The following is a 69,871-nucleotide window of genomic DNA, read 5'->3' as shown; positions in this document are numbered from 1 at the left end:
TAGTGTCTCCCACTTATCTCGTGAGAGTGCAAACAGTATTTTGTCTTAGTTGTTACCATGCAAACAGTTTAATAGTTAATATTAACAGAAAATTAAGAGTAGTCATAATTTTCTAACACAGTACCATGGCTAGTATTGCCAAGCCTCAGTCAATCACAAGGTAGTCTTGCTTTGCCAGACCTTCCTCCACCCGGCGCTGTGGAGGAGGGTCTGACGAGTCCATGCAGCATTCCGGAATGGGAGAAAAACATGCTCTGGTTTATTGTCATTTCTTTAAACCAATCACAATCGCCTTGGGTGGTGCTAAGCACCGGGAAAAGCCGCAGTGCATGGTCCACCATGACTGTGGGGAAAATAGGTTAGGTTTAGCACAGTTAAAAAGATTCTAAAACTTGTAAAGCATCGTCGGCTCTACTACTAACTTCACTCAATATGTTCAACTTGTTACTATATAGCTTTAATTGTATTAGGTGAATCTCTGTTTCCTGAGGTGTTGAGTAAATTAAACTGATTTGATTCATTATCAAAGGTTATCTTTAAATCACACACTGAACAACTGACGTTATCAGTGGACACACACACACACACACACACACACACACACACACACACGGCAACACACACATGCGTCTGTGTTATGGTGGTATTTAAGATGTTTGTTCATAAACAGTAAAGGTTCAAGAACATTTTAGCTTACATAGCAGTGAGTGAGATCCAGTCAGCAGATTAGAGATCTCCACTTAGATTTGAAACGATCCTATAGGAATTACATAAATCAAGTCGTAAGTCATAGATAGTAATTCTTACTGTAATATATGCTTGCTTGCATAGTCATTTTTGGAAACTATTGAAAACTTACTGGTGGAACCTCATGACAAGAGTGTTTGGTATTTAGACAGGGTTAGAAGATATAGGGCTTTTCCCCCAAACAGAGCTCAGAAATGCCAAATGAGACGTGACCCCAGTGACTTCTGCTGTAAACACTCCACACCATTTGATCTTTTGTCAAGCAAACACCAAATGTACGCAATCATACTGTAAAGTGGTCGCTGTAAGACTTCATCTTCAGTTGTGAAGAACATGAAGAAATCAGACACCAGAATCTGACAGGAACCTATCGGGAGGGAACTGAGGCGTAGATGAGCAGCTGAGTCAACACGCTCCATACTGCCTCTGTTGTGTCAACTAAAAGACGAGGCAGAATTCTCTCCTGCTGATTGCCCTGCGTGTCTGTCTGTGTGTGTGTGTGTGTGTGTGTGTGTGTGTGTGTGAGTGTGTGTATGTGTGTGTCGCTAACTGTCCATGCCGCTCTTTCAGGTGTCACAACACACAGTCAGGGGAATGAAGACCACAGTCAAAGCAGTCAAATACCAGTTGTCATATTACATCTATTCTAAATAGGGATCACATGTTTCTTCACAATGGCCATGTGAGCAGCTGTGTGAGTTGTAAAACAGCATTATTTCAGTGAATTTGGGGGAGGTGTGCAAGACCATAGGTTTGAGTGGGTGGTATAGTGTCACAAATTAGCTGGGGGTTTGAAGCAAGTAAAAATTGGGGGGGGTAATTTCCTCCCACTTATATTTTAATTACCTGCAGTAGCTAATAACTTCGTGCCAAATACTGCCAATAAAACAACATAAAGACAGAAGGATAAAGGACAGCGACACAAAAAGACTGTGGAGGACTTGTTCCTGACACAAGCAGACATGTATGGAGTTCACCACCAGGAGGAAACAAGGCACACACAAAAATGCATCGCTGCTCCATACATGTGTCTCTAAGCTTTTATCTACTCTTCCACATGGTCTACCTCAGGGTGGGAAATTAGCACCCGACACCAGCCAATGGTGGGTACTTTTTCAAAGTGGCGGGTGACTTTGCCTTGTATACCAGCCACAGTGGCGGGTGACTTGTAAAACATTCCTTGTAACGGATTGGACAGCTTTTGTCAAAGAATGCTGTTGCTAAGAAACAATTCACAATGCTTATAGGAGTCACGTTACGTTACTGCTAATGAATGCCCAACATTTCCGGATTTTGCTGCTTCATAATAAAAACATTCAAATACCAAAATAACGGAGGACTTTCTTGTGAAGAACTTGAAATGAAAATGAAATGAAACAGCTTTGACCACGCATACTTCCGTCAACTCCAGACTTTTGTCAAGTAGTTTTCAGCTCTAGTCCGTGACACCATGTAGCTGAGCTGAGGTACAGACGAAACGAAAATTATCGGTTAAAAACATGTGGCGACATATCCCCGGTGTTAAGAGGCCCGCCGCGGAGTCAGCATTAGCTATGAATGTACAAACTGTTGAGGGCAAAGTAAAGAAAAAGAGAAGGTAGCCTACTTTTCGAACAAGTGGCGCATTGAAAAAACATACAGCGAAAGACCATGCAAAACATTTTGGACCGTCCTGCCAACCTGTATTAAACATCAATGTACGCTCGAACGATTTTTCAGTCGCTGAAAGCTGCTGCCGTTTTAATCCTGTCGGCTCTCTGCTGCTCAGTTCTACACACACCCCCACCCCCACCCACACACCCCTACATCGCAACTTTTATCGCAATTGTTTTTACAAAAGCTCATGCAAAATCTGGTATTTTGGGCCGCAACAATCTCAAAAAAAGGCTGCGAAATCCTGGAGGGACTGTTTAATGCTATGTTACTGTGAGATGAGTCAATCTTTTTTTTTTGTTCATTAAATTACTGTAGAATATGACCAAACTGACCAAACACAATTTTACCATGGTCTCGCAGGCTTTTTTCACATCACTTTTTATTTGCCTATATTAATAAAATATGTATTAATAATTAAAAAAAATAATGTATTGAAGCGATTCAAAATATGCTAGTGCACTTTCTTTGATAAATTTGAATTCTGGAAAAAGTGCCTGGTAAAAAATATAAGTGGCTGGTAAAATTATGGCTGTGGCAGTGTAAACTCATTATGCTGCAGCAGCACACTGTTTATGATAATGAAGAGGACACTCAGGTTCTAAAGGGGATACAGAAATAAACCTACAAGTGCTGAATTAAAGCCCAATGTATCAGTCCATATTTGAAATACCAACTGCCAGGCAACAAACTGTGAGAACCAATTGTATGCTGCTGGCTCTGGCTAAACAGGAAGGGCGTTTGTTACAGTGTGAAAGTGTTTCTAACATAGGCAACTAACTTGCAATTTAAAACTCTGTGCATAGGTGAATTAGTGTAGTAATTTGCAGCTTGACTACATGTAGACACAGTTTGTCATGTCAGTGCAGATATGCAGGGACGAGATGGCGGAACCTTTTGGTTCTTGATTGGTTTTGATAGGTCTGGATTCAACAAAGTCATGCAAAACTGAGGATGGTGTATATTGCACCTTTTCAAATTTTACGTTAGTATTTTAGGTAATTTTAACACTCAGTTTTTGTTCTGACATCATGAAACTTTAACTTGTGTACAGGGTCAACATGCAACAAGAAAATGAAAACAAGCAATAAACAAGTGCATAATACAAGAATGTTATCATCAAAACATCTGAAGAAATTAAAAGACAGAATACAGCATAAAAACCCATCCCTGAGTTTACTTTGGGTAACTGTAGAACTACGAGCTACTGTACTTTGTCTCATGCAAAGTACAGTAGCTTGTGAGAAGGCACAAAGCAACATCAAGCAACGGCTTTCTGTCTCCTTTTACTCCTTTGTTACTATTGTGGACATATCATCTTCTGTTTCTTTTCCCTCTGAAAGCACAAAGACACACACATTACTTATCCATTTGCAGTTTGTAGTCAATGCATTCACTGGTGAATTGAAGCTGTGTACTTACTGAACCACTTCTGGAGGGTCTCAGATCTCCGCAGCACGATATACAATAAACCAAACACCAACAGCATGCCAAAGAAGCCCCCAATGACACAGCCAATGAGAGTGACGAAGCTGGCACTGTTATCTGGGAGAGAAGACTTAAGATTTTTGAATCTAAAATTCTTAAATGGAATGACCAGCTTGTGCAAAATCTAATCAAAGTCAGTCAACTGCCTCTTCGAGAGCACTCTTGTTGTGCTTCTCGAATATATTTAATGAATAACAATGATTTATGTATTTATGCTGTGATAAACGTGCTGAGAAAATATAGATATTGAATTGTAATAGAAGAGTCTTCACCATAAACATGTAGGACGGCAGCAGGTGCATCAGGATTCTTTGACTGCTGACATACGACTTGTGTGCCGTTGTCGGAGAAAGAAGTTCCCTTGAGGGTCCACACGGCCAATGACTCTTCTGTCTTCATAAGACAACTTCCATAGAGAGCCTGAGGAGAGCGACAGGGACGGGAAGGAAGAGGGGTTCAGATGAGGGGGAAGAATAAGAGATTGAAAAGAATATAAACATGATGTGAGCTGGGGAAATGCTCTAACCACTCTTAAAAGAGAGGGAGGGAGAGAGAGAGAGAGAGAGAGAGAGAGAGAGAGAGAGAGAGAGAGAGAGAGAGAGATATTTGACTCTTAAGAAGAGAAGAAAGTGAGGATAAAGTGAGGCATTAGAGTAAATATAGTCTCGCATTGCCAGACCTTCCTTTACAGTGCTGCGGAGGAGGGTGTGGTGAGTCCAAACAGCATCCCGGGATGGGAGAAGAATGTTCTTTGGTTTATTGGCATTTCTTTAAGTGCCTCTGCAAAATAGCCTCGGGAAGGAACTTGTTTGGGTGGAACATGTGTACGTTCAAAGGTTGTTTTAGTCGTGCAACAGAAAACTTAGATTCGACATATAGTCTAGCTAGCTGTCTGGATTTACCCTGCAGAGATCTGAGGAAAAGTTAACCATAGTCCTCATAAATCGACCGGGGTTTAAAATACCAACACAAAGAAAGCGGAAGGTAACGGACATCCTGCCAAAATGAAATACATCCAGCGGAATTTCCGGCGGCACCTGAACAATCCCGGGAAGTGGAAGGTCGTGGATATAAATACAGAACCAGGCAGTGACCAGCTCACCTGGGCGATACCTTCCACGTGGCCCATGGGGCATGTGAGGCTGTAGTTGCCGTGACTCCCATAGAAGGTGAACGTGAAGTTTGGAGAAGCTTTGGGCACTCCGCAGCGAAACACTGCAGTTTTTCCAACAGCCACTGTGACGTCAGCTGGCCTTGTGCGGTAACTGAGAGCTGCAGGGTTCGATGCTGAAGTGGTGACGGCGGTAGTGGTTTGAGCTGAAACAGTGATGACCAAAGACCAAAAATAAATGGAAATGGAAATAATTGGATAAAATCAAAAATAATTAAAACAATATATATTATATAGGCTACAGATGTAAAATTGGACTACAAAATCCCTTTCCATTTAACAAAACATGTTGATGATCACAAAAGGAAGCATTGGAATTAAATGTTTAGACTGCTATGGTTCTTTTTTAATACCACATAATCAAGCAGCATAATAGAGATCACACATCGTGGAGTCTGATCTTCCCTGATATTACTCAGATAAATGTTGAGTTGAGCTGTTTTTCTATGCAAAAACAAATATCCACCCATCCTCGTTGTTTGTTGCTAAAAGAAACTTAGTACGACCTGCATCTAGATAAGACCTTTTTTTGGATTTGATTTGATTTATTTTGGATTTGACAGACAACGTAATCCAAAGGATAGCATGTTAAAGTGTGAACACTTATTTCCAACATGGTCCTTGGTGTTAGAACATTTAACACATAACAAAGACCTATTGCAGGACAAAGACAATAACATTTAACACAAATCATCCAAGGTTCAAAAGCATTCTAAAATCAGATAATCATAGATCACATAAAATAATCAGTCTACTCTAATTAAAAAGATTGGCTACTCTAGTATTTACAGTGTTTAGGGAAAGTGGCAGATTATTCCACAATGTTATACCTGTATAGAAAAAAGCACTTCTAGCTGCATTGTTGACTCTGGGCACTTTACAAGAACGGACACTGGCCCTAGTATTGTGATTATGCTGTGTATGAACCATTTTTATATGGGAGTGTAGATATTTGGGAGCAGAGCCATTTATGACATTATACATATGATTCAACTTTAACTGCTCCACTCTAACATGTACTGGCAGCAGTCCTACCCTTTTAATGTAGCCTGTTGGCTATAAGCCACTTGCTAACACTATTTTATTCATTACCTACCTTAAGCAAAGTCCCTCCACTGCCGTCATAAACATTTGAATATTCGAATGACTAGAAATCCTGTTTCCCTGGAAGATATTCTTGGAAGAGTGGAGAGATTTGTGATTCACAAAATCCTCCAGTGACTCCATTGAGTTTTTTTTCTCACAAACTGCAAACCATTAGCCAGAGGTTTAACCAGGTCGGTGGATGTTTAGACTGTAATGATTTTATGGGAGTAAGAACTGGAAACTTCAATCCTGGATGTGGTTAGTTACCTGAGGAGGGTGCGGTGATTTGGAGCGCAACCAGCAGGAGCAAGCAGATATGAGAAACCCTCCTCTTCTTCCACATCTCTCCTTTACCCCTCTCCTCCATTTCCCCCACTCAGTCTCTTCTATTCCACTAATCTGCAAACATTTAAACAACAACAATACAGGAATACAATACAATCAGTGCAAGACTATTCTTTCAGATTAAATGTGATGTGACTGAATGTGAAGGTTTACATGATGACTAATATTACCTGAGGGCAGGAAAACAATCAAATGATTATTCACACGCATACAGATACAATAAGTCACTGCTTTATGTGAAAAGGCTGCCAGTATTTTAGGACCCATCAAAGTGATTTAAGAAAAAAACTATTATCGTCTATAAAAATTGTTTAGACTAAAGTTTTTTTTAATTTTATTTAGGATTTCATTAGGTATAAGTTATGTTGCCTTTTATAGATAGACAAATGAAAAATGTTGAATTTTACATTTCAAAACAATCATTTATATACACTTTCATCTCTTCATTTTATATACACTCTTTCTTTTTTTACTGAGCTTTTGTCATCCATCATTATTGGTTTTCATATACAGTTTTTTCTTTTTTTTTAAATAAGTATAATCACTTTGTGACCCATGACCACAAATGTCCCCACATCTGACAAGGTTTCTGTTAATATGAGAAATAAATTAAGGCAAAAAAAGTATCTCAAAAAGGTAAAAGATTCATAACACTAACCGCAAAATTAAGTGAAAATTCCCCAGCAGGTCTGCAGGCAACTTCCTTATTCGAAAAATCTGAAACAGCTCTTTTAAAAAAAGAATCCTTTATTGTTGAGATGAACTTCTCAGAAGAAACCTCTAAACTGTTAGCCTGACATACAGTGTCTCAATAAGTACGTCAATGTCTCCACATAATGTTGAGTCTCTCTTTTCGCCTCTCTCCGTCTCACTCCATCTTCCTGTTCTAAACCAGTTTTTTCTTTGTGAGTGTGTGTGTGTGTGTGTGTGTGTGTGTGCGGGAGGGAGGGGGGGGCACCTGAAGGAACGTGGACATTTCCCTGATGGTGCATTTCTGCGAAAGAGAAACAAACAGGTTCAGCAGGGCCAGCCTGAGCCAAAAATAGTTGCTGGAAGTAATACACACACACACACACACACACACACACACACACACACACACACACACACACACACACACACACACACACACACACACACACACACACACACACACACACACACACACAGAAAATGCATTACTTTTCAACGCATACTTGCTTATTTATGCACTTATTGTTGTTTGAATGCCCTGTGCCAATTATGTAATTATATGTGTGCTGTTTATTGTTAGACATTGAGACAATGGATTATATAAAGTTGAAAGAGGAAGAGTACATTTAGGCTCTTCTTCCTGCTTGATAACAAAACTAAGAGTCTACAGCCATGCTAGCGGCTCTGTGACGCTGAACTTAACATTTTGCTAATTGGCACTTACAGTTTTTCTTGATTGCTTTGACCTGCTTAAAGAAACTGCGATCCACTCAGTTTTCATCATCACTGTCTCAGCAGAGCAGAAGACACCTCTTGCAAATGTGTTAACCCTTTCTCATTGGATTGACACATTTTAAACACCCTTTTACAGAACAGTTAACACGGATGTCATTCAAGCAATCCAAACTCCATTGTTTTAGCTATGGTAACCAAACAAAAACCATCTGTTCCTAACTATTAGAAACTACCTACATCAGTATGAAATCACTGAAGCACCTGTTTGACACTCCTTCACACAAATCTTCAGCAATCTTCTAGCATTCAGTCTGCGGGGTTAGGCCATGTGGCCACATCGTCAAGCAATGGTGCACTGATTCACATTGAGTGCTGTATTTTGTTGTCCACTGTGTAATGGTTGATTGGAAGAACTCATACTATATGAGTCATACACTTGTTTGCAATTTGTGTTGTTTGAAGGCAAAATTAGCTTTTGTTGCATATTTTAAATGTTTTGGCACGTTTAGATCCTTTTGCAAACAAAATGTGTCATTTTGACCATGAGTGCCACTGTTTCGGCCTGTGTATTAACTGTTTTGAAAATGTGGAGTTTGAGTTGACTGCTGCATCAAAGCAATCAAGAAAAACTATAACACACAGTAGGATAGATGAAAAGTCAGGGGCTCACTAAAGTCATTACAAATCATCCAGCCCTTAAAAATGTTTCCACTCTATGCTTCCAACAGTTGTCCAGAGATGAGATGAAAACTACAAATGGTGGCACTAGACAAAAAGTCAAGGGATTATGTCAGATATTAGACCACATTGTTTAGGAATCATGAATGTTTGTGCAAACTGTTTTTGCCAGTCCAACTAGTAGATGTTTATTTCCCAAAATATCTGAGAGCTTTAACCTGTTGGTGGTGCTTGAGGAAAAGTCAGCAAATTCTCCTCCAGAGATCATGACTATCAGTTAAAAATTGACAATCCATATAATAGTTTTTGACATATTTCGGTCTGGATGGGTCCAGTATGGTGGCCCTGAAGTGCAAATCACAACAGCAAATAGAAAAACGCAACAGCAAATCATAAAACACAACGGCAAATAGGAAAACACGACAGCAAATAGGAAAACACGACAGCAAGGCAAGGCAAGGCAGCTTTATTTGTATAGCACATTTCAGCAACAGGGCAATTCAAAGTGCTTTACATGAAAACAGATTAAAAAATTAAAAACAGATTTACATGAAAACAGATTAAAAAAAACAAACAGATAAAATACGAGAAAAAAAAAGAAGTTACAGTGCAGTATAAGAAATTAAACATTGAAGAGCAGTTAAAACAGTTAAATATATAAAAGCAGATAAAATAACTTTCCTGGACTCAGTGATCCAGTTTTTGGAAAGCCAAAGCTTTTTGACCAATATGACAGATATCTCAAGCAGTCCGGTCCATACTTTCTAACCATCTCACCCACTATGGGTCCAGATGCGTCGCACGGCTTTGAGGTTTCATTCCCCATAGTTACAGAAGCTTTTCCTTTAGTATACTCTTATCATCTTTGATGTGGTCGTCACCGCAAAGCTTAGTTCTTTTCTTCGGCAAACCTTGCAAAACCCGGTACAGCCCTGCAGACAAAAATCTCTTAATAGTCCAGAACGTGTACTTAAACTATTTTATTTCTTCTGCAGTCTGTCTCTAAATAGTCAAGAACTCGCTCAGAGTGTTCATAGACTATTTTTTTTTTTTTTAGGCCTTCTGCCTAAATTAGTTACTTCGAATAACTTTTTGACCAGCCCAACATCTGTCTCTTCTGTCAACTATTGTCATGCCTGCATCAGAGAAATAATCAGAGATATGTCCATTACTGCAAAAGAATGTCAACGGAATAATCATAAATTCAATTCTATTATTTGTTTTAGGAATTTCTCTTTATATGTTTATATAGATTGTTATACAGTGTCAACAATGCTTATTTAAAGAAAGGCAACATCGAAAAGATAGGTCTTCAGCCTTGATTTAAAAGAACTGAGAGTTGCAGCAGACCTGCAGTTTTCAGGGAGTTTGTTCCAGATATGTGGAGCATAAAAACTAAACGCTGCTTCCCCGTTTAGTTTTGACTCTGGGGACAACAAGCAGGCCTGTCCCAGACGACCTGAGAGGTCTGGGTGGTTCATAGTGTAGTAGCAGATCAGACCCTGGCCCTAAACCGTTTAGTGATTTATAAACCAGCAAAAGTATTTTGAAATCAATTCTTTGAGGCACTGGAAACCAGTGTAGAGACTTCAGAACTGGAGTGATGTGATCCACTTTCTTGGTCTTAGTGAGGACTCGAGCAGCAGCATTCTGAATCAGCTGCAGCTGTCTGATTGATTTTTTTAGGGAGACCTGTGAAGACACCGTTACAGTAGTCAAGTCTACTGAAGATAAAAGCATGGACAAGTTTTTCCAGATCCTGCTGAGACATAAGTCCTTTAACCCTTGATATATTTTTAAAGTGGTAATAGGCTGACTTTGTAATTGTCTTAATGTGGCTGTTAAAATTCAGGTCTGAGTCCATGACTACACCAAGATTTCTGGCTTTGTCTGTTGTTTTTAACATTATCGTTTGAAGCTGAGTGCTGACTTTTAATCGTTCCTCCTTTGCTCCAAAAAACAACCACCTCAGTTTTTTTCATCATTTAATTTAAGAAAGTTCTGGCACATCCAGTCATTAATTTGTTCAATGCACTTAGTCAGTTGTTGTATTGGACTATAGTCCCCCTGGCGATAAGGTTATATAAATTTGTGTGTCATCCGCATAATTATGGTAACTTATTTTATTGTTTTCCATAATTTGAGCCAGTGGAAACATGTAGATGTTAAACAGGAGAGGCCCCAGAACGGAGCCTTGGGGAACTCCGCATGTCATATTTGTGTGCTCAGATGTATAATTCCCTATAGACACAAAGTAGTCCCTATTCTTTAAATAAGACTCAAACCACTTTAGTACTGAGCCAGAAATGCCAACCCAGTTTTCCAATTGGTCTAGTAATATGTCATGGTCGAATTTATCAAATGCAGCACTGAGATCAAGTAATACCAAGACTGAAATTTTGCCACTATCTGTGTTTAAGTGGATGTCATTAAAGACTTTAACAAGAGCTGTCTCAGTGCTGTGGTGTGGTCGAAAACCCGACTGGAAGGCATCAAAACTGTTTTTTAGTGACAAGAAAAGGGTGAGTTGTTGAGAAACCGTTTTTTCAATGATTTTACTTAAAAATGGAAGGTTTGATATCGGCCTATAGTTGCTCATTAGTGACGTGTCTAGATTGTTCTTTTTTAAGAGTGGCTTAATGACTGCAGTTTTCAGGGCCTGTGGGAAGATACCTGAGAAAAGAGACGTGCTTACAATCTGTAGGAGATCAGTAGCCAAACAATTGGAAACATTTTTGAAAAGGCCCGTTGGTAGAATATCAAGGCAGCAGGAGGAGGTTTTCAGATGTTGTATAATGTCCTTCAGGTTTTTACGGTTGATCATATGAAATTGGGTCATATTGGCATATGTTTTGCCTGGACACTGTGACAATACATACCCTGTACTCAATATGGAAGCACTGATTGTTTGTTTAATTTTCAGAATTTTGTCTTTGAAAAAGATGGCAAACTCATTGCAGGCCTCGGTAGATAAAAGTTCAGATGCTACTGGTACTGGAGGGTTTGTTAACCTATCGACAGTAGCAAACAAAGCACGTGAGTTATTATTGTTTTTGGCAATAACGTCCGAGAAGAAGGACCGCCTTGCATTCCTCAGTTCCAAATTATAAATACAAAGTCTCTCTTTATAGGTGTTGTAGTGGACCTGGAGATTAGTTTTTCGCCACCTGCGTTCTGCTTTTCGACACTCTCTTTTTTCTGTTCTTACCAGTATGGCATTTCTCCATGGAGATCTTTTCTTATCAGAGACAGTTTTTACCTTAATGGGAGCAATGCCATCAATAAAATTTGTAATTTTACAATTGAAATTGTCTACAAGCTCAGTGACTGAGACCCCTGAGAGGGCGGGTGTGGAGGAGAAAAGCTGAATGAATGTTTCACTGGTGTTGTCAGTGATATACCGTTTTCTTATTAACTTTGTTTGGACACTTTTGTGCACAGAGATAGTGTCATTAAAGAAAACACAGGAATGATCAGAGAGAGCAGCATCAGTCACCACAACCTTGGAAATGTTCAAACCCTTGGAGATAATCAAGTCCAGAGTGTGCCCCTTGTTGTTGTGTGTGGGCTCCGTCACATGCTGAGTCAGTCCATAGTTCTCAAAAATACAACACAGTTCTTTGGTCCCTGTATCCTGGGGATTGTCAACATGAATGTTGAAATCACCAGCAATAACTACACAGTCAAAGTTAATACAGATTATAGACAGCAGTTCACTAAAGTCGTCAAAGAAGGATGCACAGTATTTAGGTGGCCTGTAGATAATTAGAAATATAGGTCGAGACAGGGACCTTAGCTGAAGAGCCATATATTCAAAAGAAGCAAAGTTTCCGTAAGATATTTGAGTACATTGGAATGAGTCATTAAACAAAATGGCGACTCCACCTCCTTTCTTATTCGCTCTATTCTCACTCATAAAATTGAAGTTAGGGGGAGCTGACTCTATAAGAACAGCATCACTGTTATTATAGTCTAACCAGGTTTCAGTTAAAAACAAGAGGTCAAGATTGTGCTTAATAATAAAATCATTGATTAAAAATGATTTACCAGCCAGAGACCTGACGTTTAGTAAGGCTAGTGTTAGTGTGTTAAAATAATTATCTGTCTCGTTTTTTGGGACAGGCTGTGGCTGACGAGGAATGGATGCTAAATTTGCTAAGTTGGCTGTCCATTGCTTCTTTTTCTTACTTAGCGGATTCACCATTCTTTTTCTATTACCTATCACAACATAGATTGACGAAGAATTGAATACACAGGGCCCAGGCTTGTCCTGGAAAGAGTCATGAGTGCCACTAGGCATGCAGCCTGGGCCCAGCACATATCAGTTAAAGCTTATTGCATTTTGTACACAAGCATACTTATCAGACTGGTGAGAAGGAGTTAGCTGCTGTCCTTGAGGGAGCAGAGGTGCCTGGCGTTTTACTTTCAGCGGTTCAGTCAACACAGGGTCACTTTGATGCTGGGGGCGAATGATGGGAGAAGGTAGTGGGGCAAACTTGATTCCAGCATCTACCAGCTGCTCCATCCGGTCAGTGAACCTGAACATGTGGCAGGGGGAAACAGGGGAGAAGGCGGATGGGGAGAGCAATGGATCCTCAAAGGCGTCAGTGTTGGTAAGGGGGTTTGAGGAGTGTTGGATGGGTGAAAAGGAGGGTTGAGATTTCTCGTCTCCGTTCTACGGTCCTCCATGGTCAAATCTTTGCTCAGGTGGGGGCTGTGGTGGATCATTGCCGCACTTTGTTGTGTCTTCCTCTTGTTTTGTTTGTTTATCTTGTCTCGTGTCCTTGGCCGAGGGAGTAGATGTGTGGTGCAGAAAGTAAAGTGCTAGAGGTGAACAGCTTTACTCCTGGCTTGTTAAGAAAAAGTCCATCTGCTTTAAAAAGATGTCTGCGGTCCCAGAAAATGTTAAAATTGTCAATGAACCGCAGAGAGTGGACGGTACATGCAGTTGAAAGCCATCTGTTCAGTGCCAACAGCCTGCTGAATCTCTCAGCTCCTCTTCTGACTGGCGGTATAGGGCCACTGATAAACACCTCCGCGTTTTCCTATTTGCCGTTGTGTTTTATGATTTGCTGTTATGTTTTTCTATTTGCTGTTGTGATTTGCACTTCAGGGCCACCATAGTCCAGACCAAAATATTGCCAAAATATAAATAACTGCAGTAACTTCCTGTTTGAGTGGCAGATATTCTCCCTGTTGAAGCAGGAGACTACCCTTTCAAAGACTACCTTGTGATTTTAGTTTTACTGTAAATAGAAACATTTGAAGTAGCCACAGAAGTAAAGTAATATAGAAAATAAGCATGAGAAGGAAGCAACAAAACAGTGTGCAGGACATGAACGGATGCAAGATGGAGGAAATTAACTTTCAACCACAAGTTCTCCATTTACAGATAGTTCCTCTTTTCTTTTTGTGTTTGTCTTCTTCTTTCCCATGTTCCTAACCCTTTCTGCATTAACTGTTTAGTCCAGATAATGCAATTTTTTAAATGTTAACATACCATCTAAATTTCCAGTAAAACATAAAATTATTTTTGATGACTCGTCCTACACTCTCTCTTGGGTATAGAGAAATATATGCACACAAATGACTCAGGGGACCAGCTGACTCCTCCCATCACATACTGTAAATGTGTGAAGTGGCTTCATGCTTATATCAGATGTTCCTCTTATATAAGCATGATTCAAGCTGATTCATGTTGCTTGCTGTCACATCCACTCATGAGAGATCACATCCAAACCCCAAATCTCACATCCATTTCTAAATTCTGTGTTTTGCGTTGATGGACAAGATGATCGCAATGCTCGTGCTTCTGATCCTCAAACCAGGTATGGGGAGATTATTTTTCAATTTTCATTTCAAGACAAAGTGCAATATTGCATTTATTTCCATAACTACTATTTTTATTTATTGGATTTTTTAAATTTACTTTAATTAATTCTATTTAGTTTATAATGAACTCTTATAAACACATCTAGCGAGGGCATGATTTCATTTTCACAGTGACTGACATCCTGTTTGCAACCCGACCAACCCTTTTTTTATAGTTTCAGTTTGGTATTCTCATTCAAATTTCTCTCTTCGGTCCAGCCACCATAATTCAGAAACTCCTGAGTTCTGACACACTCAACAGAGCTCAACTAAAAGCTTAAGGAGCAGCAGAGAGTACCAAAGGGCTGCCAAAAATCAGTTGTTGCAGGTTCAAATGAGCTTGGTGCATTTATAACACAGCTGTTGACACAGAATTTCCAAATCTCATTTCAGTATGTTTTTCTTTAATTTTTGAAGAACCAAATGTTTCATTGTGCACATCTACACATCTAAAACAGACCAAGGGTCTTGACTTTTCTGATGAGTTCACTCTGTTTAATTCTTTTAAGTCACATTCTAAGGTTATTCTAAGGAAATATTGTTGCTGAGGAGTATGTTTCCATTTCTTCTGATTGTTCCTTTAACTCTCTGCAGAAAGTGTGAGTGCTGGTTGGTCAGTGACTTTTGAAAACCCAAATCCATGTGCTTCAAAGGGATCATCGGTGCATCTCAGGTGCTCATACAACTACACAGATGGGGAAACTGTTATTAAGACTGCATGGTACAAAGGGGAATTAATAGATGGCAACTGGACACGTGTTAAGCTCTCAGACCTTCCTTCATATCAAAATCGTTTTAAATATCTTGGCGACCAGCAGCACGACTGTAGCCTGGCAATTGATGACCTGCAGGATAATGACACTGGACATTACTACTTCAGGTTTGATACGCAGACGTATGGACGGCGGAGCAAAAAATCCATGTATCTGTCTGTCACAGGTAAAATGATTCTACATCGAGTGTTACTGTTCAAATTCAATATTTTCAGTTTTTCCCTAATATCATGCTCTCTGTTTCTTTACCTGATTGGTGTCCAGAGCTGAGTGCCAGAGTGTACCCTGACAGGGTGAGAGCAGGAAACACTGTGACTCTTGAATGTAGAACTTCCTGCCAACTTTCCAACACAGTTTGGTTTAAAGATGGGCGTCCAGTAGCCAAACCAGTGTTCCAGGCTCAAGCAGAGGATTCTGGGAATTATTTATGTGCTGTCGAAGGACAGGAGTCAGTGCTATCTGACTCTGTGGCTCTGGATGTTCAGTGTAAGTATGTTTATTATGACATTGTTGGTTGAGAAACTGCTATTTCACTCTGTGATGCATAAATCTAAAGGAATAGTTCAACATTTTGGGAAACTACTTATTGAGTTAGATGAGAAGATTGATGCCACTGTCATGCCTGACCATTAAATAAGAGGCTACCACCAGCAGCCAGTTAGCTTAGCTTAGTGCAAAGACTGTAAACAGAGGGGAAAAGCTAGCCTGGCTCTGTCCAAAAATAACAAATCCACCTACCAGCACCTCTACAGCGCACTCATTTTTTATATTGCACTGCAATGCTCCGACGGTGGTGGCAAGAATAGCATGTAACCATATGGCGGTATCTTTATTACTGTGAAGCGAATTAGTGATGAATCATTCTCATGAATTAACATACAGTACATCAATAATAGCCTAATTTTACCCATGATGATGAAGATACAGAAAAATAGAAATGCATGGCAAAAAAGCATATTGTAAATATTTTAGAGGCCCCCAAAATTTCAGGTGAACTCATGTCTAACTGAGAGGAGCTCCCGCTGGCTCTTTTAGTCACAGCCAGGCTAGCTTTTTGACCTGTTTCCAGTCTTTATGTTAAGGTAAGCTAACCAACTCCTGCTGGTATACCTTTGTATTTACCATACAGATATGAGAGTGGTATCAATCTTCTCATCCACCTCTCAGCAATAAAGCAAATACGCATATTTCCCAAAATGTTGAACTCTGTCTTTAAATCTTTAAAGGAATATGCTTTGACAATTTAGCTACAAATGGTCAGGATCTTCCATTATTATTTTCTTTTAAACTTACATCCTCTGAGTGAATGTATACAACAGCACAGTGGTTGTGTTTTTTATACAGACCCACCGTTGAATGTATCTGTTGAGATAAGTTATTCTGGTCACCTGACAGAGGGCAGCAGTGTGAATCTGAGCTGCAGCAGTGTTGCTAACCCTGCAACAGACAACTACACCTGGTACAGGGCTTCTGTTTCCAGTTCCAGCTCCCTGTTCCAGGTGGGCTCAGGACAGGTGCTGTCTCTCCCCTCTGTGGAGGCGTCCCACTCTGGACTCTACCTCTGCCAGGCCAGGAACCCACTGGGGCAAAACAACTCAACTGAGGTGCTGCTGACAGCGGGTGATGCAGACAGTGAGTATGCAGGGAAGATGAGCAGATTACAATGTGTTCAGCGATTGTATTGATATTGATCATCCAATCAATGATAGATAGATAGGGAATGATAGTTCTAATGTTGCAAATTAGCAGATTAGCCCAATCCATTGGGCTAGAGTGCAGTCAATCTGACAATTGTGATTTCCATTGGATCAGAGCACTGTCACTTTGCTGCCTGTTCTGCCAGTTTGCCCAGCCCTTGTCACATGACCAATTAATGTTTCCATGATAAATATCCAAAATTCTGATACCATAGAATCAGCACTGGAAATGTTTTTTTAAAAAGTGGCAGACTGAGCCTATAGAAAATGTGTATTGTATTCGGATACACAATTTGTTTAAAATGAAAACAAGTGAAACTAATAATGAGTGTGATGTTTTATTTAGCTAAAAAAATCCTGGAATCGCCCATGGTGGAAAGAGAATCACAACCATAAATCTACAGTTGAATACCAAACTGCTTGTTAAAATGGGCTGATTTTAAGAAAATATAGTATTGTGGAATTTCAAAAATGGACTACATTTTTACAATGTATTTGCTGAACATTTCTAACTATATTTGAAAATATGAGATGCTGTTAGTTTCATTTCTCACACAGTTTTTTTCAAACTCTACTAACAGTTAACCGTGTCATCATCTTTGTTGGTATTGGAGTCAAAGTCTGTATTGGCCTGTTGCTTCCACTGGTTATTATCTGGGCATGGTAAGTTAAGTTAAACACAACACTCTTGATTTTGGACTGTAACATTTCATTTTATGACTGTCACGAAATGTTGGAAGAGGTCAATGTACATCCTTTTTGTATTTCATTGTTAAAGGAGGCAGAGACGTAGTTCTGCTGTGGATAAAGAGGTAAGACCTTCTCCTGGTTCAGTTTAAATAAATTAATGAGAGTTTAACACCAAATGTCTAATGTTGCCCGGTTATGTTTCAGGAAAACAGCCGTGATTATGAAACCTTCAGCATTGCCTAAATGGGTAGAAAGCAAACAAACAGGTTTACAGAGAGGGACATGTCTGTTGTCTCCCTCCGCTTGAGCCTGATGACATTTCATTAAACCAGATACATGACCTGCACAAGAATGTCTGTGCTTTGTACGCTGCCTGGAACTCAACATAGTTGCTGAGCAGCAACTATGTACTTCTCATGAGAAGACAGAAGGGAATTGTAACTTTACCCAACCTTGCAAATGTTAGGCAACAATACTTTAATGAGAAAATAGCTTAATTTAGTAACTTAAGCTATGAAAGTACAGTATAGTTGCTTAACATTTTTCAGTGGTTCACTGCTGGTACAACAGACTGTATCCAGAATCATTGAGGTCAAACCAGGATATGCTGCCATCTTGAGATCAAAATACTCATGCAAATGATGTTCTTGTAAATGATGTCACCTTCAGTCCACTAAATTAGAAATATTATTTACATTATTATCCACAACCCTAGCTTTTAGGTTTTAGGGTTGTTAGGGTTGAGGTTTGTTAAGGTTAACCTTAAGATTTTATATTTAGTGCTTGAAATTGTAACAGCATAGCATTTATGGGGTCAATGCATTTTAAAGTTTGTTTGTTTCATCTGTAAACTGATCAATATGCCACATACATACAGATGGCAGGACTTTGGTTAATATGGTAGTAACCTGTAATCGCTATTCAGTAATCTTTTTGTGTACCTTCTGGTGGAAACTACTGACTACTGTAAAGACATTTCACACCTGCATGAAAAATAACTAGCTGCTGTAATCACTGTATACATCATGTTCATCATCAAGTATATGTTAACATGTTTTCTTATACAATAAACTTAACAAACTCTTATTTTAAAGGCAATTTTCTTTTTGAACAGTTGTTGGAAAATGGATGGAAGATATCACACATGTTGCAAATCTCAGTATAACTCTTCACTATACTAAATACATAAGATTTAGAGCAAATCTCATGATGATGACATACACTGTAGCTTCAACCAGCTTTAAAAAGATATGATGTAATCAGTGGCATTACAATATGTGTGTGTGATGATGACGACCCTTTGGGGTCATTTGAGTGTTTTTGCGGTCTACATTGTGTCCTATTTTGTGCCTCCTGTTTGCAGGTTACTAATTAGAGTATCAGCTCACCTGGGTCTGGTGTGCTGAGACTTCTTAAGCTGCAGTATATGTCTTTGTTATGACCATTTGAGCCAGGTCATGACAAGTGTGGGAGATGACACCATGTTAAATGTTTAAACAATACTTTATTAAATCAAACTAAACCAAATTAGACCAAATTAACTATATACAGAATGGGATGTAGAAATCAGTGGAGTAGGGTGTGCTGGGTGAGTGTGTGTTGGTATTGCAAAGTGTGAACTCAGCAAAAGGCAAGCAAAAGGCAAACCTAAGACAACATAACCAACCATAACCTAACCAAAGCTCGGTGTGCCTGTGGAAACAGCATGGAGAGAGAGGGGGAGAGGCCGAGGATACTGCAGCTTAAGAAGCCTCAGCACACCAGACCCAGGTGAGCTGAGTTAATCTAATTAGTAACCTGCAAACAGGAGGCACAAAATAGGACACATCTCTACAATGTAGACAGCAAAAACACCCAAATGACACCAAAGGGGCATCACAGTGTGCCACTACTTACCTCTATTCTCATTAAAGCATCAAATAACTGTTAGAAATGTACAATAAAAACAACCCAACGAATTGATGTGCACATATAGTATGTAAAACTATCTCTTTAAATATTTTAGAAATGAAGTAATGTACTTCCTTGTTTACTTAATTAGCATTCAAAAATAGATGTGTGCACTACTTATGTACTCAGCTTGCTTTAATACCATAAATCAGAAAAAAAGCAAAATTCAAAAGACTAATGAGATGAAAAGTTGATATCCAAGACCATTTTGTAAATGGATGTCCGGGCGTCAGAGTCACTGTCCTCCTGGTTTTCATGGTCAGGCTCTGGTCAGTATCTGTTAGAGCCTTATCACACTGAAGAGTTTACTCAAAACCAAGCAGATGTGACCCAGTCCATACTGCTTACAGCTTTTCATTGGCTCATTATGACTTTATTTCCTGTGTGCATCTTCATGCTCATCATCATCTTTCAGTTACAGCTATTTCTAGAAATTGTTTATAGAACAGTACTGGGTGCACTCTGTGGCGTGTTGTTAAAATCCAAGCGCGAACAACAACTCCGGTTGTCATCTGTGGTCGTCATATGTGATAAACCATGGAGGATGTATTCAAATGCATATCTGTTCCTGCAACACTTCAACCGACTAGAGCACAAAGTAGAGAGATTTCAGTAATGAGAAGGGGCGACTGAGGATTTTCAGTAAATTTTCTCAGTTATAATAAATATTTTTTTTCTAGAAGATTGCTTGGTTAAATCCTGACAGCAGCATTTAGCTTAACCCTAAGCACAATCACGCTTTTAACAAATGAAATCAGACGATGAGATGAACAGAATAGATATTCAGACAGTTTTTGATTCAGTTCTGTCAGTTTTCAAGTAAAGCATTTACTCTCTTAAAGCCCAAGTGAGCCAAGTTCCTCCTCGTTAAGCTCAGTGCATTGAAATCCAGGAACTAAGGGTTTCAGCATTGTGTCATGCTTGCTTGAATGTACAGCAATGTCTATCATATGATCTTCGGGTTGGGGCGGCTCAAGCAGCCAAAATGTGCTACAGCATGTGATGCAATATAATTTGAAGGTATCTGCTTGTATTATGGCTTTACTTGGCAACATGAAGGTAAACGCACAAGAGTGTCCGAGGGTATTAAGAAAAATATCTACCTATCTTGAGTTACTTATAAAATAAAAATAATACAATAAAATGAATAAGGTCTCTGAAAAGGCTCCAGGATTAGTAAATCCTGGCTGTTAGCCTGGTCGGGACCAGGCTAGCTGTACAGAAAAAAATCTCCATGATAACTTAGGTGCCTCTGCTTTTGTGAAACTGAGTCAAGGCTAAATTCATCCAGGATAACTGGAAAATCCTGGCATAATCCCTTATCTTGGTTTTGTGAAATAGCCCTCTGGTGGTTGTATGGTGTTTGTTTTTTTTTGGTGTGTTTTTTTTTGGGAGTCCTTAAGGTGCTGGAGTAGTTGTCTCGGTCAGGACATACGACTGGTGTCTTGATGACTTCCGTCTCCTGAAAGGACAAACAAATATTTAAAAAAAACATTGTAATTTACATTATTAAGTGAAGTTAATCTTGATAATTGTTTCTTAAAATATAATAAATAATGCACTTGTTGCTCAAACTCAGACACTGAAGATCTTTGGCTAATGTTTACACTGTGGGCATCAGTTCAAGAAACTATTATGTGAATGCACACTGTTATGAATGATGCATCTAGTATTTTCAGACCCAGTTTCACCTCTTGTTAGGCTGTGTGTTACATATTGGATCTTTTTAACCACACACGTTTTATAAATATGAGCTCTTTTATTATAAGTGATGCAAGCAGGAAGAGATTTTTTGAAATGACATTATTTTACTTATACTATCCACCAACCCAACAGTACAGTACCGTACCTCTTAAGATTCCTGAAGAAGATGGTGATAGAACTAATAACAGGAAACAAATAAATACAATCATACTGATCAGCTTTATGAGAAGCAAAGAACTCACCTTGTTAAGAGAATGGCCACTATGACCACGATAGCCAGTAGAACCCCGACGGTTACTCCGACAAGCATCAATCTGACTCCTGAAGAGTCAGACGGGGTCGTCGCTGTAGTGGACAGAAACGGGATTAGAGCCAGAACAAACTGTCTCAGGCAGTATAATCTTTAATACAATGTGCATGTGGATGGCTAGAGCTTGGACCAAGAAGGTCTTGGTGCTTTTTTTTATGAATTTAAATGCAAAATGGGCAAATATTAACTGGACAAAGTCATTTTTCTGTTGCATCCTAGTTAAGGTTTGGCCATGTGTTACTCTGGGACTATTTTCTGCAGGATTGTGGAGCAAACAGGTTGCCACTGAAAACTGCAAAACATTTATTCACCTACCTCTGGAACCTTTGAGTGTTACGCCATCAGTCTGTGATCCATGTCTGTTGCGTGCAACACAGCAGTGCTGCCCGTGTTCCTGAGTGGTGATGTTGGCACTGCTGAGTGTCGGGCCTCGTCCTGTGGATGTAGCTGTGGATTGTCTTGCTCGGTGAAAGCTTTTGTCTGCTGTAGATAGACACGCTTCGCCCTGGTACCAGGTGAATGTGTGGACAGGCGGGTTAGCATCACTGCTGCAGGTCAGAGTGACAGGAAGCCCGTCTTGTTGCTCTCCAGCAGGAGAGACTGAGACAGCTGTGTTTTGAGGAGAGTCTAGACAGGAAGGAGATGAAAGGTCAGTTACACCTGGCTTCAAGTCATATGAGATCCTGTCTAAACACTGACTGCTTTTAACCCATTCTTCAAACTAAATTTTAACCACATTTTCAAACTGTGCAGGGAAGTTTCTTCATCCAGCGAAGAATTTCTCAGTAAATTCTAAGTTGAAAATGCTCCGTCAGAAGCACCTTGCTTAACTTTTGTTCAGTCAGGAACACTACTGTGAAAGTTTTCACCATTTATTGCAACAAATGGAAATACAGTTATGCTTGCCGCTGATGGCTCCCCTCTTGATAATGCTCCCTGGACCAGCCAAGCAGCATGCTAAGCTGAGATAGGGAGCACCATGCAGAAACACCCCTGGGTAAAAAAGAGTGAGCCAAAAGAAAGACATTAAAAAAAAAAGTTTAAACTTTGAGTCATGTTAGGACTCTGAATTAGGAAGGTAGCTCCAGTGCAGCAGCAGTGAGTGAAGCAGCGTCAGTGTAGCAGGGACCATTGAGGAGGGAGTCACATTTGAAAGGACTGCCTTGATGTGAGAATGGCTGTGATTGGTTTAGTGTCCTGTATGAACTAACGCTAGGCTTAATTTAATGTTAAGCACAGCAACAGGCTAAATATGAATTTAAATCAGGAAGGAACTTCACCTACACTCTACGTCAACGAGCAGCACTGTTGAGTTCTGCACTTTTTCTCCAGTCTGTATCTGACAATAGTAGCTGCCAGAGTCATCAGAGGTAACCTCACTGATGTTCCACACCTGTCCAGTATGTCTCGGGCTGGTGCTTGTGCTCCTGTACCATCTGTAACGGGCCTGTGGACTGGCCGCAGGGCTGCAGCAGGCCAGGCGTAAGGCCCCGCCCTCTGTGATGTCACTGGAGGGACTTGCTGACACTGTGACTGCGCTGGGGGAGTCTGGAGAAAACAAGGGTTAGGAAATCAGGAAAGTGCACTGCAGACTTACTTGAGATATTCAAGTACAGTTTGTAGACAAAATTCATCATTTGACTGGTTAGTCAATCCCTGTGCGTATTTCAGCAGGGAGAAATCACAATTGCTTGGTAAGAAATATTGACATACAATATTTTGTGTCTGCAGACTGTTTCCAGGAGTTTAGTGATTTGTTACCAACAACTGTACGACGCTCTCTGTTTAGGGCCTTGGCCAGGATTTTAGAAATACTGTGGTTAAAGATCCAAACACCTGCCAGATCATTTCAGATTATTTAATCATTTTGGATATTTCTCCCTGTTGAATTAATTTAACTCTACTATTATTATAGTTTTTTTTCTCTACTGTATATGATAGTCTAAAAATCTATTTGTTTGTACCCAATCTGAGTTGAACATCTTTCAGACAAATGCAAATATCCAACTTGTCTCTATAATTCATTTATACTCTCCTGTATTCTACCATGTTTCATTGTTTAGCTTATCCTACAGATTATCAGTACTTCATGGCATTTATTCACAAAGGATGACACGGCATGGCAACAGAGAGAAAAACAACAAGTAAGTTCACACGGATGTTTCTCAATTATTTCATAATAATATCTTTGTGGTGGAACAACACCTCATCCTAGACACACAAAATGAGATTGCGTTTCTACAGGCTCTAATACCTTAAATTGCTCTAAATCCCTCTTCTTTTTTTAAAGTTCAGAAAAGACAAGTTACCAGGTTATCCCTATATGTTTGGATGTGAGTGATTTTCATCATAAATATAGGTCGTTAATTGGAACCATACAACTTGCCTTTGACATAAGAACGATGTCAAACTGAGTTTATACATTACTTTGCAGTCAGTGGTTAGTTTCATTTCTACTTCTCATAAATAGCACAAAGACACTGCATTAAGGAAGTGGTTCATAATTAAAGAAATTGTGCAAAAACATCAACACTTGTTATCCAATTAAAGTAATAAAGTTAGCAAAGTACAAATATTCTTAGTTATGTTTGTTTCTTAAACAACGACTACCAGAAACCCACAACTCAACACAGTTATTGTAACCGGGCAGTTACTCCCAGGCAGACAGGCATGGAGCACTAGACAGACAGGCAGTAAGACAGTGTGCCAGTGTGACACAAAGGAAAAAACCAGTCACAACATAGAGGAAGGACAAATTAAATGACTGTGGTTTGTGGTTGGTCAGTGCAAATTGAGACTGTCAGTTAAGATTCTGAGATAAATGTCAATCATGGGTGAAACTCAAGGCACCGTTTAATAAAATCAGCTCCCTACTTTGCATTTAAAATAAAACACTGACATAAACACCACGTTGGAAAAGAACATACGGATGTATGTGTTGTGATGATGATGTTGCCATATTAAATCTTGCTTTACATTTCTTTTTTTCTTAAATGCCTTGCAACTCTACAAATGAGGATCTATTGATTGATGTTTGTGATGATCGTTTTGATTATGATCAGTTGTAGTATTACAATGAAAGATTCCCACCTGTCACCAGGAGCTGTGTACCGCTCTGCTCTGGCATCTTCTGTGTAGGGTGGCTGGTGATGAGGTAAAACACGTATGTTCCGCTGTCCGACTGCTTCAGATCAGAAATCCTCAGAGAACAGTTTTTTGTTCCTGGTTGTCCCAGGTACTCCACCCTGCTCTGGTAGGATGGATCTGGGAAGACACCGTCACTGTGGAAGACATATCTGAGACGGACAGACAGACAGACTTAGATATTTATTTTGTCTAACCCCTATGCTATTAGTTCTATATACTTAAATGAATGGCAGGGGTTTCTGTGCGTTTTCAACAATACCTTGGTGTGATACAGCGACTGTCTTCGAGACACCACATTTCAGACAAAACTTTGTACTTTTGTCCTCCACCCTAATAAAGAAAAATAAAGGAGTTGCTAAAAATAGAAGATACGGAGCTTTTAAACTAGGGATAAAGTAGGCTTACTGTAAAATAGCAGATGTTATGTTTGTGTTAACTCTAGATGTTTTAACCACTCCCAAAACTTTAATTGCCAGCTTAAGTTAGTTAGTCATCCTTAATCACCCCTCTGTAGCTGTACATTTCTATTCCCTCTGATTACAGATCTGAGCTCTTGCAGAGGAATTCTTCTGGTTAAAGACACACTGCAGGATGTATTGCAACTGCTAACAATGCCTTCTTTATTGAATTACCTGAGAAGAGAGCCGTCCCTCTTCCTTGGTTTCATTAGAACTTTGGGGGTAGTCATAGGAACAAGGGAGAACCACAGAGGAACCAATCACAGCACAGATAGGACTGGAGGGGAGACAAACTGACCAATCACCTGCAAGAATACCTGAGGGGCAGAGAATATGTGTGAAAATATAGCAAGTTAACCACCAAGTTACGTTGTGTTACTTTTATTTTACAGATTAAAAGTAAAAGAAATACACAGTTGTACTGTGCGCTATAATAATACATTTGTATTTTCTAGGCAATATGGCCTATTTTGACTTTTTTTATTAATATTAATACTATAAGGCGGTATGTGTCTGCTCAGAAGGAATGCACTCAGTCTCAAACCACTAGATGCATTTTTGCTATTTGGGAGTAATGTAAAAAAAAAAAAAAGTAACAAAGTAAGTCAGGGAGAAATATTAAAATATTTTACAATGAACAAAATTGCCAAGATTTTTTTTGTGGCAACTGCAATATGAGCCAGTGAATGTGTTACACACGTCACTGAAATAATCCTCAAAGCAGTTGTGACCACAGGCATAAGCTTTATGATGTTTATGCCACATTAATGTCACTGTAAGAAAGAACTGCCAAGCTCAACAGTTAATTCTGTTCAATCTATTTTGAAACTCCAGACAGATGCTGGGCCAGCTGATCTTCACAATGCTACATGTGGGTGCCGTCAGGAATGTTGCTGGTACTTTCACACAGGGTCTTACCTTTCAGAGAGAGTGTGAGCAGCAGCCAGCAGCTCTGTGCCACTCGTCCACACATCCTCTTCTCTTCCTGCTGTTCTGCAGCTGTTGCTTGTTTTGTTTCCTCAGTCACCTGCTCCCCTCTTTTTGCAACTCCTTTTCTCTCCTTCTCGCCCCACTGTGTTACTCTGCGATCCTTGTCAACCAATCTACCCTACTCAACTCTTTAGTTTAAGTCAGTGATATGTCTGCTTCTGTTCCTCCAGAGAAAAGACATATAGGTCAGATTGTCCAACTTCCCTTTTATTTTCTCAGCCAACAAGGAACTGGGGCGATGACAGGGCTTTCATGTTAGCAAAGGGAAATTACTGTAGGATACATAGCATAAATGTGTGTGTAGGTGGTTGGGGGACACTGTAGGCTACAGTACAGTATGTGTTTACTGGATCAATTGTACCAAAAGAGATATGAGGCAACACACACAATAGCTGGCATCCTCAACAGTTTCCATCCTATTAAGTCCTTATAAGTTGTGTATTGTTAATGTGTATGACAGTGTGCTCACCTGCAGCAGGTCTGCAGGGACAGAGAGAGCTCGCGTGCCCTGTTTGTCCACTCAGAAACCTAAGTTGACGTCACTCGTGCCCCTCTTGTCTGCGCAGCTGACCGCTCACAGGACGACCACACAAACCGACGAAGTTGGGATAAACTTTCACTAACTTTGCCTCAGTTAGCCCAGTCTTCCAAATGTTTCTCTCTTTTCTATTAGAAGCAGGCGTCGGGGGTTTTGGTTGATAGAAACGGTCGCTGAAAACTTTGCTACCTTTTCCCCCCTTCTTTCTTTCTTTGGGGTCAGTAACCTGTGAAGAGAGCAAAAAAGATTGACTGCAAACTGGGATTTATCTGTGTTGGCGTTTAAACAGTAGCCTATTGTCGTATGTCTTCGAAGCTGACGTTATTTTAGCTTTTTCTATTCTTCAAAGCGGACTTAAAAAAGATAATATTTGTGATTAACGAAGGCCAGTGCTCCACCTGCTGCAAGAACACACAGGTGAGTCACTTTCTGGAATTTCTTTCAGCTCTAGTTTTATGCTAACTCCGAAAAGAAACTTAGCAAGTTGCCTGCCTTTGGTATCAATACATGCTCATAGAAATATAGCAATTTGAAATTAAACGTTTTTCAGGAAAATAAAGTGTATACTTTTAATGATGTCAACATTATGTTTATCGTGCTGAGCCTTTTTAATGTCGTCTGTTGAACCTGTTTAACGTTAATCATCTCTGTCTCAAGACCTCTGCAGTCTAAATCTGCCTAACGGGGCATACAGTACCCTACTAACATTTACATTATAAAAATGTAAATTTAAATTGTATAGGCGTTTTACATAGTATTGCCTGTGCATTGTACTGGATACACTAGGAGATACAACTTTTCTAGAACTTTCTATAGATACACATACTGTAACTCATAAGAATGCCTCTGTGTTCACTTGCTTCCTGTGGTCTCTCTCTCATATTTCGTGTCCTCCTGTTTGCAGTGAAAACTCTAACGGGTTTGGTGATCGTTAATAAAGACAACATGTAATGGAATAAGAAGCCTGTTCACATAGACTTAAGATGCAAATATTAAGCACATATACTAAGCATCTCAGTTAGTATACAAATAATTTGTTGTGTGGATTTCATACGTTTGTATTTTCATTGTCAGTTTTAAATCTTATAAATAATTAGATACATAATGAGAACTTGTTAGTAGACCTGGCTATCTGGAGTGTGTGTGTGTGTGTGTGTGTGTGTGTGAGTGAGTGAGTGAGTGAGTGAGACAACTGCTTTGAAACAAACCTGTGATGTAACCTGCCTGTACTTTAGAGCATATATCGATCAAAAATTGTCAAGTAATATTATTAGTTAAAGTGTAGTGAGTATGTGTAGTATTATGACTTAGCGTTCTAGTTTGTGGCAAAACTAGTTTGTCCTCTGGCTTTATATAAGTTTTTTTCAAACTAAATCTCATATAGGCCTAACTCTAACTGCCTAACTCTATCTCTTTGGTACATGTTTATTGGAAAAATCTAAGTATTAACTACACTGTGGTGTTTGTCATTTAGGACCCTCATTATTATATTACCAGGCAAACGTGACTTGGCCCACCTGCCCTAAGGAGTCAAGGAGAGAAGGAGAGAAGGAAGGAGACAGATCATTGTCTATTGTTGCCCTCTGCTTCCTACTGTATATAGATGTATACTGAGAAAGTTGTGACGGAGGGGAAGATGGGTGAGTGCACATATTAAATACACTGTTGTTCTTGCTCTCATTCTCCACCCCTCTCTACTCCTTCTCACACACACACACACACACACACACACACACACACACATGCACGCACACATGCACACACACACACACACACACACACACACACACACACACACACACACACACACACAGCTGAAAATGCTGTGCTGGTCATGCTGCAGTGCATGCTGCCTGCTTTCTGTATTTGGGACCAAACATCTGACCACTTGACAGTTAACCATTAACTGTTTGTTCAAAGCTGACTGGCTGTCTCTCTGATGTTCACTGATGTTCTGATGCTATTTTTGAAGTTTGTCTTTAAGCTTGGAAAACATAAATTTAGATTCGATAGATTTTTTTCATCCAAAGTCCTAATAATACAAATAGAAATGTGATAGTGGTGTTGATAACTGGAGCCAGAAATAACCACTGTCATTTACATTAAATTACACTTGATTGCAGCACATTGTATTCACAGCAATGACAACACTCTCTCCTTGCAGTTCTAAACAAAAAACTCAATGTCCATGTCACTGTCAATATGAAGCTCTCCTACCTTATCCCAGCAAACACACTCCCATGTCCATCAGTGAAGCCAACATTTAAAAGGAAACCAGAGAATCTGTCCTGTTACATGGCATTAGCTGTATTGCAGTGTTTAGTGTTGAAGAGTTGGTCAAACATGGAGCTTTATGGCTCTTATTGAGTTTACTGCTAATTACTGTATATGATGCTGTTATGGAAGTAAAGATAAGATTACTTGCTATATTTTACTGTTGCTAGAAAGCGCTTCTGTCAGCGTAAACTCTGAAACTCAAATATATGTTGGCTACTTTGTAAAGACAATAAATCCACCCTGTGGATGTTTTCCCCCTATAACCCAGACAACAGTATGACAACAGTACACCTACCTTATATCACAGGGGCAAATTGAGTGCCAGTACAATGAAACCAGCAGTCTCCCATTAAGTGAAGTCTTAAGTTGAAAACTGACACATTCTAACTGTCCTTGTTGTTCTGTAACTTACTTTCTGTGTCTGAAGCTGGTCTGCTGTAACGTTTGGTTTTGTAGCTGCTGTTGCCTGACTCAAGGGAGTCCACCCAGATGCAGGCTCTGTCTTTGGAGTGTGTAATTACAAGAGAAACACAGTCTAGCCAAGGAGTGGCACACATGGTGTGGCTTATTTTGTGTATGCCTGCGCTTAGATTAGGTGGGACATCTATTTCATCTATTTTCAAGAAACAAGCAGTGTTTACCTTAAACGTACACAGAAACACAATTATGCATATTCACATGCAAGCACTCCCCGTTACAAAGGGCAGGGCATATTTCCAATATTTACAGCACAGTATGATTGTGTTTAGTTTTACTTTTCTGCCATGACAACCAGTACAAGTATGAGTCAGAGCTTCATCTGTGTGTGTGAATGAGGTTTTCTTCTGCTTCTGTGCCGTTATCTTTGTTTTGTAACACTTAGCATGCCCAAGTTAATTTCTGTCTACTCAGGAAGGGGATATTCTTCAGTCTTCAAAACCCTTTAAACTCCTTTTTGTATTTAAATTGGAGTGAAGGTATGTTGAATTTAGCTCAGCCCTATCTTTGATGGACCAGATACATAAAAATAGAGTTCCAGAGGGTTCCTCACAGAAAAACAGACTTCTACCTTGTAGCCATGACTTCTGAGAAACCATTTTCTATATATAAGTTTTTTTCTGTTTGTATCTTTTTTTCGTAGAAAACTTGGCTGATGTGGACGTTATAATGGAACGTTTGTCGTCATACAGAAGTTGTTGTCCGTGCGTTATAATATTTTGGGTTTAGGGAGGGTGTGTGCAGCCACATATCTCATCTGGTACACAGCTGCTTCTTTTCACCCAACAGTGTGGGGACTACAGTGGGAGGGCGTAATGCGTGCAAAGTTAAGGGTATCCCTTCAAACATCCGAGTGAATAAGTAATGACACAATGAACCTTTTACATCCTGCTGCTTCTGGGTGCTCATGTGACTCATGGATGAGGATAGAAATAACCCCCCAGTATGTGGGGAAGTGTGTATAGTATGTTTGTGTGGATGATGGGTCACAAAGACTAAGCAATGATTCATTCTTACCTCTTTACCGCAGCGACAACAAACCATGGCAACAAACTATCCAGTAACGCTGTGGGGCAGCTCTAAATGTTTACTGCATTGTTAAATATTCCTCATGTACAACAACAGTGACGTATCTGTTAAAAATGCATGTTTTTGATGAGCATAAATAAGTTTGTTGTTTACAAGTTTGAACAAAGTATGAGATATATGTATAAGTATTATGAGACAGTGTCTTAAAGAAACCTTTGTGAGTAGATTATATCTTTTGATGAAGTTTTTTTTTTTTTTTTTAATAGGCTGTAACTGAACGGGAATGTGTGACTCATCAGAGAAACGTGTTGGAAACTATATGCGAGCATCATAGATAATTAGTAATTAGTTAGTAGAATTGTAGAGAGAGTTACTGTTGCTAACCCATTTACAAAATGATACAGCACCCACTGTGGGTCAGTGTTTATAGTAGGTGAAATTATATATGTTTTCAAAACTGAAATATATATAAACTTGACCCAATTTTACAACTCTGTCTCACTCTGGACAACTCTGTTTAAATCTTTGAACACAACACAAAAAGTTCTGCAGTATTTGTATCAATCAATCAGACTTTATTGATTGATACCCCTCTTCTGGCCACATTCACCCACCTATCCAACCACCCCTAAATTGACAGAAATTGTCATTCAGAACAGGAACTGGAAGCTGAACCAAACTGAGGAAACGCCATCATATGTGAGGAAACACCAGAGGCAAGACATTTAAATATATAAAAGCTCTGAACAATGGCTAATAAGTACATAAACTGTAAATGAAACTGGTAAAACATAAAATACAGATACACAATTATCTAGAAAAAAAATAACTAATACAATTAATTATAAAACTAACTACAACAAACGCATATAAAATAGACCACAAGTAGATATAACTTGTTTAATTAAAGGCATGGCTATAAAAGGTAGGTTTTAAGTTTGCCTTTATAAATATCAACACTCTCTGCAAACCTCATTTAATATATATATATATATATATATATATATATATATATATATATATATATATATATATATATAAAATACAAGATATGCCCTACACTTAACAACTGTCTACCAACTTTTACTATTGCAGCGTACTCACCATCACATAATACCACAGTGATTTCAGAAGAACCCTGACTTATAACACACACATGCATACACACAGAACAGGGGGGTCTCAGGTAGAGGTGGACACAAAAGAGTGCTTGTTCTGTCCTGCAATTTGATTGGGAAGAGCGCTGTGTTGGGGGGAAGAGATCAGGAAAGAGAGAAGAAGAAAGGAGTTTGGGAACAAGGGGGTTGGCAGCACCAGTGTAGGTGTGTATGTGCTGTATGTGTTGAGGTGTGTGGAGGAAATGTTGGGGTATTTCCTGTAAAACAGAATCTGGAGGAATGAACAGGAGCCTGGAATGTCCCTCTGATAATTGGTCCAGGGGCATTCATCAGATACTCCTTATGTTCACTAGTTTTTGTTTCTCACTTTTACATTTTTGTGCCTTAATTCTCCTTGTCTCTCTCTCTCTGACCTTTGGGTCCCCATTGTTAATCAGAATTGTCCAACCCAAGGAACAATAACACCATTATTATGTTGACTGGATGTTTGGAGGAGAAGCCAGAGGAAGGGAGGGTGAAGAGAGGACAGGTACGGAAGGGGAGGAGGAGCAGACAGGAGGCACAAAGAGGGGAGGAATGAGAAGGATGGGTACAGATGGAGGCAAGTAAAGGTAGGGAATTCTTTGGGGAGATGCAGTCAAGGTGCAGGTAGAGTTGGCCAGGAAGAGGTTGTCGTGTTGAGGGAGGGAGCAGATGTGAGGAGATAGCTTAGAAGGAGGTTAAGGTCATTGGATTAGTAGGTCCACGCAGCTATCATGTTTCTTGATAACAACGTAGAAATTCAGCAAATGTGGGACCAAACAGTGTAAGTGGTTCTGTACAACACTGGTTCTTTGTCATTCCTAGAGTTGTTTACTTCCACAAAGACAGACAGAAGACTATATGCTAGGGAAACTGACTTTGAGTTGGTAACAGAGCAGGATCATTTTGGTTCTGCATCCAGACTCCCAGCATCTCAGTGGGCCCCTTAATGTCTAAAGAAGAAATTAGAAATGCCTAAATAACTAACTGAATTGTCCAGCAGCATAAAACACTTTTCCTATGAACACTGACATTTGATAGGCCTAATGACACAATTCCATCAAAACATTTAAAGGACATTGTTTTTCATTCTGATTACGTTTCGTCAATTGTTTTCATGGAAATTAAGAAAGATTAATATGTAAGAGAGTAGGAAAAAGTTTAAAGGGAGACAGTGGCAGGAAGGAAACTAGGCATGTAGAATGTTTTCCTTGATTTGATAGGAAACACTACACTTCTTACAGTATCTCCAGTTGTTTCCTGCTAAGGATTACTATTACAGTCCTGATTGTCTCATGCAATGTAATGAAAACAGAAACTCCACAAAACAGAAAATCCACTTACCTACATAAAAGCAAATTTTTCCTGCTTTTTTTTAACAAATGATTACAGACACAGGCTCTAAATTGCCAACATTAGTGTACTTGACTTAGGGTTACATTTGCCCTCAGTTATAACTAGAAACAGACAAAATTATTTCCAAATTTAATAGAAATTACATTACCAGTCCCAGGGTCAATTTGTTACTCCAGCAGGTCTTTACACACAGGTGTAATCAATACCATAATGATGGCTGCATAAGGTTTACAAGTACCAGAGCGCTACCAATGTGCATGCATGTTCATTGTTATGGCTTAAACGCAGTAAGGGCCATTGTTAGTGATATTAGTAACAGCTGCTTTCCCTGCTATGACAAGTCAAACGTGCTGTGGAAATGCCTGTAACAATTGTCCTCTCTACCACTGGCACAGAGAAATAATGATACATTTTAAAGGCTCTACACAGGTGTAAATAATACAATAAATGATAGTGGAATTCCATTTAGGTACTTCAGTTTCAGGGTCCTGGTATTGTTCGTGCAGTGAGCCACACAGTCCCACTGTCATTGCTTACCGGGATACTTCAATAAACATATGTAGCTATCATTAATGTCAGTAGCAATATCTGTGCTTTTCCTACTATGACAAGTCAAATGTATGCTGTTAGGTACATTGTCCTGTAAGTTTTGTTGCACTTGTTAGGTGGTAGATGCTACAGTAGATCATTTCCAGCGAACAACAACAGCAGGCATACTGTGCAGGCATCAACACTCAGACGTTGTGTATAAATATGAGGCCAAACGCAGCAATAATCTACTCAATAAGTAAAAAGATGTAATCTAACCCAAACCCTGTCTTTCAACCTTACATTAACCGTAACCCGTCATGGCTACAGTAGTTAGCTGCTAACAGTAAGCCAGTTTTGTTCTGTGACTCAATCGCTGGGTATGACCTAGTATCTACATGTACACTGTTAGGCTGTGACAGCTCACACTATCATTTGTTATCATTGTTTGTGACTTTGGTGATGTCACATAAATAGGTATTCAACCTTTCAATCAGTTTATTTTTTCTACTTTGACTTTACTAGTTTCTGCTTTTTGTCGAGGATGTGCAGGGCCTTTAAAATGAAATATATTAAATATTATCAATATAATCAGCCGGTTTGTTTTTTTCTTCATTAATATAGCATTGTGCTTAGCGACCACATGAAGTTTTTAGTAGTCATAAAAAATTATAGCAACAGAACATGATGTAACCTTGCCTGTAGTCAAGAGATACAGCTTTGTGATCTGTGTCAAGAGGTGTAACCTAGCCTTGTGCTTTTGTGTGCACTTTTGCTCCAACTTTGATGATGATGATTATGATGTTGATGATGATGATGACGACCGTGGGCTTGTGTAAATGGATGTTCGTGGGAAGGGAAATGAGCTGATCTCAGATAAGGGATGTGCATGGCAGGCTGACAGTTCACATAAGAGAGGGTTTTTGTGTGTTTAATCATATTTGCTTTTTCTTAATCTCTTGTCTTTTCCTCCAAGATAGGAAGAAAAAAAGAGAGAACAGTGAGCTAGCAATAATTACACGTGTGTTTTCCACTTCATTGTATGTCTGCAATGAAAAATATAAGCTGTGGGTCAAGTTGACAAACTCTGCTGAGAGCAGCAGAGCAGAGGAAAACAGGGGCAGACACACTGAGAACAACACCTGCATGCGGGTGCACACAGATACTGCATGTGCACGCCTGACATGGCACTATATCCTAGTTTGAAAGTTTGTTCTTGCTTTGTGGAGAAATGCTAGACTTTAGACTATTGATCTATTCAGTGTCGTTTGTACTTTTCAGTCTATGCCAGGAAATGTGCAGTATGCCCCTTCACATTGGGACAGTGAGCTGATTCCGGTCATTTTGCTCATGTTTGTTATAGGGTGGCTTACGCTTCCAAAACAAGAACCCAAATGAAATACTAGCAACTAGTCTCAGCTTTTGCCATGTAATAATTTGTCAAATATTTGAATGTGTGTGTGTGTGTATCTATATTTGTCAGCAACAACACAGTTAACTAAGTTATATTTGTTTTATAATAAGTTTTCCTTAGCCACCTGTTTGTTGGTATGTTGTATTTTATGTTAAATGCTGATGTAAGTGCTGCTGTATATGTGCATCCAGACAAACATGAATTTGTGTTTGTGTCTGTGTACAGTATATACACACTGTCAAATGAGTGTTTGTACACTCATCTATGTGTGTGGTTGTGTGTGTGTCTGCAGTGAACAGGGGAATCTCTCTGACCTGTGTGTTGACCCCCTGCCGTGTGATTGGTGTGTGTGTGACTCTGATGACCCTGGGAGCCATTGGAGCAGCCGTCTGGGCCGTAGGTCAGACCACATGCATGTCTAACATATGATGACCATAATCTGTTGTTTTTGATTTCAAGGTCTTTATATTCTGTACTTCTCACTATGAAAAATCTGATGATCCGTCCAAACATTGCATTGACCTAACAAATGTTTTTTTTATGACCCTTCTGCAGTCACGTATTGCACAATGGAGGAAGACACAGGACTGTATGATGGTGAGTAAGAGAGAACAGGGCTTCTAGTAAGTAGTCTTACCAGATTTTAAATGGAGGAAGTACAGCTATAATAAACATCAAATTACACTGTGATACCTGTGTAGTGTTATTGTCTACAGAAAAGCTGTACATTCCGATTATTCTATTAAAAGTCCCATATTATGCTTATTTTCAAGTTGATACTTGTATTTTGGGTTTCTACGAGAACCTGTTTACATGCTTTAATGTTCAAAAACACATTATTTTCCTCATACTGTCTGTCTGAAGATACCTGTATTCATCCTCTGTGTCACGGTCTGTCAGGAATGGCTTGGACCCAAATGCAGTTTAGATGATTTATTAAACAAAAATGAAGTACATACATAAGTGTCCAGAAAGCAACAGGCAAAAACTAATTCCAGAACAAACAGAACAGGATCTCAAAAACCGGAACTCAGAGACGAAAGGTAGACTCCAGACACGAACACACTCACAGAACACACAGCAACAGAATACACGGCAAACAGAATGAACAGCAACAGAAACGTAATGCTCCCACACAAGACAAAGACAACACAGATACTAAATACACAGGTTAACAAGGACTAACAAGAAACAGGTGACACAACAGGTGAAACAAATCAGGGCAGAACAATCAAACAGGCGGGAAAACAAAAGACAGGAAGTAAACTAGATAGGACAAGGGAGACAAGACAGACTTCAAAATAAAACAGGAAACAGAACATCACAATCATGACACTCTGTCTAAAATGCTCCGTTTTGGGCACCTGTCTCTTTAAGGCCCCCTGCCAAAAAAGCCCAGTCTGCTCTGATTGGTCAGCGTTTCTGGGTCTTCCGCAGCTGCGCTCTAGGTGTCCTTGCACCATCATTGCAGCCGGGGAATGACTGTAACAGCACTGTAGCGGCACTTTCTACCTATATATAATAGTTGTGACATCACAACCGCACGGCTCATTTAAAGGCACCGTTTCTGAATACGGGCTATGTGCGTTTCTCTGTGGATTGAGCGTTTTAATACTTTTACAGTATTCATATAGCACCTCGACCTGCTCTATAATAAAAAAAATGACATGGAAATCTCACTTTTTACAATATGGGACCTTAAAGAAAAATTCTACCTGAACTTGAATTACACATTTTACTGCCATCAAGTAGGATACTGTATGTTTTGGTCCTGTTTGCTTGTTAGCAAAAACAAAAGACAAACTTTAACTTTGACAGGGTAATACTGTAGTTTCTTGAGTGAAAAAAATAATGTCTGATGATTGTATATCTCTACTGTATTTTGATACTGGTCCAGTTGCAGATTCATTTATTTTTTTAAATGTGGGTTTTCAAACAAACAACATTTTTAGACATTTACATTTTTTTATAAAAGAGGTTCTACACTGGCTTGTTTTAAAAGTAACCCCATGTCATTCCCTGCAGTCCAGGTAAATTCTGCTGACCAACGTCTCAGAGTCTTTGACTCCGCCCAGAGGAGGTGGCGTCAGGTGTGTTCCTCCTCAGCCAATGAGCTGCTAGCTAGCATCAGCTGTGAAGAAGTGGGCTTTATAAGGTGAGGTATTTTTGTTTTATATCTGAATGTTTTAATGCAGCATAGTGTGACTGAGGACTGAAGTGTGTGTGTGTGTGTGTGTGTGTGTGTGTGTTTGTTTTAGTGTGGTGAATTACTCAGTCACATCGGTGCCAGAGGCCAGTGGAGATGGTGGGGAGTTCTTCTGTGTCAGACAGCAAGAGCTCAGCTATGGCAAGAAAATCAAAGACTCATTGTTCCCATGGTAACAAACACCTGTCTGTTTGGTCCTGCACCTGTCTCACAGCAGTCTAACCTGCTACCACACTGTCCTCTCTGTTGCTATTGCTGCCTTTTCTTTTACTTGTCTACTCGGTTGACATAGAGAAAGCTAAACAGTTACTTAGTTTGGATGATTTCTTTTTCTCTGTTCGTCTTTGTTTCAGTGACTGTGAGAGCAGGGAGGTTCTTACACTGTTGTGTCAAGGTAAGACATAAGCTCAGATCTGCACTGATTCTGTCTGACACACAGGCACACTTTATACTCAGATACCTTAAACCCACCGCTCATCTTTCACCACATGCTGGGCTTGTCATCCTCCCAACACTTAATTTGTGTTTTTGTCTGATGTTGTTTTAGCTCTGTTCAGCCTGCCAGCCTGTGTGTCATTGTTTTTCTCCTTCCTGCTTATCTTACATTCACTTACAGTACATATTTTGTATTGCTCTGATTTTCTACTGATTTTCTACTCGTTCACTCACCCATTCTCATTATTGCTTACTGTATCTTTGCTCTGTTTCTCCTTTCTATACATGTTTAATTCTTTCACACTTTCAGTTTACCCAGACAGTAAACTCCCTCCTCTGTACTCTGCAGACTGTGGCAGACGTAGTTTTGCAGCAGACCGTATAGTTGGTGGTGTGGATGCCAGGCAGGGCAGTTGGCCTTGGCAGGTCAGATTGGAGTATGATGGAGTTCATCAGTGTGGAGGAACCATCATCTCAAACCGCTGGATTGTCTCAGCAGCACACTGCTTTCGAGAGTAAGTAACAAAGCCTGAATTTATACTGAAATCATTATTTATTTTGAAGCACATGGTCGGCAAAATTGGATTCTTATATAAATGTCATGCTAGGCGGTATCGCTTCGTCAATCGCTGGCGTGTGCAGCTGGGCTCCATCTATAGCAAACCAGTCAACGCTAACGTGGCTGAGGTGAACACCATTGTTTACCACAGCAGCTACCTGCCCTTTGTAGATGCTAGCATTGATGACAACAGCAGGGACATCGCTGTTCTGGCCCTCACCCAGCCCCTCACTTTCAACGGTAGGTCACACAACGGCATACACACACAAACACAAATAAGAAACACACTCATCGACACAAACCTGAATATTATAAGAATGGCAAAGACATAAAGAGAACATTATTATTATTATTATGGTCATTTGTCTGCTTTAGGTTTCTCATTTTCCAGATGTGAGACAGCAGGACAAAAGTTCTTTTATTCAACATAGTTTTATGAGCACTGAACAGGATGTGACCACCGTTTCCTTTTGTGTCTGATGCTCTCTTTCTAATCCCAGGACTCTTTTAGTTCAATATCCACACTTTGATTGTGAGAAAGGAACAGTAGTTCTTACAAGAGTCAACTGTCTGTAATGTTATTGTAATGTGTTGAGGCATGCAAAAGGATGAGGACAAATACAAGTGTAATTTACACTGGCATTATAGCTCTGAGGGAGACAGAGGTTAGCTTTGTGTTACGGTGTATGTCACAGCTCTGCACATTTTTAACAGTCCAGTAACTAAACAAAATTAAATCAACATACTTATTGGGTTTTAGGACATGACAAATATCTAAATGCAAATATACTGTACTAACAATTGACTGTATATATATATGTATATATATGTATATATATATATATATATATATATAGTTGTGTTCAGAATAATAGCAGTGTGATTTAAAAAAGTGAATAATGCTCAAAATCCTTAGAATAGCTTTTAATTCCATAATATCAATGCATTGGGAACACTGCACATTCAATTCCAAATCAAAACATGACCAAAATTGATCAAGTTTGTGTTATACCTTTACAGAAAGTGAAGAAAAAGGAATATTAGGCTTTTTTGATGTCACCCCACAAGTTTTCTATGGGATTGAGGTCTGGGGATTGGGCTGGCCACTCCATAACATTAATCTTGTTCATCTGGAACCAAGACTTTGCTCGCTTACTGGTGTGTTTTGGGTCATTGTCTTGTTGAAAGACCCATTTCAAAGGCATTTCCTCTTCAGAATAAGGCAACATGACCTCTTTGACCTCTGGTATGCGATAAATAGACCCAACACCACAGTATGAGAAACATCCCCATAACATGATTTTTGCACCACCATGCTTTACTGTCTTCACAGTGTACTGTGGCTTGAATTCAGTGCATGGGGGTCGTCGGACAAACTGTCTGCGGCCCCTAGACCCAAAAAGAACAATTTTGCTCTCATCAGTCCACAGAATGTTGCCCCATTTCTCCTTTGGCCAGTCAATGTGTCCTTTGGCAAATTTCAACCTATTCAGTACATTCTTTTTTTCAGCAATGGGACTTTGCGGGGGCTTCTAGCTGATAGCTTTGCTTCACATAGCCTTCTTCTGATCGTAACGGTACTCACAGGTAACTTTAAGTCTTCTTTGATTTTCCTGGAGCTGATCATTGGTTGAGCCTTTGCCATTTTGGCTATTCTTGGATCCATTCGAATGGTAGTTGACTGTTTTTTTCCACGTCGTTCATGCTTTGGATTCTATTTCATTTTTCATTTTGGCTGAGCAGCCTATACTTTTCTGCACTTCTTTATATGTTTTCCCCTCTCCAATCAACTTTTTAATCGAAGTCCGCTGTTCCTCAGAGCAATGTCTGAAACGACCCATTTTGCTGAGTATTTCAGTGTAAAATGCACTATAACCAGCATGCACAATATTTGCTTCCTTCCTTCCTTAAATATAGGGCCATAACTGACACCTGATCACCTTACTAATTGAACACAACACTGCTATTATTTTGAACATGCCCCTTTCAATTACAGATTCAATTACACAGAATAAGCAGCATGCATGTCATGACTGTTGGGTCTGTTGTTTTTCTATGACTCTCCAACACTTAGTAAATTATTTGCCATTTAGAAGTTGATTTATGAGTTTAGTGATGTTGGACTGCTATTATTTTGAACACAACTGTATATTAGTATTAACATTATATGTACTGACCAAGACCCCTGCAGAGATATGGACGTAGAGGAGCAAGGCAGTGGCTCAAGTTTCTGAAATGTAAATGAAACATGATTTACAGTCACATTGGAAAATGTGGTTGTTCGTACCAGTTTTTAGAAAATTGTTGAGTCTTGGTATTGATTAATAACACTTCCTATTATGCAGCGAAGAAACTTGAAGTAGCAGTTAACTCTAAAAGCAATGTTTCAGTGGGTCATGTCTGACATCTAGTGTTTGGCCTCATAATTACAACACGGGGTCCACTGGAGTGAAAATAATCTCCTGTTTTTTTCATGTTGCTGTACACATATTTTCTTCATTAATTCACCCTTGCCTAAGACAGCATGATCCAATGAGACATGTTCTCTTTTGTCCTATATACAGATGGCAATAAAAGCAAAGATATTACTTATTATAATTGGGAGTGAGAACAAGATGGGCGCTAACCTAAAAATGACGCTAAACCTAACTGAAATCTACAGTTTAACTTTATTAATACTGTTTACATGTGTTTACTTATATCTTAATACATATGTTTGTGTGTTTGTGTGTAGAATATATCCAGCCTATTTGCCTGCCAGCATACGGTCAAAGACTGATAGACGGACAGATGGGAATAGTAACAGGCTGGGGAAATGTAGATTACTATGGTGAGTCTACATTTAATTACAGCTGTACTGTAATACACTGCAGAACATTTAATGTTGGATGATATTATTTGCATTCCTTGTATCAATGTGCTCAATATTTGCTATCATACAACAAGCAGCACCAGTGTACACTTTGATCTTAATACATGTGAGAGTAGAGTAATAGAGTTTTGATAATTGCAGTACTTCAAAGGACCGATAGCAATTGATACATAAGTGCTTCTTTTTAGATGAAACTCCTCCACAGTATTGTTGTGGTTTTTAAATGTTTTTGCTATTTATCACTTGCAGGTATTCAGGCAGATATTCTCCAGGAAGCGCACGTCCCCATCATCAGTGACACTGTCTGTAACTCTCCTGATTACTATGACAACCAGATTACCACCAGTATGTTCTGTGCTGGTTATGAGAAAGGAGGCACTGATGCCTGCCAGGTCAGAGTGCCTGTGTTTATGCATTCTGGTGCAGAAATGCTTTTGGGTTTCTAATTAGTGCATATACCTGGTTGTTTGATATGTTATTACATTCGTATTTACTTCTGTCAATGCTTGACTAAAATGGGTGAACTGCTATAATTCTCTGTGGTTTCAGGGGGACAGCGGCGGCCCTTTTGTGGCAGAAGACTGCCTGTCTAAGACCAGGCGGTATCGTCTGCTGGGTGTGGTGAGCTGGGGAATAGGCTGTGCCATGGCCAAGAAACCTGGCGTCTACACCAGAGTGTCCCGATTTCTGCCCTGGATATCTACGGCCATGAGGGTGAGAGACTGGACACTTTATTTTATTGCAACACTGTTTTTATGTTAACCAACCAAGGAAATGCAGGTAACAGTTCCTCTACCACTAAGTAAATTGACTACAGAACTACAGGAAAAGAAGTTGCTGGCATGCAGGTCATCTATAAACCACTCAACAACAATACACACATTTAGAGGACAAGCTAGTTTTTCCACACACACACACACACACACACACACACACACACACACACACACACAAAACATGAAAACATGTAATTGCCAAATTAAGGAAACAAAATGTCTTAATGAAGTATTTTGCCTCCACCAAATGCACAGTTCAGAGTTACGACATGTATGTTACATTCATGCTTCAGGATTTGTGTTGATGTTTTAGTCATCTACAGCTATAATTTCCTCTTGTGGTATTACAGATGTGTTTAACAACTTCTGCTCTCCTCCAGAACTATGACCACTCACCAGGGCTTCACAAAATGGCCCGGACATGAGATTCCTGCTCCCATGTTTCCACTTTTTCTTCTCTTGGGATGACAATATTAAAAGACCTCGAAGATGTCAACAGGGACCTTTGGACCAGGGGATGAAAGGCTGCGACGTTTCCCTCATATCACGGTTCTGGATTCTCCTTCTCACCTAAAACTTTTTTTATTGAGATTATTTTTATTGAGATGCCTGATTGTTAAATGCCCACCAAGACCATACTCCTTGATAGATACCCTGTATCTTTGCAGAGATACACAGAGCTCTTTAAAGGAGCTGTACTCGATATTCAGCACATTAACATAGCAGCAAACAAATATTTTTTATGTAAAGATATGGTGGATCCTATGCAGAGAATCTGTATGTATTGCAATCCAAGCTTCTCTCTTCTCTTTTTTGACAGCTGGTTCAGCAGCACGTGCATGTTTGTGCGTGCCTTGTGCGTCAGTATCAGACGCCAAGGGTCATGACAACCGCTGGTATTGAACAGTCTGTGAGCCCACTTTTTTAAGTATTTCGAGTACAGCCCCTTTAACAAACATGAAGTTTTAAACAGATCAGCAAAAAGTGATTGAAGTTGACTGTTATTATGAAGTTAAATATTGATAAGAGGGCAAAAGTGAAACAATATTAGAATCAGTATACTGGATTTAAGGTACCAGTTTTGCAAAATATAATGAGATTATTTTTCTGAGATTACTTGTTTTCCCGCTCTTGTACATTTAAGCTATATACTACTGCGATGTCACCATAAGTAAGAAATAACCACTATAACTTGTGAGTTAAACAGCAATACATTGAATCGAGACTTGTAAATGCTCAGGTTCACCTTAAAGGTCCCATATTGTAAAAAGTGAGATTTCCATGTCTTTTTTATTATAGAGCAGGTCGAGGTGCTATATGAATACTGTGAAAGTATCAAAACGCGCAATCCACAGGGAAATGCACACAGCCCTTATTCAGAAGCGGTGCCTTTAAATGAGTCGTCAGGACTTTTGTACAGTTATGATGTCACAACTATACTATATACAGGTCGAAAGTGCCTTTACAGTGCGGTTACAGTCATTCCCCGACTGCAATGATGGTGCAGGGACACCTAGACCAAGGAAGACTCAGAAACGCTGACCAATCAGAGCAGACTGGGCTTTTTCAGCAGGGGAGCTTAAAGAGACAGGCGCTAAAACGGAGCATTTTAGACAGATGGTGAATACAGGTATCTTCAGACAGACAGTATGAGGAAAATAATGTGTTTTTGAACATTAAAGCATGTAAACATGTTCTAGTAGAAACACAGAATACAAGTATGAACCTGAAAAAGACCATGATATGGGACCTTTAAGAATTCTAGATGTAATTACAAGGATTCATACAATAACAATTAAATTCCTTATGTAGAGGTTTTATCTTGTTCCACGAGAGTCCCTTTCTTCAGTGCCAGAATTCCTGCAGCCAGCGTGCATAGCAACCCACAGTGAGTCCAGACTGCACTGTTGATTTGGAATAAAGATCATAAAGATCTCGTGCAAATTCAGCTCCTAGTACTTTTTACATTGTGCAACACACACACACACACACACACACACACACACACACACACACACACACACACACACACACACACACACACACACACTAATAAAATGTCAATAATTTATGAGTAATGCTAATGGATAACTACAATGTTTCCTGGCAAGCTTTATTTTGTAAAATCACAGCGCACATCAAACTTTTCACATTGTGAGAATCTTTTTTATAATTACTCTTTCTTGTGTGACACATGTTTTATATGCAGTAACCTGACTTTTGAATGAAAAATAATTATTTGTCTTTATCAAATTCCCACACGAACTGGTAAAGATGATGCTTATATTCGATCAGTAATATCAGTAGTTTGTTGATGTCTTGTAAATATTAGTCATTATCTTGTTTATGTAGATGTTTATTTGAGAAATGGTACAGATGTCTTTATGATCCACAGATGTTAGAGCCAAGAGTGCAATAACAACTGAAATCATGTTCTCAGAAAATATTTCTTTCACTGCACCGCATATTGATTACCATCTTTTAAATGCTAATGATGTCTCATCATATTGACCGGCAGGAGTGTGTATACTCAACCATGACCAATGTATAGTATTATATACTACGACTCCCCCTCTGCTCCACACTGGATTAAAGCTCTCAAGACTTTACTGGACTGTGAAAAGGAAGTGTTCACAAACTTTGAGGTATACTACAAAAATACAAAAACGACAGCACCCTGCTGATGTCACGAGCAAAAACTAAATATACAAGAGTATTTACAATACAACCGTCAAGATACATTATAACAACTATAATGTAGAGTTCTACTACTATAGTAATACAATCTGTATACTGCACCCGGCCTAAAGAAAGGGTCGTATGTGAACACAACTGCAGAATATATTTGAACGTTGAACCCTTTCTGGCACTGATTTCTAGCTCTTGCCTAAACAGAATGTGATATGAAGTCGACTTACCACCAGTTCCATAAATGCATGTACATTTGTGGCAATTATGATGTGTGCAAGAGAAATAAATATTGTTATATGTAAATTGATGCATTGAGTATTGTATTGAAATAAAAACAACTTGCCCATAGACATTGTGTAATAATATCACAGTTTATTGATACATTTTTAATATCAACTGTACAGACTGCAGTAAAGAACAATTATTTTACTGTAGTATACAGTATCCTAGACACAACAGAATGAAATCTGATGTTGCAGGATCCCCCCCTGCCCCCCCAACCATCCCTTTAGTATATCAAAAATATTCAACATTGTTATTCAGTCAAGTATTACAAACAGTAGCATAAATTAATATAAATACAAAGTATAACAAAAAAAAAAGACGTTTTAAGATCTCTATCCCTCCTGATAGACTGAGCATTTAACTTTTCACAACTTTCTTAACAGTAAGACGCCACATGACAAGACAACATATAATAACAGATATCTTGATGATTCAAAAGAGTGAAAGGTTTCAATCCAACTCAGCTGGATTCAGCCAGTGAAGCGTAGATCACAGAGTCGTCATTCTCTCCGGCTTTGAACCTGTGGAGAAAATTATAGTATCTGTGAATTTTAACCAAACTGCAGCCTGCATGTGACTACTCTGATGACAGCATTGATGCCTTATATACAGATGATTTAGCCAAGCATTCTTTTTATTCATAAACTCTTTATATTACTGCACAAACTAAACTGAAATAAACTAAATTGCATTGCGCTGTCAGTAGGACAGTAGCTACCATAGTCATGTCCTCTCTATTAATTAATTTCTGTAAATGTGTGGATTCTAATGACCTGAACAGAATATTACATTCTATGATTATACACATATTACACATGGCAGGTTTTAAAGGTGGATTCTGATATTTCAAACTACATTAGATATTTAGACGGAGCATCTGAAATGCAAGGAGATACAAAATAAATAAAGAAATAACAGAAAATATGAATTAAGTTTAATTCTGAGTTAAATCATTTCTCAGAGTTTGTTAACATTTCTTTGGGTTAGGGAATGGTTCGGGGGAATTGTACTAATGATAATATAAAATCATACAGTCCTAGTTCTCAACAAGAGAATTTAAATTTTTTTCTCATGGAGGTCAAAAGTTCTTCTTTTGTAACTTTGTGTTTAAAGACTGCACAGTAACAGTGGGCTAAAGGCTACACACATGAACGTGACCTGACCGGCAGTGAGCAATAAGGTGCAGCGACACTACAGCGCTGTGATCATCAAGTCAACATTTGGACAGTAAACCTGGAGTCTGGTGCCACTCTGCTGTTGTTTGTGTGATGTGGAAGACTGGGGTTTCTGGCTTTAATGGTCACTGTTGAGTAGGTAACTTCATCTTCATATGATGTGGGGACCTGAAGGCAGAGGAGAGGAGAGGACAGGAGAGGAGAGGAGAGGAGAGGAGTCACTTCAAAAATCGGATTGTTGTGAGTGGAGATGTTACGTTGAACGTTCACGTTTGTGTACCGTATTTACATCACGTTCATGGTGTGACTTCCTCTGTGAATGGGGAGGGGTGTCCTGAGCACTTACAACAGGCGGAGGAGAAGATGGCAACGCGTGGATGTTGGCATAGACACTGTTAGATGGTTCAGAGGCTGAAGAGCTCGAGCCTCTACTGCTGAGCCTCAAATCATACACAGTCTGCTGCAAGGGACACAACAAAAGTCAGATGACTTTTTCCGCTGAATGATCCCGTTACTTACTTCGTTTTTCACTGTCGGTGCACATTGGGAAGATCCTGGGGTTTGTTTAGTTTCCTGTTTTATTTTATAAAGGTTCTTCTCATATGTCATGTCTTGCTTAACTTCCTACCTTGTGTGTTTTCCCACTGTTGTGATTGTCTGCCCCGCCCTGATGTGTTTCACCTTTCCCTTGCTATCACCCTCCTTTTCTTGTGTATATCGGACACTGAAACAAGACAATTGCTCTCTGTGTATCTTCTAGTGTTAATCTAGTGTTCTTAGTGTTTTGGATTCAGCCTTTAGTTTATTAATGCTCGCTTTTTGCTCTGCCAATCTGCCTGGCTGGTCTCCTGCTCCTGGGTTCTCCTTTTAAACTCTCAAACCGTGACAGTAAGCATGTGCTTCGGCTCCACTAAAGTTTCTGGTATTAAACGTGAAAAAAAGTAATGTGAAGTTCAAGTAAGGAAGAACATTTCACTACTAGGAAACACCACAGGAAACTGAGACATCTCACTTCTTTAAATAATTGTTAGAAAAGCACGTGTGCTCACATTTTTCTCTGCACGGGTCCTCTGTTTCAGCCTGCCAAGACAACAAAAAAACAAAACAAATGAACACAAAAAACATTGTTTCTCCACTCAGAACAGAGCATTCTTAATTGTTGCTCAGTCTTTGATGCCATATTTTAGAGACTCTGTTCTGTAATAACGGGAAACCCAGCAGTTTGCTACTTGTATAAACTATTGCTCAGTACACACAGATGTTCACCATCAGTGTTTTCACTGTGATAGAGGTGAGCTGTAGAATTATTAATAGATGGAAAAAAAAGAGCTTTTAAGACACTTCTTAATCTGTCATGACTCACGATAATGTGTCTTTGCAAATCCAGCAAGTACATAATAGCCTATATGGATTTTTTTTTTTGAATAGATACCAGTGACATTAACATTAAAATGTTACTACAGATCACCATTCAATATGTAAAACACAGCTCCAATATATCCAAAATAATTAACATATTCAATATATTAATATACCTGAGCCAATCCAATCCAACTTTATTTATAAAGCACATTTGAAAACAACAGAGTTGAGCGAAAGTGCTGCACAGTCAAAGCAAAAACAGTCCTAGTAATAGATACATATTATATAACATTTACATACACACACACACACACACACACACACACACATATATATATATATGTATATCTGAGTACGTAGTTAAAGTGGCAACAAAGTGGAAATTAAGATGACACACATAGTGCCTGCTGTCACACATGCACCCATGACAACATTTAGTAAAACACATCAAAAAAGTTACACAACGTGGAAAAATAAATGACTACAGTAAAAATGACGGAAGTCATTCAGTCACTCATTGACTCACCAGAAAAAAAGAAGAAGTAGAAGAAGAAGTGTCACAAAAACAAAGACTCCAAATCCAGCTAAGATAGGGAGGGAATGGCTTCCTGGGGAGAAACACACACACACACAAAAAAATCAAGCACTTCTGCTATACAAAATACAGATGACATTTCTAGAAGAACAAAGCAGCGGTTGTAGATGAAGATGACACAAACCATGGTCCTTTTCCTTTATTGCGAGCATCATCTCAGTTGAGTTGTTTTGCCCCAGTGGATTCCTGGCCTGGCAGAGGTAGAGTCCAGTGTGGGACGCCTCCATAGAGGGGAGAGACAGCACCTGTCCTGAGCCCACCTGGAGCAGGGAGCTGGAACTGGAAACAGAAGCCCTGTACCAGGTGTAGTTGTCTGCTGCAGGGTTAGCAGCACTGCTGCAGCTCAGATTCACACTGCTGCCCTCGACAACATGTGGCGGGTCCATTGAAATGGAAATGTTCTCTGGACGGTCTGAAAAAAATATACACAAACACTGCACATGTTAACAGTTTTATTCTAAAATGAGGGAAGAAATCAAAAGTGCTCTCACAGTACTAGAGAAGAAGATAATCTACCAGAGCACTAGTCTAGAGCCACAACGTTCCACTTCCAGGATTGCTCCATTGCCGCCGGGCATTTTAGGCCTTTATTTGTATAGGACAGCTGAAGACATTAAAGGGGAGGGGGGGGGGACATGCAGCAAAGGGCTGCAGGTCGGAGTGCGCGAGCGCTCTACCAGGTGAGCTACCCAGGTGCCCCTGCCGCCGCAAATTCCGCCAGATTTCACTCTTTTTGGCCAGATGTCCGTTACCTTCCGCTTTCTTTGTGTTGGAATTGTGTAGGACTATGGTTAACTGCTCCTCAGATCTCAGCAGGGTAAATCCAGACAGCTAGCTAGACTATCTGTCCAATCCGCCTAACGATTAAAAGAATTAATAATATAATTAAGTTTACTGTATACACAAACTTGCCTTTATTTATTTTTTGCCTTTTCTCTTATTTGAGCTTTTTTTATTTGCAGAAAGAAATGCAGACGTTGAATATGTTCACCTCTAAAACCCTTCAAATGAACAAATCTTGTATAGAAATCCCTTGTTGCATTGTACTTCTCCTTTTTTGAATTTTTTTGACACCTCTTGAATGGAGCATGAGAAATACCCTGCGTGTCTGAATTGCGTGCTTCTATCCACAACCCAATGCAATTTTGTAACAAGTTCAAACAAAGACATTTGAAACCAGACTTCTCAGTATGACATCTCAACATACTTACACTGGACATCAAGCTGAACCTCCGTAGAGTTAATCAGGGCGATGCCCCTCCAGCTGATATTATTCCAGGCCTGACAGTAGTACAGTCCCCTGTGGCTGGGCTGGATGTCAGAGATGGTGTGATTCTGTCCTGAACTGATAAAGTGTCCGTCTTTATACAGGCTGTATCCACTTTGTGTCACAGGTGGGTCGGCATCACTGCTGCAGGTGAAAGTCACCGAACTTCCTTTGACTACTGACGGACTCATTGACAACTTGACTTTACTGGGAGCATCTGATTGAGAGAAGATTGGGATGTTTAGCCTCACAGAGTTAACAAATGAGCCTTAATCATTATCAGTGAATCACAATTAAAAGTAGAGTTGACTTGGGGAAAAAGCATAAATGATATATATAAAATATATATAATATATATATTATATAATATAATAATACATTTCCATTTTCTTCACTCTAATTGGAGCTCAATGGAAAGGAGGTTAAAAAAAAACGATGTACCAAGGGCACACTTTGTTTTCTGTCGTCATTCATCTACACTACACAGCCAAAACATCAAAGCATTTGCAGAGGGAATTTTAAGCTTTGAAATGACCGAGACACTGCAACTTGAGCTTTGAAATGTTTTGTGTTTTATGTCGTAAATTATTCACGTACTTACATTGAACACTCAGAGCCACAGAGGCCGATCTGGCCGTCTCTTGTCCCAGGACGGCACAGTAGTACCTCCCAGCATCCTCTCTCCCTGCCTGGAAGACTGGATTTGGTACACGTTGTCCATCTCTGAACCAGACAATGTTCACAGGTGTAAGACAACCTGACACACAGGTCAATCTGACAACGTCTCCCTCTGTCACAGTGCTCGGCTGTACAACGGCGGTCAACTCTGATTCAGAAACAGAAGCAGAAACTGATTCATTTCACTAAAAATACAATTTAATTCATGAGGAATTTACCTTTTTCTCTATTATTTAGTTATTACCTTTTACGGACAAGTGAGCAAATGTTTTACTTCTCCATCTGTTGAGCGTCGTCGCAAAATGAAAAAAGTATGCGCCTTCATCACTGTGTTGTACATCATTGATCTTTAGTTTGCAGTCACTCCAACGGTTGCCCACATATTCAAAGTGGTTTGGGGGTGAAGGGATTTGTGAAAGGAGAAACTGCTTCCAATTTCCATCTACATATAGGGCTTTAGACCAGCTGGCTGCAGTGACAATATGACCTAAAGGATAGTCATACTCGCACTTAATAACTACTGATGTTCCTTTTTAATGCACACTCATCTTCGAAGGTCACCCTCCAGTCTCCACTCCACACACCTTTGGGCAAAAATAAAAAAGATACAGTCAAATAAATTTGGCCATAGCTATTTTTCGCACAGCATTTGGCAAAAAGGATCCATAAAATACTCAAATTAGTATGAAATGTATACATTGGTTTTCAAAGTTCTAAGCAGCAGTGGCATAATCTTTAGATTGCAGTTACTACTTTTTTTGATACATGTTTTTACAAAAATGGCTTTCCTTACCTGGCGATATTATTACCAAAATAATCAGAATCAAATTGTCCATTGTTAGAAATTAACCTGCAACATCATGACACAGGACAAAGATGAATATACAGTCTAAAAAATAAACATATTTGCGTATATCAAAGTTAATAGTACTCACACACTGAAGACAGCTGATGTATTGCTTTGCACAGGGTGAATGGAGTTTTGTGGAGTGAAAAGCAGAAGTTGGAGGGTGTGTAACCATCACATTCAGAGTGCTAAAAAAAAATAAAGTTTTGTTATTTCTCTGCATTTATAGTTTCCTTTTCCGCACTTTTGGTTCAACCTTCTTCAACTTCAACGCAATGGATATTTTCAAAGAAATTAAACCATGAAAGCGCTATGTACATGCAAAGCCCACATGGGAAACCTCACATACAGTAATATGGTCTGAATCTGAACACATACACACACTTGCACGCACACTTGCACGCACACGCACACACACACACACACACACACACACACACACACACACACACACACACACACACACACACACACACACACACACACACACACACACACACAGACATGAAAGGGAGCTGGGATGTGGGTAAACAAGACTGGGACAATGGAGCTATTGGTTATTCTTTGAAAATCTGTTGATAATTTGCAGAAAATTCTTGCGTAATCTGGTGCAATACAACCCTAAATGCAGTGGATGGATGGTATTCTGTGTCATCTGAAGTGTGGATGGTTCCTAGGACCTCCACAGGATTTGGGTGTTTGAGCTCCTTATGTATTAATGTAGATGGGTGAGAGAGGGTGAGTGAAATAAAGCAGAAGAGCCTTTATTGCTTATAATGCACCCTCAAGCAAAATATACTGGGGTTGACTGCTTTTTGATGTGATATTTACAAACTCCGATTTTTAAAAACTCAGGCAAAGATGGTTTCTTTTGTCTTTGGATCCTGTGGTGATTTAGAGATCATTTGAAGTTTTTGTTGTGAAGTTGTGAAGCCGAAAACAGAGGTCACTGCAGTAACCCGGAGCTTTCTCTATGTGGCTGACACGTCAGAAGCAGCTGGTCTCACATTGTCATCACCAACGTGATCCATCCTTGTCCACAGGGTGGTGTTACTGGACTGTGCACCTGATGTAGGCAATGCATCTCACTGGTGGGTTACACCACTTTTAAAAAGTGTTTTTGTTTTCATATCTTTCTCCATGGCATATTTTTTTTTCATGTATAATGTGGTGACCTATGAAGACCTCCAGATACTTCACTCCCAACAGGTGATTATCTAGGTATAGTTCTCTATTACTATTATTATTTCAATATGCCTGATGAAGGTCTTTGTTAGATCGAAACAAATTAAGCTTGGAGCTTTCAGTGTGCTGATCTGTTGTCTGTTTTTTTGTCTGTATTATTAGCACATCATGAACCAATTTGACTAAGTACGGACTTATTAATGTCTTGGCATAACTTTAAGCACATTACCCTGCCCTAATATGTCCACTGCAGCTCCACACAGAGAGGAAATGTCATAAGTACAAGATAGTGACACATTTCCTCTGCATCATGTGGGTTAGAGAGCAAGATTTCAACAACAACAACAAAACGTTAATGGTTTAGTAACTGCTAGTGATGTTGAGTTATATGTAATACAAGAAAAAGGTTGAGGAACATAATTTGTTTGTTCCTATTGTCAGGTTTAACCAGCAGGTTCAAAGCCTTAATGCCAGTCAGTATGGTTTCAAAATTACCCAAATGCAGCGGTGATGATTCATTTCCCCACGTTTTTGTAAGATGATGTCTGCTGTGCGAGATTCCGTAATTGAAAGGACAATTATGACACACCAACAATGCAGCAACACCCTCTTGGCCTGATCAGTGTCATTGGGAGTAACATAGTGCAATCTACTGCCCCACTTGTGTAATCACAAAGGATTAAATATAGTAAATCAAATCAGATTAAATAGACAAATAAGTAACTTCTTTGAAATAAATTTATTCTCATTATAAACTGGTCTAATAACATCACTATATTCATTATCAGTAGTAACTTTGAAAGACAAAAAAAGAGGAAGCAGGAGATAGAGAACATTTTAAATGATGTGCTGTGGATTTATCACAGAATAAAAAAAGAAGTGCATGCTGATGTTTTTGATAACATGTCTTTATTGCCACCATATTTTTCTTTCGTTAGCAATGCTTGCTAAAGAACCAAACATAACGGACGGTCAAGATTCCATGTCTTATTTTACATCTTCAGCATACCAAAACAAAGCATTTACTGTTAGCCAATTTTACTGAAAAGAAAAGAAGCCGTTGAGTTAATATGGCATTCGTTTGGTTGATTTGAATGACTGTATGATGCTTTTCACAAGGTCAAAACACTCTTTACTTCTTCTGTGAGAGAAAACCAAAATCAGATTTTCATGAAATTCATCCAAACAAATACATTGTATCCCTCTAATATTACTGCTTATACACTTTTCTTACTGTCAACCATTTTCTTATTCATGAATGCTGTTAGTGTGTGAGCTGCAAAAATGGCAACATACATTCAAGCTACACGATTGTTAATATTATTTTTCTTTAGAGTAACAAACTACATTGCAATGACATTTGCATTACTACTGGCTCTGCTTACTCTACATAAGCATGGAGAGACTGATTTAAAGGTATAATATGTAGGAGGAATTGTTTACTGTTTGAAAACACACAGCGTTCAATGTTGGCCACTTCTCCCGAACAAAGCCCTGAATCAGAGGAATAAAACGTTTTCTGAATGTTTACAGCGGTTACATTCTAAAGCACAAATAAACACACCAACACCTCAGCGGGAAGGTGCAGCATTGCCGGATTTTGTGTGAATGCAAAGCTTCATCCTGCGTGTGTGTATTGGTTGAACTTGAGGCGGTATGAGGCATCGAGAGCCGTGACAAAGCCACGGTACCTGGGAATAAGAACAAGCAGCACAACCTGCATGCTGTTAATGGCTGGGGGTTACACAACCACGTGGGGCCAAAAGACTCTGTTGGTGATGCCCATAAACGTCCTGCACAACGAAAGGGCAGGGTCTCTGCAGATAAAGACAGCGCCACACACTTCTAGTTTTATTTTATTAACCTTTATTTATTCAGGGAAGGTTCACTGATCTAGTAGATCATAAGTAATCATTGAGAAGGATTACTTTTATATTAGTCTATACATCTTACCTACAAATCCTACATATTATACCTTTAATGGAAGCAAGCTATTTCAACTTAATAAATGTTGCAGCATTAGCAATCCAAATAAGCCTGTTAACTATTAAGAACATCGTTGTATACAGTGTTGAAAATCATGTGTCAATCATGTGTTTATAGATGTCAAATCATTTTCTACAGGTTTCTTACACTAATATGTCTTTGAGCGTCATTTTTATTGGAGACCATTATGTTTGAATACAAATGGCTATCACTTTTCAGTGGTCATAGGATGCAAAAGATGCTGTAGCAACCACACTGTGTCATCGACATGTACTTGTGTCAGCTATCAACTAAAGAGAAATCTATATGCTTTGCGTTCCACTTCCGGGATTGCTCCGGTGCTGCAGGAAATTTCGCCGAATGCATGTATTTTCCGTTTCCTTCCGCTTTCTTTGTGTTGGAATTTAAAAATCTGTGGATTTATGAGTACTATTGTTGACTGCTCCTCAGATCTCTGCAGGGTTAATTGAGACAGCTTGCTAGACTATCTGTCCAATCTGAGTTTTCTCTCGCACGACTATTTTGCAGCCGCTCTGTGTGGAGTTTAGCACCGCCCGTGACGATTCTGATTGGTTTAAAGTAATGCCATTAAACCAGAGCACGTTTTTCCTCCCATACCTGAATGCAATGTGGAGTAGCCAGACCCTCCTTCAGCGCGCTTTGGAGGAGGGTCTGGCAAAGCGAGACTTACTAAAGAGCAACAATGCATATAGCCTGTACTGTGGATATGAATACAAGCAAAATGGCCAACAAGGTGAATGCTTCTTTTTTTTTGTAATTGTTTTGAAGCATTTCTGCTTCTTCAGGCAGCATAACAGTGGTAAGATGCATAGATAAAAAAAGGGAAAGACATGCAACACAGTTTAGGAGCTGGCCTCCCAGTCTGCACCAGGACCACACGTTGTCCTCGTGGTCTGGTGAACCATAGAGAATCCATGACGACATGTCTGACCCAGAACAGCCAACGGCATCATCAGCGTTCACTAGGAATCGCTTCCTGTCCTACAATGTGAATGTAAAGTGATTGGTTCACATGAGGAAGGCTGATGTGTTGTTCAACTGAGGGAGAAGATGGGAAAGGTCAGTGGAGAATAGTAGAGCAGATTAGAATAACAGCAGCAGAAACCTGAAAGTTAACCTTGAATAGAACAGAACACATTTCTTTCAGCTGTTTAAATTTTCTTTGGTTCTTTCGTCCTGCGTGGTTTTGGTTGTTGCACCACTGAGACTCGTCATATTTGGTACATTATTAAGATAAACAGGTAACGTTAAACATGTTTTTTGTGGCTTTTTTTCTTCTTTCAGGGGCACAACTTCGCTGGTTTCCTGTAAAAACCTCCTCAATTTTAAGACCCCTACCATAAGTGGGGTGATCATAGTACTGACGTGTTCCCATGTAATCTTTAAAGTTATGTAGGGACCATTTTAAGTACAAAATACATAAAATAGCAAAAACAAAACTGGACAAAAGTGTACCTCTGAGGTTTGTAAATGACAATACTGAGAGCTGTAAAGTGTCTTACCTGACTTGCCTTTTTTTCTTCTCCCTGTCAGTGGAGAGGCTGGTGCAGTAAAGTGTAAACAACTTTGGAGGAATCCTTCGGCTTTTTATCACCACCCAGTGGCAGATTGTGGACCTGCACCTGGTCCACACTGAATCAACACAGCAACAACAAACAGCCACCATAAAAGTTCATCTGGACATCTGACTTAGATCAAATCATAAAAGCAGCTCTTCATTTTGCTCCAGAACCCTTCAACTGTTTTAATGTCCAAAACTGGGATGAGAAATTTATTGGGACTCTCATAAACCGGAGGAAGGTGTTGGATATCACAGAAGAGAGTAAAGACAGAGGAAAAGACAAGGAGTGGAAAAGTGTAAGGAGACCAGAGTGAAGGCGATGAAAGGAAGATAAAGAAGAAAGCAAGAGGGCCAATGTGGTTGTAAAATAGAAGCAAGACATAAAACAGTAGATTGTTGCTGTGGTCAACAGCTCAGACGGATGGTGTAAATGGGAAGGAGACAGAGGGAAGTGAAACAGTCAGAGAGAGAAAGGGAGAGCGATAGAGGAAGAGAGAGAGAGGGGGGTGAGAGAGAGAGAGAGAGAGAGAGCGAGAGAGAGAGAGAGAGAGAGAGAGCGAGAGAGAGCGAGAGAGAGAGAGATGTAGTTCAGGGGGCAAGATAAAGTGGCAAAGATAGAGGAAGATGGTGTGTACCTGGACAACTTGGAATAGTGGACAGTGATGTAGTTAGGGGCGGGGCTGTGAGTTTCAACTTCTGTGATTGGTGGAGCATCCTTCAGGGGAACGATGGCCGGGTGGCCGCTGTCACTCAAGTCGTCTGGCTCCTCCTGTGTACGCACACACGATACATTTGGATAATTTGTTATATATCAACATTCTTTTCCAGAGATACAAGACTCTCCAACTGTGTACTGAGTTGCGTACCGGTATGTCGGCCATCTTGCCCTTTCTCACTGGAAAGGTCTGTTGGGCTGACTCATAGAACATGGTGTCAGCTGTCACTGAGGGACGCTGGGGTAACACACACACACACGCACACGCACACATGCACACACACACACACACACACACACACACACACACACACACACACACACACACACACACACACACACACACACACACACACACACACACACACACACAGAACAAGACAAAAAGTTAATAATAATAAAAATAATAATAGTAATAATAATATATCATTATTTCAGACTCACAAGTAGGTCCATAGCAGGAAAAGCATGTATTTAAACTTTCAGCTACAGTTTAAACAAAAACAGAAGATGTTGAGTCATTTTAAGACTTTAAATTACAAATTATAGAACATTAAGTACTGTACCTTGTTTGCTACTTCTCTTGAATCCATGTCGACTCTGTGCATGTTCTTACTGTGAAGAAACAGGGACAATATTATCAAACCACAACCAAGTGACGGCTCATACCACAAAAGTAATGCTAACAAACCTTTTTTTTTTTTTAAATCACATGAAAGGTTACAGAAATGGCAGTGAGTAAATAGCAGTGTGCTTCCTGTCACCTGATCATAATGGCCACTGTGAGAGTGATGAGTCCAGCAGACACCCCTACTGCTGACGCCAAGGCAATGACCTTAAGACGGCCTGCCAGGGGGAGGATAGTAAAGGTTATCAACATGACTAGAAACAAGAACAAAAGGGGGGGGGGAATGAGGAATGACATGAGATGAATAAAAATAGTGCAATAGATATCAAAATAGAAACAGAGAAAGTGAACATCATCTTGCAGGCGTCTAGACTTGAGACTTGTGTTTCCAGTTCTGATTTCCAAACCTAACTCCACTCCTTCAGCTGTCTAGACTTAAATAGTAGTTTTCCACAACACCTCATCACCCCCTCCTCTTTCCTCATAGTGAGAGGGATTTACATGACTCACCATGACTCATAGAAAAACAGTCAGAAACCATGAGACTATACATAACGAAAGCCGGACCTCATGCTGCGACAGTGAAAGGGAGGTTTCATCACTCATCATTTCAAACACACAGAAACCTATCCAAACATCCCTCAAAGGAGCACTCACCTTTTGGGTCATTGTCTGAGATAATCAGAAACATAGATGTAAAAATGGGGCAGGGGTGTTTCACTAAGGTTATCAGTGACACCTCATCTCTTCCATTACACTTCTTAAAGTGACAACGGCATGCACAAAAACTCACAACGTACACAGCCATTTCAGTAAGTGCAGGGGAGTGTCAGGGAACAGTTGTCAGTGGAGATGAACCACTAAAGACCTTCAGACAACTCATGAAAAGCACCACATGAAAAATTCTATTGTAAACTGTTTTTGACTCAAAGGTTGCTATGATATTAAAGGGCTCACCTTTATCTGCTGGTGTACCTAATGTGGGGAAGCCATTTCCAAGGGGAAATCTTCTAGTGTACAGGGACCATATACTTTACAAGAGCCTATAGCCTTGCTACTGGCTCTGTGAGGCCTACACGGTTTAGGCACTCTTTGAGCTAAATGCTCGCATTGACAATGCTAACATGCTGATGTTTGGCAAGTATATTGTTTACCATGTATAAACCAAAGTATTGGACAAATTAAAAATCGGACCTGATGATGACGTTAAAGTTAAAAGAATAGTTCAGATTTTTCAGTGAATTGTATTTGTGTTATTGTGTGATTTTGGTGTTTTAAAGGGTTATGTAACTAACAAAACCAACAAACTAACTTACCGATCGGGCCAGCCGTGGACCTGCACCTCGTTTGGTAAAATTACTGATTTTGTCAATGGCTTCTGGTGGCTTTGACGTGTCATCTTAAACAGGGCTGTCTGACGGCAAGGTAAAGTGGTGAAAATATTCTTAATATACCTAAACTTAAACTGTTATTGATTTTTTTTTTAGGTGGCTAACATACATTAGCTGCTGCCACCATCCACAGCAGAACATTTTTTAATTTCCATGCCTGTCCTCCTCCCTGCTTTTCTTAATTGGCGGCATGCTGACCACCATTTACCATAGGTAATACACTGACTACAGATGAGTGCCTCATACAACCCCACTATCCTGAGATATAGTGCTGAAAATTCACCCTGAGGGGGACAAAAAATCCATTCGATAGCTTTCGAGACATTTCAATGAAAACCACAAATGTGGAACCTCATGGTGGTGCTAGAGGAAAGGTCATTGGAGATTTCATCCTCTGGAGAACATGAATGTGTGCACAAAATATCATAGCAATCCATCTGATTGTTGCTGACATATTTCACTCCAGAACTGTACCTACACAAAATGCTTGTTTTTTTAATGTTTTGATAAAACACATAGACAGATCAGCAAAAGACAAAGAAGTGTCCGTGCATGAATCATTGTGTACCTCTGACTCTCACAGTGAGGACAGGAGAGCTGTGGGCTCCGATTCGATTCCTGGCCTCGCAGTAGTACTGGCCGCTCTCTCTAGGGCCGACCTCTGAGAAGGTGAAGACAGGACCAGACTTGGTGCCCCACGCTGCATGGAGGACAGAACGGGAGAAGATCAGCTTACTGTTTCAGATAGTGTTGGAGGATACAAACCAACAGACAGTCCAGAGGCACAAAGAGCAGGACACTGACTTCAAACATTTAGCACAGGTTATACAGGTAGGTATTGATGATTTTGTAATGTTAACCTTGAGTGGAACCACATTTTTACGATGCTAACATTGTACAGAGCCCCCGTCGAGAGCTAAGCGGTGCCATGTGAAGTTGTCCACTGCAGGGTTGGCCTGACTGCTGCAGGTCAGGGTCAAAGGTCGGCCAGCATCCACCACACTGGAGGGACGAGCTAGAACTGAGGTGTTCTTAGGAGGGTCTGGAGAGAGAGGAGCAGAAAGATAGATGCACAGGGTTACGGACAGGGAAAAGAGAACAGAGAACAGATGAGAAGGAGAGAAACTATAGAGTTATCGAGGAGAGGAGTGGTATCACAGCATCTGACTCCTCCTTTCCAACACGATAACTGAGAAGTAGGTCATCAGGACAATATAAGTATTTACACAAACAGGCAAAAGGCAAACCAAGCCCTGATAAAAAATGATCTGAATCCTGCAATCCAGATGACTCCCAAACATCGCTCACACACACACACACACACACACACACACACACACACACACACACACACACACACACACACACACACACACACACACACACACACACTACTTACAAAGTATAGTGAGTGTAGCAACAGGGGAGGTTTGGTATCCGAAGCGGTTCCAGGCTGTACAGTAGTACTGACCGGCAAGGTGAGCACGCACCGAGGGGAAGGTCAGGTTCTGGAAGCTTCCTTTAGCCAACACCTGGTCACCTAGGATACGATACCAAGCATACCTGCAGGAGGGAGGATGGTGATGATGATGATGATGAAGACGATGAAAATGATTATAGGAATGGGCAATTTGCAATAATAAAATCTTTGTTCCTTTATAATTAGATGATATAACACTATAACAATACATATTTAATATGTATTATTTTATTATTTTTATTCCATCCATCCATCCATCCATCTTCATCCGCTTATCCGGAGTCGGGTCGCGGGGGTAGCAGCTCCAGCAGGGGACCCCAAACTTCCCTTTCCCGGGCCACATTAACCAGCTCCGACTGGGGGATCCCGAGGCGTTCCCAGGCCAGGTTAGAGATATAATCCCTCCACCTAGTCCTGGGTCTCCCCCGAGGCCTCCTCCCAGCTGGACGTGCCTGGAACACCTCCCTAGGGAGGCGCCCAGGGGGCATCCTTACCAGATGCCCAAACCACCTCAACTGGCTCCTTTCGACGCAAAGGAGCAGCGGCTCTACTCCGAACTCCTCACGGATAACTGAGCTTCTCACCCTATCTCTAAGGGAGACGCCAGCTACCCTCCTGAGGAAACCCATTTCGGCCGCTTGTACCCTGGATCTTGTTCTTTCGGTCATGACCCAGCCTTCATGACCATAGGTGAGGGTAGGAACAAAAAACTGACCGGTAGATTGAGAGCTTTGCCTTCTGGCTCAGCTCTCTTTTCGTCACAACGGTGCGATAAATTGAATGTAATACCGCACCTGCTGTGCCGATTCTCCGACCAATCTCCCGCTCCATTGTCCCCTCACTCGCGAACAAGACCCCAAGGTACTGAACTCCTTCACTTGGGGGTAAGGACTCATTCCCTACCTGGAGAAGGCACTCCATCGGTTTCCTGCTGAGAAATATGGCCTCCGATTTAGAGGTGCTGATCCTCATCCCAGCCGCTTCACACTCGGCTGCGAACCGATCCAGTGAGTGCTGAAGGTCACAGGCCGATGATGCCATCAGGACCACATCATCTGCAAAAAGCAGCGATGAGATCCCCAGCCCACCGAACTGCAACCCCTCTCCACCCCGACTACGCCTCGATATCCTGTCCATAAATACTACAAACAGGATTGGTGACAAAGCGCAGCCCTGGCGAAGGCCAACTCTCACCTGAAACGAGTCCGACTTACTGCCGAGAACCCGGACACAGCTCTCGCTTTGGTCGTACAGAGATTGGATGGCCCTGAGAAGGGACCCCCTCACCCCGTACTCCCGCAGCACCTCCCACAGTATCTCCCGGGGCACCCGGTCATACGCCTTCTCCAGATCCACAAAACACATGTAGACTGGTTGGGCATACTCCCAGGCTCCCTCCAGGATCCTTGCGAGAGTAAAGATCTGGTCCGTTGTTCCACGACCAGGACGGAATCCGCATTGTTCCTCTTCAACCTGAGATTCGACTATCGACCGAACCCTCCTTTCCAGCACCTTGGAGTAGACTTTACCGGGGAGGCTGAGAAGTGTGATACTCCTGTAATTGGCACACACCCTCTGGTCCCCCTTTTTAAAAAGGGGAACCACCACCCCGGTCTGCCACTCCTTAGGCACCGTCCCAGACTTCCACGCAATGTTGAAGAGGCGTGTCAACCAAGACAACCCCTCCACACCCAGAGCTTTAAGCATTTCTGGACGGATCTCATCAATTCCTGGGGCTTTGCCACTGTGGAGTTGTTAAACTACCTCAGCAACCTCCACCAGGGAAATTGATGCCAATCCCCCCTCATCTTCCAGCTCTGCCTCTACCATAGAGGGCGTATTAGTCGGATTTAGGAGTTCCTCAAAGTGCTCCTTCCACCGCCCTATTACCTCCTCAGTTGAGGTCAACAGCGTCCCATCCTTACTGTACACACCTTGGATGGTTCCCAGCTTCCCCCTCCTGAGGTGGCGAACGGTTTTCCTGAAGTACCTTGGTGCCGACCGAAAGTCCTTCTCCATGTCTTCTCCGAACTTCTCCCACACACGCTGCTTTGCCTCTTTCACGGCAGAGGCTGCAGCCCTTCGGGCCCTTCGGTACCTTGCAACTGCCTCCGGAGTCGTCTGGGATAACATATCCCGGAAAGACTCCTTCTTCAGGCGGACGGCTTCCCTGACCACCGGTGTCCACCACGGTGTTCGTGGGTTACCGCCCCTTGAGGCACCTAAGACCCTAAGACCACAGCTCCTCACCGCAGCTTCAGCAATGGAAACTTTGAACATTGTCCACTCGGGTTCAATGCCCCCAGCCTCCACAGGGATGCACGAAAAGCTCCGCCGGAGGTGTGAGTTGAAAGTCTGTCGGACAGGGGCCACCCATGTGGCAGCGCACCCGACCCCAGCGGTTCCTCCCACAGGTGGTGGGCCCATGGGATGGAGGGATGTCCGCCACGTAGCTTTTTCGGGCTGTGCCCGACCGAGCTCCGTGGCAAACCCGGCCACCAGACGCTCGCTGACGAGCCCTCCATCTGGGCCTGGCTCCAGACGGGGGCCCCGGGCTTCCTCCGGGCAGGGTCACTTCATCCCTTCCTCGATTTTTCAAAGAATTTTTGAACCATTCTTTGTCTGGCCCCTCACCTGAGACCACTTTGCCTTGGGAGACCCTACCAGGAGCACAAAGCTCCAGACAACACAGCCCTCAGGTTCATAGGGACACACAAACCTCTCCACCACGATAAGGTGATGGTTCCCGGAGAATTATTATTATGTATATATTTTCATATTGCCCAGTCCTTATTTACAACACCTTAAAGCAAAGTGAAAGTCTGACTTAGAAAAGTTAAGATAGAAAAATCTAATAGAAGCCAACAAGGGCCATGATAATAAAAACAACATCCCCATCATGTATTAATCTTTATTAGTTAAGTATTGATTATACCTGCTGGCAGGAGGGTGGGCGTGGCTGACACAGCTCAGGTTAACATATGAGCCTTCTCTGATGTCAGCTGGAGGACTCACCAGCACACGCGTGTTTTTTGGAGAGTCTAAACAGGCAGAGAGAAAACCAGAAGCATCGTTACTGTCATGTTCGTTTTTTAATTTGACGTTTACTCCAACGCACCATTAATCCATTTAAGTGACTAACAGCTTCTCATAGAAGAATGCGGAGTGGAATGGAGGCAGCACTGGTGCCTATACCCAGCGTGCTGAGTATCTGATAAAGTCAAAAGTTGATTAACATATATGACAAAGAACAGCAGCAAGTCCTCACTTCTGAGCAGGTGGAACCAGCGAATGTTTGCTTGAGAAAGTGACTATAAAGTAGTTGTAGATTGATTTTCTGTCGGTCACTAATCAATGAATTGATGAAATTGCATTATGATGCATATTCTTAACAAAAGTAAAAGTATGAAAAGTCAGCAGTTTGGGTTTGTATCACTTCCTTCGGAATCCATATGAGAGAAGAATCCCATTATGACTAGAGTTTAAAATAGAGTTGTTGCCTAATCAGTTAACCCAAACTAACCTTTGACAGATTTGCACAACAGGACCTAAAAATTGAAATGTACAACGAGACTTAATATGGGTTTAGTTTTTGTTGCTCTCAAAATGAAATTCTGATCCAAGCATGTAGTTTTGATTCTGAAATGTGCAAGTGTTTGAAGTGGGGCAATGCAAACATCCAACAAACTTACAGGTGACATTGAGTAGCAGTGGTTTGGAGCGGTCTGTTCCCAGTGAGTTGCGTGCTACACAGAAGTACTCTCCTCTGTCTGTGTATTTGAGGTGGGACAGGCGGAGCTGAGGCCTAAAACTGTCTGGGATGCTGCCACTCTCCATGTCTGGAGAGCAGGTAAAGACACACGTGAACATTTGTGCACACACAAGCATGATCTAAAGACAATAAAATATAATATTTCTTTCTTCAAAGGTCCTGCAATTCCAGGGGAAAGATTCCAAAGCTTCAGCTGTTGACAACTGTCCAAGGAAAACGTGATCCTACTCTGCTTCAACAAATCATTAAAGGACCTTCACTTATCCAAGTGCAGGACAAAATTCACATTACAGCATGAGCATGTCATCAACCAGTCGGCTCAGATCCACGACACAGCCAGTAAATTGAACAGTAAGGTTCCTGTCATCATATGTAGCATATTGGTGAACACACATGCTGTCCTGTACCTTTGAACCATGCAAAGCTTTCTACAGGTGGAGCTGCGTCACTACTGCAGGTGAGGGTGACTGACCCCCCCTCTGACACCTCCCCCACTGGAAAGACTGCTATGGAGGTAGAGCGTGGGCAGTCTGGAGGGGGAGAGAGTCAAAACGGGAAAAGAAGGATATACGAGGAAGAAAAAGGTACAAAGAGGACAGAAAGGAAAGGAAAAGTGGAGATGAAATACTGCAAAATGTAAGTGCAGTTTACACTACATCAAACGTAATTCAATCATTTAACATGTACTGTATCAGGGCCAATAGCAGGTGTGTGCAGTCTATGATCATTCATTAAAACACAACGTAAAAGTTATACAAGTTTTAAATAAAGTATAACGTTTTATCTATTTGTTTGCTTTTATTTTTGTTTTGGCTGGCATGATTGAGATTACTCACGTCCCAGAGCCAGCGAGAGGGATGGCGACTGTACGTTCTGCGGTGGGATTGGTCGACAGGTGTAAGCACCAGCGTGCTGCTGGTCAAAGCGGTTGATAATCATCCATTTCTCATAGGAGCCGAGGTTTAGTCCATTTCTGTGTGCAGAGCATCATATTATGTTTACAGTAGAGCAGACAGCAGACTTTTTAAACATTAGCTCCACGTTTTGAACCACTGCCTAGGTGACCAATAATACACCCACATGTAGGCTACAACAACACACCTGTACAGTGCAAGGCTCCTTCCTGGAGCAGCACATCCTCTGGCCTGGCAGCCTACAAACACAGTCTCTCCCAAGCCAAACATGTTGGCAGGCCTAGCTGGATGCACCTGGACCTGGAGGTCTGAAACACACGCAAACATTCACACATGCACAAAAACACTTGCTGGGTGAATCCAGTTCAGCTTTTGTTTGTATGAACCTACCTGTTACATCGAGAGTGATGGTGTCAGGGGAGGTCCATCTCCCCAGCGGTTGGTCCGTCTCAAACCTGAAGTGGTACTGGCCTGCATCGCTCAGTTTAACAACACGAATCTGGACTGAACAGCTGGAGTAGCTGCCCCCGATGTAGCTGGAACCCACAATTCATTTTAATACATTTATGCATTGCTTCACATTTACAGCGTGTCAGCTCTCACAAATCCCCCCTATGTTTCATCCTACCGAGTGCGTCCGCGGTATGACAGGCTGATCTCATTGGGGTCAGTGTGGTGAGTGAACTCCCTGCGACCCTCTGCAGACACACGGAACCACATGACCCGCTTCACAATGTGACCTGTAAAAAAAAAAAAAAAAAAAAAAAAAAGAAATTGGTAGAAGAAAAAAAGCAGCTCAATATAATAAGGCTTTAGGTTTTTCAGATCACCTTAGTTGCTTGGAACTTGGACACATGTAGCATCCAGAGCATTTCATGGCTTTATTAATCATTAGAGATATTTGAAAGAAAGGTTTATACATGGATTTGATACCTGATGGGTAGTCATAACGGCAGGGCAGAGTGACAGTTGTTCCTGCCCACACACAGATCTCCTTCCTGGAAAATGACACACTCCACCTGCTCTGGATACCTGCAGGACAATTTGATGGCACAAACATGCACAAATTAGAAACAACAAGAAACACAAATGCAACAATTACATAAACACGTGCACAGTTTAAAAAAAAAAGAAAGACGCAAACTAAAATGCACACTTGCTAACTAAAAAGGTGTGTAAAGCACACCGGGCTGATAGATGAAGAGTGTGTCTTCACTCAACTGTCTCTACATTTGCTATCATGTTTTTATGAAGGGCCAGTTCAGGGTTCTAAACAAAGTCACATCCACAGAAATTGCTTGCCATATAAAATGAGCTACCAAAGGTTTAGGGAATACATACTTGAAGACTAAAAGAGGTGTAAATTCCAACTGCACACAAGTAAAAGTTTTCCTTCGGTGGGGCTCCTCAGAGTAAGACTTGTCAAACCACAGCTCTGATCCGCTCAGAGCGTGACACATAAAATTGAAGCAGTGAAAATGAGCCTTGATGTTCAGCCGTGGTGTCATCCTGTGCTGCTAACTGCCTGCCTGGCTGACTACCTTGCACAAAAGACAATCAATACTTATAAATAACTTGAGCGTAAAGGCAAGGGCACCTGGCTGCAGGACCTTATGTGCATAATGGATCCTATAAGTCATTTATTTTTCAACTGTTGTCACTCGTTTTGAAGCGTGTGTGACACATTCAGGAGAATATCTACAGTTGAATACAATACAAATTTCTGACAATTAAGGAGCCTGCCAGTTCATCTCTCACATCCCTTAAGTAATAAGAATATACTTATTAAATGTTGTTCAGTTAGGTTTTACACCTCATGATTAAAAAAAGTTGTAATTTCAGATGTATTTTTTCTCTTACCCGGTAAAGCTGTAAGGATGATGCCCAGAACTAACGCACCTGCCAACATCTCCGCTGACACAAGCTCTGTAATGTCACCGGAGAAGGGGAAAAGCACAGGGATACATAGAGGTGAACAAAACATTATCAGGAAAAAAAACACCACCCAGATGATTAAATGTGAAGCACTCACCCCTTAAAGTATCTTCATTCAACTCAGTCAGTCAGACAGAATGGGGTTTGAGGGATGCGTGCCACTCGAACCGCGATAGAGGTGAGTTGTCAGAGCGATGGGAGTTGCATTGTGATCACAACCGGGTGGTAGGAGATGCGAGGAGGAGTGGAAGGGCAGAAGGAGGGGGATGAGGAAGTAACTTCAGCTTCCTTCCTATATTCTATCTTTTAAACTTTCAACTGTTTCTGTTTTTCTCTTTAGTCCACTTCTCTCTCTGAAACAGCTTTTGAAGGTCAGTGATCTGATGACTCTGGTTTCCTACTTCGTGTTATTGTGAGGATGTGACATCCTTGTGATCATGTCACCTTTCACAATGGTCTTCTGCATGTCATTAACAGACTATTTCTTAACTGGACTTTGTGGATCGGCGATAAAATTCTAGGAACTCTTGGCAAGTGTCTGTGACACATTTGACTTCCCATATCTTTATTTGACCCATTCAAGTATTGATGAGTGCAGCATTAACTAAATATTCATACTGATCAATAGACATGCAGAATATTCAGTGATCAAATTAGTTGCACTCTCCTCTGACTTGTCACAATATTGGAGCAAACTTTGAGCATCGAGATTGACCGATTGTTAAAAAGACAAACATGTATGGTTCATTAGTCAAATTAATTCAGGCCTGTTGGCGTACATTGGTATACATAAGTCAAGCAGGCATAGACTCGGCAGCCCAGATGTCCTTTAATCCACTGCTCTAATTGAGAATTGCTGGCAGAGAAAACTACCCACAACCAGACGTGAGGAGGTTTGAGACCTCTCAGTTAACTGTGTCCACTTAGCCTGATGAGTCTAAATGACTTTAACATCCTACCCTGCCACAACTTGGCCAATAGATGTCAGTTTAGCGGCATGACTTGGCCAATTGGCTACTTACCCTAGCTCTGACCCAAGAGTAATGATGATGTACAGTTTAACTCTTCAGTCAATCTCTATTCACAGGCATCCAAGTCAGGGAAGAAAGAGGTGGGGGGGGGGGGGTAACTTTAAGGTTTCAGAGATGATATCTTGATCTACATCTGGAAATGAAGGCTGACGTTTTACTTATTAGCCGACTGATCAAAGATGATGGAGGGGGGCAGTATAAGGGATCAGTGCTGATGTTCGGAAACATGCTCTTTTCTGTTGCTCTTCACATACAGTAAACAAACGGAATAGTTGTGGCCTTAATGATTATTAGGTGAATAGGTAAGACTCAGTATATGTTTGTCATTTTTGCCTTTATTTGATAGGCAGACATTAGACAGGAAACAGGGAAGAGAGAGGGGTATGGCATGCAACACAGGTCCTCTGGATGGAATCGAAACCGTGGATGCTGTGGTAATGTAACCATTAGGCAATCAAGATGCCCCCTAAAAAAAGGTCTGCATAATGTTTAGTGGGGAATTTGAACTCAACTTTAAACAGCAACCCTAATAAGGAACAGAAATTCTCTGGTTGGGAAAGTCAAAATATAATCAAAAACCTCCGGATATGAAGTTAAATGAACAATATATATTCCAGTTCACAGATTGCTAGGTTGGATTATGGGCTGGGACCTGAAATGGGTCGCAGGCCCTCCTCTATGGGTATCCACATGACAGGAAAAGTTTGTATGATTTAATGATTCTGGATCCCAGGGGAAAAAAAGTCATTTTGGTCTCTGGCTGAAAAGTTTTAAGAACCTTCCCCCTCCAAATACTGTCTGTATTATGTTGAGTAAGAAGAGTGGTGGGCTTTGAGCTCAACCTGTAACCACAGAATGACTTCAAAAGGATCACGGCACACTAATAGGTCAAAGCCTGATGTAATCTTAATCGAAAGCAGACCGGACTAAACGAATGAAGAGAAACAGATGGATGGAGCTAGATTAAGTGTGACTGACCACAAACAGAGAGAGAAAGAGGGTGAGAGAGGGAGGAATGAGAAAGTTTGAAGGGGAAGGTAGAAGAGAGGGGTCAAAAACACGATGAGGTAAGGTTGGTTGGAAAGACAGAAAAGAGGGACAGGAGATGAAGCGAGAGAAGCATAGGAAGTTGCGAGGAAAAGGAGGAAGAAAGATTAGGATTTTAAGAGTGTTAGGTTTGTCAGAGGAAGAGAAATGGAAAGAGGGAGCAATAGACACATGTAGCCTATGACAGCGTGTCCAACCCTTACGGTAGGGAAGGTATCCATCCACTGACCGCAGCCTCCAGGCCAGATGAAGTGTGACCGTATGGTGGTCGGACTGGACCTGAAGATTTTCCGCTGTTGCAAAACACTTCCTGCCTGCTGTTTTCATGTAATGTGACCGCTCGCAGTTTGCTCTCCTGCCATACTTTAAGTTGTACAATATGTTATTTCTATGTTATTCCTTATGCCCACAGATTAGACTCTTGGCTCTCCGGGCCCTCCAGCCTTGGATGGACTCCACGTAAGCAAATAATGATTCGACTGTCCAACATGTGTTAGTCTTCAAATTGAGTGGTGCTCTCCACGGGGGAAGTCTGGGCCAGGATGACGACGATCAGAGCTACAATCATATCTGACAAGGTGATATGTTGTTCCTGTGCTGTCTTTTAGGCACGCCACATGACTTGATGAGCGGGAGCTTTGCCAAGAGAATCTTCGAACCAGCGGGGAATTAAATAAAAGAAATATAATGAAACTGAGAGAGAGAAAGAAAGGGTTTCTTCTTTGTTAAACTACCTTATCAGTAAAACACAGTATTTAACCACTTACGACACTTGACTTATATACATAAGCCAAACCAAACACTTGATGAATTTTTAAAACTCTTAAATCTTTGAAACCTTTTGGAGCTCTATTAAATTTACCCCGGTTTTGCTCATTCTGTCCCATTCACAAACTCTACTGCAGGGTCGGATTTCTGCTCCTTGTCTGCCAGAGACCTGTCTGTGGATGCTGTGGTATTCCTCGCTGAATGACTCATGTCTGGTGGTTATTGTGGGCAGCCGCCCCCCCCCATCCCCCGTCTCTCACCCCGTCTAGTGGCAGCAGACAAAATTACATCTTTTTATGAGCCTCGTCCAACTGAGCTGACTAAGATCAGGTTCTCAGTTAACCAGGCGAGATGAGTGAAGGAAACATTTTTGGTTAGTGATGTAAGAATAGGCCTAGATTGACATTTTAACTTTGTTAGGTTGAATAATACTGCTTTTTTGTTTTTAAATGAAAGCTGATGAGAATGATAAAGAATACACCTGATTTTAAAGGTGCATATGTGGATTTGAGGCTGCTATTGAGGCAAAATAAAACAAAAGAAAGCAGTTTACCTTTATCTGAAAATCAAGATAATTCTAAGTCAAATCTGCTTTTTAAACCTTAGAGCTTTAACCCAGTAATATATATCTATATCACTCAGCCAGTTACCTTGGGGGTGGGGCTAGGAGGACGTGTGTTATTCATTGTGTTGTTTTGAATTCTGAAGATCGGTTTCTCTTTTACCGAATGTATGTAACGTAATG

The 69,871-nt window shown here is 40.5% G+C and overlaps 6 protein-coding genes across 15 annotated transcripts; 2 read left to right on the top strand and 4 right to left on the bottom strand.

Annotated features, from left to right (window-relative positions):
* Nucleotides 1–3,360: 3,360 nt before the first annotated feature.
* On the bottom strand, nt 3,361–7,395 carry LOC144519963 (uncharacterized). The gene is made up of 6 exons (XM_078253519.1): nt 7,149–7,395; nt 6,413–6,544; nt 4,991–5,205; nt 4,161–4,308; nt 3,823–3,945; nt 3,361–3,736 (listed from the first exon to the last, which is right to left on the bottom strand). The coding sequence occupies exons 2-6, from the start codon at nt 6,510–6,512 to the stop codon at nt 3,687–3,689; spliced, it is 636 nt and encodes a 211-aa protein (XP_078109645.1). The 5' UTR covers nt 6,513–6,544; nt 7,149–7,395; the 3' UTR covers nt 3,361–3,686.
* A 6,853-nt stretch (nt 7,396–14,248) lies between these two features.
* Nucleotides 14,249–18,713, top strand: LOC144519960 (B-cell receptor CD22-like). Of its 2 annotated transcripts, XM_078253510.1 has the most exons (8): nt 14,249–14,424; nt 15,062–15,140; nt 15,348–15,406; nt 15,505–15,726; nt 16,585–16,872; nt 17,519–17,600; nt 17,716–17,749; nt 17,832–18,713. In XM_078253510.1, the coding sequence occupies exons 1-8, from the start codon at nt 14,379–14,381 to the stop codon at nt 17,868–17,870; spliced, it is 849 nt and encodes a 282-aa protein (XP_078109636.1). In that variant the 5' UTR covers nt 14,249–14,378; the 3' UTR covers nt 17,871–18,713. The 2 variants fall into 2 exon arrangements, with proteins under 2 accessions (XP_078109636.1, XP_078109635.1); XM_078253509.1 differs by having other exon boundaries at nt 14,250–14,424; nt 15,062–15,406.
* A 981-nt stretch (nt 18,714–19,694) lies between these two features.
* On the bottom strand, nt 19,695–26,742 carry LOC144519959 (cell adhesion molecule CEACAM6). Of its 3 annotated transcripts, none has more exons than XM_078253506.1 (9): nt 26,656–26,742; nt 26,115–26,458; nt 25,371–25,513; nt 24,998–25,068; nt 24,682–24,887; nt 22,876–23,139; nt 21,907–22,218; nt 21,524–21,626; nt 19,695–21,039 (listed from the first exon to the last, which is right to left on the bottom strand). In XM_078253506.1, exons 2-9 carry the CDS (start codon nt 26,167–26,169, stop codon nt 20,976–20,978), a joined length of 1,218 nt encoding a protein of 405 aa, XP_078109632.1. In that variant the 5' UTR covers nt 26,170–26,458; nt 26,656–26,742; the 3' UTR covers nt 19,695–20,975. The 3 variants fall into 3 exon arrangements, with proteins under 3 accessions (XP_078109632.1, XP_078109633.1, XP_078109634.1); XM_078253507.1 differs by having other exon boundaries at nt 26,115–26,416; XM_078253508.1 differs by having other exon boundaries at nt 26,115–26,344.
* A 201-nt stretch (nt 26,743–26,943) lies between these two features.
* hpn (hepsin) lies at nt 26,944–44,823 on the top strand. Its single transcript, XM_078253505.1, has 13 exons — nt 26,944–27,141; nt 28,199–28,364; nt 35,237–35,344; nt 35,500–35,541; nt 36,970–37,099; nt 37,203–37,322; nt 37,504–37,544; nt 37,935–38,100; nt 38,194–38,384; nt 40,879–40,974; nt 41,266–41,408; nt 41,566–41,730; nt 42,173–44,823. Exons 2-13 carry the CDS (start codon nt 28,328–28,330, stop codon nt 42,215–42,217), a joined length of 1,284 nt encoding a protein of 427 aa, XP_078109631.1. The 5' UTR covers nt 26,944–27,141; nt 28,199–28,327; the 3' UTR covers nt 42,218–44,823.
* Nucleotides 44,824–44,845: 22 nt separating this feature from the next.
* LOC144519962 (Fc receptor-like protein 5) lies at nt 44,846–50,868 on the bottom strand. 7 transcript variants are annotated; one of them, XM_078253512.1, is made up of 11 exons: nt 50,781–50,868; nt 50,639–50,695; nt 50,090–50,429; nt 49,769–50,017; nt 49,112–49,384; nt 48,025–48,312; nt 47,832–47,913; nt 46,993–47,023; nt 46,224–46,403; nt 46,002–46,111; nt 44,846–45,289 (listed from the first exon to the last, which is right to left on the bottom strand). In XM_078253512.1, exons 5-11 carry the CDS (start codon nt 49,356–49,358, stop codon nt 45,229–45,231), a joined length of 999 nt encoding a protein of 332 aa, XP_078109638.1. In that variant the 5' UTR covers nt 49,359–49,384; nt 49,769–50,017; nt 50,090–50,429; nt 50,639–50,695; nt 50,781–50,868; the 3' UTR covers nt 44,846–45,228. The 7 variants fall into 7 exon arrangements, with proteins under 7 accessions (XP_078109638.1, XP_078109637.1, XP_078109642.1 ...); XM_078253511.1 differs by having other exon boundaries at nt 49,769–49,993; XM_078253516.1 differs by having other exon boundaries at nt 46,233–46,403; nt 49,769–49,993.
* Nucleotides 50,869–52,701: 1,833 nt separating this feature from the next.
* LOC144519957 (B-cell receptor CD22) lies at nt 52,702–66,509 on the bottom strand. The gene is made up of 19 exons (XM_078253504.1): nt 66,378–66,509; nt 66,206–66,271; nt 65,279–65,377; nt 64,974–65,085; nt 64,736–64,881; nt 64,533–64,653; nt 64,268–64,404; nt 63,839–63,961; nt 63,352–63,498; nt 62,595–62,700; nt 59,579–59,742; nt 59,072–59,221; nt 58,748–58,879; nt 56,925–57,006; nt 56,727–56,775; nt 56,312–56,398; nt 56,081–56,214; nt 55,387–55,516; nt 52,702–54,922 (listed from the first exon to the last, which is right to left on the bottom strand). The coding sequence occupies exons 2-18, from the start codon at nt 66,252–66,254 to the stop codon at nt 55,414–55,416; spliced, it is 1,941 nt and encodes a 646-aa protein (XP_078109630.1). The 5' UTR covers nt 66,255–66,271; nt 66,378–66,509; the 3' UTR covers nt 52,702–54,922; nt 55,387–55,413.
* Nucleotides 66,510–69,871: the final 3,362 nt, after the last annotated feature.

The sequence above is a fragment of the Sander vitreus genome, chromosome 6 (assembly GCF_031162955.1).
Source record: "Sander vitreus isolate 19-12246 chromosome 6, sanVit1, whole genome shotgun sequence".
Taxonomy (NCBI): domain Eukaryota; kingdom Metazoa; phylum Chordata; class Actinopteri; order Perciformes; family Percidae; genus Sander; species Sander vitreus.
Note: the sequence above shows the minus strand (reverse complement) of the source record. Positions and strands in the feature narration are given on the sequence as shown.

Bases quoted from the DNA above. Each gene is read 5' to 3' on its own strand.
- LOC144519962 (XM_078253512.1), bottom strand. From the start codon at position 49,358: ATGAGTCCGTCAGTAGTCAAAGGAAGTTCGGTGACTTTCACCTGCAGC. The intron at 47,914-48,024 runs GTTTGTGTCATC...GTTTCTCCCCAG, and splicing joins AATAAAGGAAAAGGACCATG to GAAGCCATTCCCTCCCTATC. The intron at 47,024-47,831 runs GTGAGTCAATGA...TTGTCTTGGCAG, and splicing joins CTACTTCTTCTTTTTTTCTG to GCTGAAACAGAGGACCCGTG.
- hpn (XM_078253505.1), top strand. From the start codon at position 28,328: ATGTATACTGAGAAAGTTGTGACGGAGGGGAAGATGG. The intron at 37,323-37,503 runs GTAACAAACACC...TCTTTGTTTCAG, and splicing joins AAAGACTCATTGTTCCCATG to TGACTGTGAGAGCAGGGAGG. The intron at 37,545-37,934 runs GTAAGACATAAG...TGTACTCTGCAG, and splicing joins TCTTACACTGTTGTGTCAAG to ACTGTGGCAGACGTAGTTTT.
- LOC144519957 (XM_078253504.1), bottom strand. From the start codon at position 66,254: ATGTTGGCAGGTGCGTTAGTTCTGGGCATCATCCTTACAGCTTTACCG. The intron at 59,222-59,578 runs GTAAGTAGTGTG...CTCTCTCTCCAG, and splicing joins TGCTACACTCACTATACTTT to ACCCTCCTAAGAACACCTCA. The intron at 57,007-58,747 runs GTACACAATGAT...TCCCCCTGGCAG, and splicing joins CCTCACTGTGAGAGTCAGAG to GCCGTCTTAAGGTCATTGCC.
- LOC144519959 (XM_078253506.1), bottom strand. From the start codon at position 26,169: ATGTGTGGACGAGTGGCACAGAGCTGCTGGCTGCTGCTCACACTCTCT. The intron at 25,514-26,114 runs GTAAGACCCTGT...TCTGCCCCTCAG, and splicing joins GCTCACACTCTCTCTGAAAG to GTATTCTTGCAGGTGATTGG. The intron at 21,040-21,523 runs GTGAGTTCTTTG...TTGTCCTTTCAG, and splicing joins GTGGCCATTCTCTTAACAAG to GAGACGGAAGTCATCAAGAC.
- LOC144519960 (XM_078253509.1), top strand. From the start codon at position 14,379: ATGGACAAGATGATCGCAATGCTCGTGCTTCTGATCCTCAAACCAG. The intron at 15,407-15,504 runs GTAAAATGATTC...ATTGGTGTCCAG, and splicing joins CATGTATCTGTCTGTCACAG to AGCTGAGTGCCAGAGTGTAC. The intron at 15,727-16,584 runs GTAAGTATGTTT...TTTTTTATACAG, and splicing joins TGTGGCTCTGGATGTTCAGT to ACCCACCGTTGAATGTATCT.
- LOC144519963 (XM_078253519.1), bottom strand. From the start codon at position 6,512: ATGGAGGAGAGGGGTAAAGGAGAGATGTGGAAGAAGAGGAGGGTTTCT. The intron at 3,946-4,160 runs GTGAAGACTCTT...CTTCTCTCCCAG, and splicing joins TGCCGTCCTACATGTTTATG to ATAACAGTGCCAGCTTCGTC. The intron at 3,737-3,822 runs GTAAGTACACAG...TTGTGCTTTCAG, and splicing joins GACCCTCCAGAAGTGGTTCA to AGGGAAAAGAAACAGAAGAT.